The sequence below is a fragment of the Magnolia sinica genome, chromosome 3 (genome assembly GCF_029962835.1).
Source record: "Magnolia sinica isolate HGM2019 chromosome 3, MsV1, whole genome shotgun sequence".
NCBI lineage: Eukaryota > Viridiplantae > Streptophyta > Magnoliopsida > Magnoliales > Magnoliaceae > Magnolia > Magnolia sinica.
This window is the reverse complement of record NC_080575.1, coordinates 110,739,444-110,811,532: the sequence shown is the minus strand read 5'-3', so window position 1 is coordinate 110,811,532 and position 72,089 is coordinate 110,739,444. Positions and strand designations below refer to the sequence as shown.

Here is a 72,089-nt window from a genome sequence, read left to right as displayed (position 1 = left end):
AAAGTTTTGGATCAAGCATGTATACGTGTTTTTCCTTCATCAGCAGGTTGGATGGAAGCATGATGACAATTTTTTATGGTAGCCATCAATCATCATATTTACCACCATTTTCCTGTGGTGTGGTCCACCTGACACTTGGGTCTGCCGCTTTTTTGGACATGATTTGCGTCCTACCTGCTCAGCTCTAGCTATGAATGGACAATTATGTGGGCAGGCTCATTGCGATTTATCTATTTATCCATGTCATCCATCCATTCTATTATATCACTCTCTACGTGGTCTTATTCTTCCATTAGATCATTTTAATGTATGTATATAGAAATAAGATAAATCCAACGCTCAAGTGAACCACACCGCATATTACTCTTGGATTCAATGCAACCTCCATTTCATGCTTTGTATATTTAATGCACCCAAGCATTATTTATTTATTTATTTTTGCTGTGGCCATTTAAGTGTTAGATTTGCTGTATTTAAATGCACACACCTTAAAATGATAAGAGAGAACCGGTGAATGGTGTAGATAAACATATAAAACACAGTGAGCCCACCCACGGAAATGCCCGTTCGTGGCTGCAAATGGACGGTGGTTGGACGCAATCCACGTTTCTCTTTTTTGGGCTCATGCCTGTGTTTGGAAGGGCCCATCCCATGGGATTAGATTCTATTAGGGTGGATGGCAGGTATGTGGGACTTAATCTATATGCGGAATAGGCCCACGGATCTGTCTGTGCATGGGACATGGCGATCAGGGGTCGAATAACTTACCTAACTGAGACGCCGCTATGGAAGCCGAATAAGAATACCAGAAAACCTGTAGAGCTTAGGATCTTCCTCTCCTTCACACCCTTTCTGCAATTCACAAGATGAGACTCGAATTTCTGCTGTGGTGGTGGATCGGGGACCCAGCTCTCTTTTATAGGATCTGTGGAGAGAAAGTTTGAAACCCATCACAACTCTCTCTCCCAAGCTCCACATTGTAGCATCCTAGTGCAACTCAAATTGCTGTCTGCGTAAGACAGTTATAACATTCCAGCCCTAGTACGCAGAGCTGTGCAGATAGACTGCGCAGCGCATCACACGAAGTGGGGCCCACTGGTCTACTCAATCATCCAGTCCAACTGTATGACAATCCAGACCGTTGATCAGTGAGGCCCACTAAATAGAGTTCTTACATTCTCCCACTTGGGCCTCATTGAGCAATGTCAATGATAGTCATATATAATAATTTTGTAAACAGGTTTTGATATTTTAAAAAAATATCCAAATGGTTAACCAATGAAAATAGTTGGACAGTATGAGTAATGTTATTCAATCTGGTCCATCAAGACAGTCAGTATCGAAACGCGGTAGTCATCACAACATTAAGGCGAAGTGAGTCTAAGCGCGATCACAAATATTTTCAATCTTAATGACATAGATCACGAACTAGAAAATGTGGTATAAGGATTACACACTTTAGTGTGATGTTATGTGCCTATCCTTAAGAGGTCCTGAAGCTTTTACATGTCTCCAACGAGACACGACTGTAGTTCTACTTACTCAAAATTTGCGCATATATATAGAGAAGCAGAAATAAATCTTTATATCAAAATCATCCAAACAAACTGTATAAAACGAGATCTCTAAGTGTCTGTGAAAATCAAAGTACGCTCAACTCCCACTAACTGAAAACATCTGTGGGATCAATGACTCTCATGGATGTTACATGCTCGTGAAATGGCGTGATAGGGAGCCCTTTAGTGAGCGGATCTGTAATCATCTGCTTAGTGCCGATGAATTCCATGGACACTTGATTATTCTGGACCCTTTCTTTTACAACAAGATACTTGATGTCGATATGCCTCGACCTTGACGAATGCTTGTTGTTACTAGAAAAAGAAATAGCAGCCGAATTATCGCAAAATATTCTCAATGGTTTCGGGATATGCTCCAGTACCTGCATACCTGAGAAGAAACTCTGTAACCATAATGCCTGATTAGATGCCTCATGACAGGCAATAAATTCAGCTTCCATAGTGGATGAGGCTGTGGTAGATTGTTTCACGCTTTTCCACGACACAGTTCCTCCCACCATCATGAAGATGTATCCTGAAGTAGACTTCTTAGTATCAACGCAGCTTGCGAAGTCTGCATCTGAATATCCGACCAACTCCAACTGATCAAATATTCTGTATGTGAGTCCGAAGTCTTTTGTTCTCTGAAAATAACGTAATACTTTCTTCGCAGCTATCCAATGTTGCATTCCTAAATTAGATAGATATCTTCCCAACATTCCAGTGACAAAGGCAATGTCTGGTCGCGTACAGACTTGAGCATACATGATGCTCTCTACTACTAATGCGTACAAAAATTCTTTCATTCGAGTCTTTTCTAAATCATTCTTTGAACACTGAAATAGACTAAATTTGCCGCCCTTCACAATGGGCGACTTTCCTGAAGCACAAATTTGCATGTCATACCTTTCGAGTACCCTAGTAATATAGGCCCTCTGTGACAGGCTGAGTAGTCCAAGTGTTCTGTCACGGTGAATCTCAATGCCGATGACGTAAGAAGCTTCACCAAGGTTTTTCATTTCAAACCTTTGAGATAAGAATTTCTTGGTGTCGCTCAACATCCTGGTATCACTGCTAGCTAACAGAATGTCATCAACATACAAAATCATCATAACGAACTTACTCCTACTGGTTTTAATGTAAATGCATTCATCTGCAGTGTTTTCTACAAAGTCATATGAAGAAATTACTTCATGAAATTTAAGGTACCACTGCCGCAATACCTGTTTCAACCCATAGATGGACTTCTTAAGTTTGCAAACCAAATGTTCTGAGCCAGTAGCTACAAAACCTTCGGGTTCCAACATGTACACATTCTCATTCAAATCCCCATTGAGAAATGTAGTCTTTACATCTATTTGATGTAACTCTAAATCCATATGAGCTACAAGAGTCATTATGATCCTGAATGAGTATTTCTTGGATACTGGTCAGAAAGTCTCGTTAAAGTCAATGCCCTCACGTTGGTTAAAACCCTTGGCAACAAGTCTGATTTTATATCGTTCGACATTACCTTTGGAGTCCCTTTTGGTTTTAAATATCTATTTACAACCAATCGGCCTTATTCCAGTGGGTAACTCTACAAGATCCAATACTTTATTGTCCTGCATGGATTTTAACTTATCTTTCATGGCATTAAACCAACAAGAAGGATCAGCACTTTGTTTGACTTGTGTAAAGGATTCAGGATCTTTTTCTACCCCTATGTCAAAGTCGTGTTCCTGTAAGTATACGATGTAATCATCTCGATTTACAGGTCTTCTCTCTCTTTCAGATCTTCTTAATGGTTCAGCTTGTTGGGTCTGATCTTGATTTTCCTCATCAGTGGTTTGTATATGAGATTCTACGTGGTGCTCTGCAGTGACTGCAGAATTGACTGTATCATTAATGTCCACGTGATCTAGATTGACTATGACAGTAGTCGCAGTCCTTTGTTTCTCAAATACAAAATTTCTTATATTCGTGCTCCCACTGTTTTCGGTGTCATCAATGAATCTGGCACTCCCAGTCTCAACAATCCTGATGGAGTGGGAAGGACAGTAGAATCGATAGCCTTTTGATCTTTCTAAGTATCCAATGAAGAAACAACTTATGGTTCTAGGATCAAGCTTCTTTTCATGCGGGTTATAAATTTTGGCCTCAGCAGAACAACTCCAAACATGTAGATATCGGAGACTTGGTTTTCTCCCATTCTACAACTCAAAAGGAGTTTTGCTTACTGCTTTGCTGGGAACCTATTTAATATATGAACTGCAGTTTTGATAGCATCACCCCACAGAGATTCTGACAATGTTGAATTGCTGACCATACTTTGCACCATATCCATAAGGGTGCGATTACGTCTCTCAGCAACTCCATTTTACTCTGGAGTACCAGGCATAGTGTACTGAGCAACAATGCTACAATCCTGCAGGTATTTAGCGAATGGCCCTGGATTGCGTCCTTATTCGTCATATCTGTCATAGTATTCACCACCACGATTAGATCTGACAACTTTAATTCTCTTATTAGGTTGATTTTCAACCTCGGCTTTATAGATTTTAAAAGCATCCAGGGCATCTGATTTCTCATTGATAAGGTATAGGTACTTAAAGCAAGAGTAGTCATCTATAAAGGTAATGAAATATTTGTGGCCACTCCATAAGGCTGTAGAGAATGGTCCACAGATATCTGTATGTATAACCTCTAATAGATCTACACTCCTGGTTGCACATTTCTTTCTCGTTCTAGTCTGTTTCCCTTTTATGCAATCAATGTATACTTTATAGTCAGAGAAGTCTAGAGAATGTAAAATTCTTTCTCGCACAAGCCTGTTTAATCTCTCACGAGATATATGGCATAGCCACCTGTGCCACAGCATGGAGGAATTCTCATAGTCTAGTCTTCGCTTAGATCCCACTACATTTCTATGCAAGGTATTAATATTATAGACGTGAGAGGCAATCAAGTCTAACTGGTATAAGTTGTTTACTAAAGAGCCGGTTCCAACTTTAATCGAATTAAAGTAAATGCTAAAACTTTTATTTTCAGAGTGGAATGAATATCCCAACTTGTCCAAATAGGAAATTGAAACTAAATTACGCCTTATAGACGGCACACAGAATGTATTTTCAAAAAATGACCAGACTTCAACTTAAGCCTATAGACCCCTGTTGCCTCCAAGTCAACTTTGACACCATTGCTTACGTATACTGAGCGCTGTACATCAGTTGGTGGCCTAGCCTGTAGTAATTCCTGCATAGAAGTGTATATGTGAATAGTAGTTCCTGAATCTATCCACCAGGAATCTGTTGACACATTGGTCAAATTAGATTCAAAACAGACAAGAATAGAATGATTTCCTTTCTTTGTGAGTTAATCCTTAAAACCTTCGCAGTCTTTCTTTAGATGACCCGTCTTTTTGTAAAAGAAGCACGGTTTACCTTTAACCCGTTTGCGTTTAGATCCATTTCCAGATTGATTCTCATGGTTTCCATATGGAGGACCAGAGAATCCATTATTAGAACCTTGTTTCCTATTCCTTTTACCTTTATTCCCTTGCCCTTGCCCTTGTCCTGAAGTCACCATATTAACATTTTGAACTTTTATCATCTGTCTGATCCTGTCTTCTTCTTGGACGCACTGAGTGATGAGTTCATCCAATGTCCACATGTCCTTCAGAGTGTTATAGTTTACCAAGAACGTGCCGAATTAGGGAGGTAGGTTGTTCATGATCAAATGAACCAGTTGATCATCAGTGAGTACAAGCCCTAGAGCACGGATCTTAGAAACAACTTCGATCTGCTCTACAATGTATTCACGGATGTTGCATTTTCCATTGTAGGACGAGCGAGTCAATTTATTCAAAAGAATGCCCACTTCAGATTTATCAGATTTCTTTAATTGTTTTCTCATTTCAGTCAGGAAAACTTTAGCCTTATCTGTTTTAGGCATGATACCCTTCATCGATTCAGAAATTAAATACTTAACGACTTTCAAGCATGTATCATTTGATCTAAATCATGCAACCCATCGATTATATTCAGCTTCAATGGCATTATCAGATGGCTTTGGCGGTTCTGGTGTTATCAGGGCAAGATCTAATTGAAGACAACCCAGTACAACTTCAATGACATTCTTCCGTTGAGCGTAATTAGATCCATTAAGGGCAGGAACTTGATTCTGGTTAGTTGGAATTGAGACTGAAATAAAAGAGATGCATTTATACTCACATTAGTTCATAATTTTACAAAGCAATTTAGTGAATGTAAACAAATATCTGGCAAAGTTAATCAATTCAGTTGCTAAGGGAGGCATCAATTGAATCATCCAGGATGACGATGGGCCCAACCATCTCATCCTGGTGAGAATCTATTACATCATCATCATTCCTCCTGTGGGAAGAAATAACGACATGTTAGTGATTCTCCTGAACATGAAGCTAAGTGATGTAAGTCATGTAAATCTGAGACACTCAACACCTGTGGGTGGGATGAGTCTTTCAGCTTTATATTACCAGCACCATTTACTTCACTCGTTCACTTGACTGCCAAACGGTAATCGTCTGTGTTTTCGTTACCGTACGCATGAAAATGTGAATGCAACTGTATGCAATCCGCTTATCCCAATGTTACAAGTCTGTACTTGTGATATTTTTATCGATTGTGGTCACTATGGTGGCTAACACAACCGAATTCAAAACTACAAATATAGACTTTAAGATTGCTATTATAATCCTGCCTCTTAAAGGATTATATCTAAATTATTCTGATGCGGCCCACAAGATGGTCAGTTTTGAGCATTGGAAAATAGATGAACTACAGAGAGAAACTGTCAGATATGTTTCACTTTCTATGATCCAATGGTCTATGTAAGACAATTAAGGATGGGTAATGGGCCTAAATAGGGGCTTCATCAGAATTTAATCTATATGATCTATACATCATCCTTAAGGCACTCATAATTAGATTTTCATAAGATGGACGGTAATTATCAACAATCCGTTTAGTTCAATTATAGTGTATACACACCCTTGATCCCCACCTAGTGAATATTCTATATGAGATGCCTATAGAATACATCATGGATGGTTTAGATCAATCAATTAATGTCCATAATGTAAACATAATGATTATAATGTCAACTACATATGGGTTTGGCCCAACAACCTTATGAAATGCTAGGCTCATAAAGTCATGAAAAATTAGGCCCACGAATGTATATAAAAGACTAATGGCCTAAATATACAGTAGAATAGGCCAAGAATGTAGCAGTGGGCCCATATATATTGTTGGGCCCAGCAAAACTACATGGCTCATATATGCGTGATCAGTTGGCAGGTCCTGAATACGTGATACTTGATATGGCTGGGCCCAGATCAAGATATGAGGTATGCTGAAACGTGATATGGGCCCAATCTGGCCTGACTGAAAGGATGTGGGCAATCCCGTATTTGGGTTCAGAGAGTGGACCCGATTAGACCTTAATCGGGTCTACAGACCCGACCTTCTATGAAAAGCCAGCATTCGACCTAAAAAACCCAAAACTGCGAAAAAACCATTCGATTTTGACTCATCGCATGCGGCTGACGAAGAGAGGGAGATGAAATCTTAGCTGCTGCAGATGAATCAGTGGTCAAGGATCGTCCGACCGCCTCCATCAACCACGGAGATCATCTCCTGCCTGGATCTTCAGCAGATGAAGAAGGGAGATGGATCAACGTCATTGAATGTATGACCTCCAGCAGTAAAGATTATCATCCGAGAATTGAGGTGCGGAGGACAATCCAGTTTAGCCACTGTTGCGCATGGTTATCGGCATCGCAAGAGGTATGATATAAAATTCATCAACAATACTGATTATTGTGGTTGAAATCCCAAATCCTTCGATCTGGATTGGGGTTTTATGGATCTAAAAACCCACAATCGGGATTTGGGATTCGGAAACCCTAATGGATGAATCTGATTTTTGGGTTTCAAAATCGAAAATCCCCTAATCTCCTGATTTGGGGATTCAAATTCGAAAACCCTAATTTCACAATTTGGGGATTCCGAATTGAAAATCCCCAATTGATATCTGGATTTAGGGATTCGAATTCGAAATCCTAATTCTGGATGTGGTAATTGAATTTTCCAATTTGAAAAACTGGCTTCAGGGTTTTCAAAATTCAAATCCCTAATCTGAATATTTCTGGATTCAGGGATTCGGAAATCCCTGATCACAATTGTTTCAGGAATTCGTAAATCCCATATATGATTAGATGTAGCTGGATGTGATCATCCATACCTATGCATAGATGGCTTTGATACCAACTGTGGGATTAATCTATATGCGGAATAGGCCCACGGATCTGTCTGTGCATGGGACATGGCGATCAGGGGTCGGATAGCTTACCTAGCTGAGACGCCACCATGGAAGCCGAATAAGAATACCAGAAAACCTGTAGAGCTTAGGATCTTCCTCTCCTTCACACCCTTTCTGCAATTCACAAGATAGGACTCAAATTTCTGCTGTGGTGGTGGATCGAGGACCCAGCTCTCTTTTATAGGATCTGTGGAGAGAGAGTTTGAAACCCATCACAACTCTCTCACCCACGCTCTACATTGTAGCATCCTAGTGCAACTCAAATTGCTGTCTGCGTAAGACAACTATAGCATTCCAGCCCTAGTACGCAGAGCTGCGCAGATAAACTGCGCAGCGCATCACACGAAGTGGGACCCACTGGTCTACTCAATCATCCAGTCCAGCTGTATGACAATCCAGACCGTTGATCAGTGAGGCCCACTAAATAGAGTTCTTACAAAGTAATGATGGTTGCGTTAGTGGATTGTTGGCAATCCCATGGGATTGCTATATCCAGGGAATCTATCACCAAGTATGTTTGGCCCGCCTGGCCAATCCTGGGATTACGCCCGGACAATTCTAATTCATCCACACAAACATGTCCCAGGCAAAATAGATGGGACTAAGAGGGATTGGGTGGATTTCAAGGTAATGATGGTGATGTCAGTGGATTACTGGCAATCCCATATGATTACTCCACTCCATGCGGAAGTTCAACGTGCCTTTTACTACGCCTGGCCAATCCTGGATTGCTCCTTCCAATCCCTTCCAATGGCCAAACAGGCCCTAAGATAACTTATAAAATAAATAAATATACATGGTCAAGAAATTACATACAACATAGTGGGGGGCGTGTTTGGGCGGTGGGATTAGAAGGGATTAGGTGGGATGGGATTCATCTGGTCCTGTGCCAATTTCACTCTATGTTTGGGAAGAATGGAAAAGCCTCGAATTAGAATATATTGAAATTGCATTGGGTCCTGTGCCTATTTCACTCAATGTTAGCAAGTTGTATAGGTCCCAACATGATGTGAGGGCTATATCTACACCGTTCACCCATTTTTTGAGATTATTTTAGAGCATGGGCCAAAAAATCAGATAAATCTAAAGCTCAAGTGGACCCCACCATAGAAAGCAATGGGGATTGAATACTAACCGTTGAAAACTTCTTTTGGGCCACATAAGTTTTGGATCTATATCATTTTTAGGCTCATGCCATAAAATGAGGTTACAAGACAAATGAAGGGTTTAGATACAACACATGCTAGCTATTCTCAGTAATTTAAGATGATGGTGGGCATACCCATTCAATGTACCACCGTATTAGGAACAAAGCATGGCATTAATGTTATCCTATGGGGACGGGGGACAATCCCTGCCATAGGTAATAGTTATGTTTTCTGAATCCCATCCCACCTAATCCCTTCTAATGCCACCCAAACAGGCCCTAAAGAGCACCGTCCAGCAGCAACACTTACGGCAGTGTCAGTATGCAACGGGCGTCCCTCAAACAACCTAACTTTTGGACCACAATATCTTCACATCAGGTCCTGCCTAATGTGACAGCTCACATTTTTCACACGTGTGCTGCTGCTACATTGGGGGACGACGATCGTGAAAGCCATTTGATAGATTGCTCGTTTGCCTGCTGACTCCAACACCACGTAACTCGGTGATGTTAGTAAGTAGCCAGATTTAATAGAGTCATATGGTGCTATTAAACATGCCTGATCCAACCCCATCGAGCCGAGCGATGATGGGTTCACCACACAATCAACGGACGGGCTAAAATACATTTGTTATAGGAAAAGTAGGGACCTCAACCGTTGGTTATGGGTCCTTTTCAATTAACCTAAACCGTTCACATGATGGGTCTCATCGTTGATAGGGAATAATTAAAAAACTAATCCATATTGAAATAGTTCAACCACTTTGATTATTAAAAGCTGAAGGAGACCGCCAAGATTCAACGGAAAAGAATCAAATGATTGAAGGGTTGAAATTTTTCAACGGAAAGAGTTCTCTGTTTTTCGGATATCCTCATCCTAAGGAACTTCATTTAAACGGTTTGGATCAGCCCCAGATCGAAAGGCTAAATTCCCGGCATCACGTCTTATATATATTCTTGCAAACCACCTTATAAACTAATAACTTCTTTTTAGTTTGCCTCATATATGCGTGTAAATTACACCCTGTGCCATCCAATTATATCCGCATTTTCATTTCAGTTCCACACCATTCCCAGGCTAGCAGTGCACATGAAAATCATAAGGTCCGGAATACAGCACCTGTTGTGCGAAGCTTATCATGCCGCACTATCTTACGAACATGCCACGTGTAAGACATCCGAGCCATCTGATAGTTGGGGATCCATCATAAAGATCACCTGACACAAAAAAGCAAGCTGATCTACCCATCACGTAAGTCCCACCATTGAAATGATGAAAGAACCAACGACCTGATCAACGCACAGTAATAGCCCACCTGATGAGTTGGTCAGTTTGATTTTTGGTCAAAGGTGATCTTCATGACGGTTCCCACCTACTGAACGGCTACGATGACCTGAACCCATGGCTCGTGGCGGGGAAAAAGGGAGCTTCATGGTAAGGTGATGATGGTAGGACCTGCACGCTTGGTCATACCTCTCAATCTCTATCTTATCCACTTATACCTACCAAATGTCTACTCGAGCATGTGGAAGAGCATACACGTGGTAGCAGCAGAGGCCATGAATGTGGGAGAGAAAAGATAGGAGGAGGCCATGTGGGGACATGGCCATGTTATGCCATTTAAGGCACATGGGGGTGATGTGTATCAGTGCACATGAGGGCCATGTGCATGGGCAAGCCATACAAAAGACAAACATGCCCACATGATCGAAGGGCATTTCGGTAATTAGATTGGATAACTGATGGACTCTCTGTCGGAGGAGAGTCTTTAGGCCGTGGCTGTCATGTCTAACAAGTGATTAAGCTGGCTAAGGGCTGAATTCTGTTGGACATTGACGTCTGGTGATCCACCAAACTCCCAATTCACGTGGTCCCTTTCAATCCCATTGGCAGAAATTATGTGGTCCCACCTATCCTGTTGGGAAATGACGAAATGGACAGTGGGATCCATCGTTTTCACCAATAGGCGTCACTTAAATTGGTAGACCACCGACACATTTCAACCTTTTTTTTTTCAATTATGAATTCCGTTGGGTCGTCTAGAGGGGCAAACGGGCAATCAACCCCGATTGGGCCCAGCCCTTTTCTTCTGGGACCCATGCGTGTTTGATCGAGGGAGTTGGGAGTACCAATTAATTTGGTGGTCCCCATTCCACATAAACTTTGAATTTGCGAACTTGGATTCAGTGGATCAGGGAACAACTTATGTAGGCGGATTCGTGACTATGGGGCCCACATTGATGTATATGTTTTATATCCACTCCGTCCATCCATTTTGAAAGATCATTTTAGGGTATAATACCAAAAATGAAATAGATAAAAATCTAAGCTGGACCACACCATAGGAAACAGTAGTGATTGAACTCCCAGCAATAAAAACTTCTTGGAAGCCGTAAAAGTTTTCTATCGAGCTGAAATTTGTTTTTCCCTTCATCTAGGTCTGTGTTACCTTATCAACAGTTTGGATGGAAAATAAACATTAAGATGGGCCCAAGAAAGTTTTTAACGGTGGACGTTCAATTACCACTGTTTCCTGTGGTCTACTCAACTTGAAGTTTGTATCTGTTTCATTTTTTTCGATCACATTCTAGAATGAGCCAGAAAAATGGATGGACAGTGTGGATTTAAATCGAATACATCAAGGTGGGCTCCACCGTTACGGATCCACCGAATCGGCGATAGATTTAAGAGGAAGATGAGAAACTTTGATACCCTGGCTGAGTGCGATGGATGATACAAAGGCAACTTAGAAATTAATTACATGTAATACAAAGAATTGAAATTAAACTGTACAGAATATGTGGGTCCAATTTGGACGTAAAATGAACTAGAAATGACGATTATTTTACATTCTGAACATCGGATTAGTGGGCATTTATTGGACGGTTAAAGATGAAAAAAATCCAACGATCCTATTTCAACAAACAAGTGTCCACGAATCAAAGTTTACAACTCCCCAACAAATGTCAGTTTTGGAATGTGATTTAGAGACAGTGAGTTCCATAAATTGAGTTAATATATGCCACGTGTACATTCTTAGTGTCGTAAGCTAACGGAGTATCAAGTAGCTGCCCTGCCCAAGCAAGAAAGCCAAGAACGAGGCGCCATTGGCGCGGCGTACGGTTGACGGACGGTGGATGCCTTTAAGGCGCTTGTCCAGGAAAACTTTGAGAAGCTCACGCGCGTGTGGATCTTGCCCATCCACACGCACCCACGCACGCCAATGTGAAACACGTGAGCAGGATCCAAGCTTTCGATCAGGTGGGCCTTTCTGTTTAGATCTTGTGGACTAAAATTCTGGCTGATTTGCTCCTCATGTGGCATCATGTGTTCGAAACAAATGTGGATATAGAAATATTGATTCAGCCGTCCATTTGTATGTCGCCATCTGAAGAGTGGAAGGGCCTGATTCTAAACAGTATTGCCATCTACAGGAAACTCTGATCTCTCACACGTGCTCCATGATGGCAAACGTATTTGCGTGTGGATGGGCAAGCCTCCGCACACGTGTGGGCTGAGCAAACCTAAAGATACGAGAGGAATTATATGATACTCGTACGTACGCCTTGTCATAGATAAAGAAAACCGGCTAGATGGTGCATCCCACAGTCACCAAGTCACAATCCCCATGTCAGATTGATTGAACAATCTTAACCTCTGTTTTGTGGACACTTCTTTCAGGGAATAGGACGGTTGGATATTTTTGGCTCTCAACCGTTCAATTAATGCCCACGAATCCGATTGTCAGATTAATAAATACGCTTAATATTTACTTCATGATGTATCTACATTGTGTACTATAACTTGGACGGTTTATTTTGACTACTTGTATGCCACGTTTGTAGGTGCCTGCGTATCATCCATCGCATTCAGTCAGAGTTTCAAAGAAACCAGTACACAAGGACATTGTACGACTTAATACGGTAACGTGCCGAATACGGTTACCACGATCCCTCCGGGAATAGCGGTTTGATTCTTTTTTCTCGTCGGATAAGTAAGGCCATTTCCACCAATATATCTACTCTTCCACCGTACACGTGGAAGTTTAGATTGTGGATTGGCTCATTCCACCCAGCGAATACTACCATGGATTGTTCGGAAATTCGTACAAAACAAGTGATTTATTTAACGGTTAATATTGATGGTGGAAAGGTGAGAGAAGTTGATGGCTGAGATTGTCCTATTGGTGAGAGTTCTTAATAATTGCCCACCAGATGGAGCGTCCAGATCCACCGTCCACCGAGTCACGTGTACGGTGGAAGGATGGACATATCATCTTGAACAGCAGCACTTCTAAGTCTACTCGCTTCCCCTACAAGCCACTCTGTGCAAGATCCTGGCCGTTCATTGCGAAACAGTCCGATCCAGGAATCACTGAATCAGGTTGGCTGAAAATGTTCATGGAACGTGGACTGTTGGTCAGAATTCCTGTAGACCATTCAATCTTTCTACATGCATGTGGCCGACCCGATGACCGCTACCAACCTAACTTTGAGGCCACGCTTCATATATAGTGGGGTCCACCTAACGAATAGACCAGATCACACGTACCCTTGCATGTGAGAAAGAAGTGCCCTCAAACTCTTTTTTTGGCCACACGTTGGTCAACCCAAGTGTGAAAAGACCTCCTTGTCCCCTCCGCGTCTCACCGCCCATCGTGTGGTCGTTCACCCACTGGGACCTTATGATGAGATATTCCGAAGATTGCCATTTCCCTAATGAAGCTTGTACGTGGATCCTGTCCCTTGATTTTTAGGTTCTGGGAATTGTTAGTTTCATTCAGTGCTTGTGTAACAGACTGTCTGGAAAATGGACCGTCCGTTTGTTGGACCATTTGGCATGTGGACCCCAGTGGGCGGCAACACACGGTGGATCCTGAGTCGTGACAAATGCAAGAGAAGATGGCAACATTACACTGGTATTCCGTTTTCAACTAGTATGGGAATCAATGGAATACGTGCGGAGTACTACCCATTTGGATTGGGAGAAAAGGTTTCTTTCATGGGAATGAAAAGGATTTTTCGTGATGGGACTATTCTTCCTCATCAGGCATGCAACCAACCATGTCAATGTATTTCCCTTTCCACTTTTTGGATTGAAAACAACAACACATCTTTTCATCTCTTCAATTTATTATTATTATTTTTAAGAAAAAAAAAAAGAAAACTTTTATATTCCTCCAAAGTACCCACTGTGGTTTTTATTTTTTCTTAAGGTGGGGATTGACTTAATGTGCATCAAATCCACCTCGTCCATTATTCATATACACCAACTTTTCTTTGGCCCCATTTAAAAATTAAGCTGATTCAACGCTCGAAGTAGGCCACCTTATTAAACCATAATTAAATTCTTTAAGTTGAGTCTGGGAATTCTATGATTTGTGGGTAATTCTTTCATGCCGATTAAACACATGAGATGAATGAATTATTGGCATTTGAAAATGAGCGTTGTGGAGCACGGTTGCTTGAGCTTAAAGGAATGAGCACATATGAGAGCTTGTACGTATTTGAAATGAATTGAAATAAAAATCACAATTATTATAAATTGATGTGAATTAAAGTCCTTAAATGTGCTTTCTAGCTTGTAATTGGAGTGCATTTGAATAAAAAATTGTGTTTAGATGCCTGTAATGGAAATGTATTGGATTTCTTTAATATATTTAGAGGAATTTGAATTTGATTAACTAAATAAACTTTAATATCTTAAATTAGTGTGCATATGTGATTTTTGAAAGAATGATTGTATTGAGCACATACTTTTGGTAAAAAACGAGAAAGTTATGAGCTTTAGGCGGGCCACAAATATAAGAATTGAAAATGAGCAACTTGCCAATGTTTTTTAATTATTCATTTAGATGGCAAACGTTTATACAGTTTATATTATTATGTTGGTATGACTCTAGTGATGGAGCTGATAAATGGATTGTTCATAGTAAATCATCAATGTGTCATGTGTACTACAAATTAGTAACCTAGCGGAAACTTTGCTAGCTGTGCATGGATTAGATTGAGTGAAGATACCTTGTTTCAACCTCGGGTCCATGTAAGCATCTTCCAAGGTGTTAACCTTAGTGGCATATGCATTTACAATAATGTTTAGTTGGTATTTTAAAATACTATCTCAAGTAAGAATGAGTGATCAATTCAGTGGTATCATTTATTCTAAATTTACCATTTATTCTAAATTGCATATGTCATCAACACAATAAGCCCAAGTAATAATAGCATAAACAAACAACAAAATCGTACCTAGTTGTTTAATGCATGAATGCCATGATATGCTAATGCATGTTTCACACAATTTCAACACTCCCTCATTACGCGACTCTAATGCCTTTCGCAAAAATCATTGTATAGTAATATGGCTCGTCACTAGCATTACCAACAAGTGTCATGATATACATGATTAACCAAATGTTTATTAGTGCATATTTAAAAATATATTGGTGAAATTAGAATATCACCATTTTATCATGAGTCTAACTAGATCACGAGGCTTATTGTGCCCGTAGCAGCTTCTCACCCGTATCCCTCTATCCATTTTAAGGTCCATCACCCAAAAACTATCACAATAAGGTAGGGGCTTGTTAGCCAACACTAAGTCAATGTGAAAATTAAGGGCTTGTCATATTTTCCTATCACAATATAGTAGGCATGTCGTTTTCATTAGTGCTCACTAGTCATTACAGGGAAGCTTGTCACCCCAGCATACGTTGGCGGCTCAAACACGGTGTCCCATACTACCATGATTGACTCTTGAGTTTTTGTAAGATCGTAACACACTAATAGTTATGAATGAACTTTTTTTGTAGGAACAGTGATATCGTAAATTCAATCGAGTGTTATTTACTATTAAGAATAGAAAATAATCAGTCATGGATTATACTGATTCGATTGACTTAAGAGAACCTTAATGTAACCAGCATTGCTTTGACTGATAAATCACATTGTTAGTATCAAAATTTAGGTGATCAAATGTATTCTTTAGCTTCACACATATATTTAATTGACTTTGTATGGTTGTTTTAATGATAATATATGCTATCACGTTTGATAAAAGTAAGTATTAAAGAGCCCTAGATTATCCAGGTTATAGTGAAAAAAAATTTCAAAATTTTTTGAAATATGAATTGCAAAAATCCAAAGCATTAAAAATGGAGTCAGTTGTAAATGGAATCGAAATCCCCATTATTGAATAAGATTGAATACACCAATTTCAACATAGTACAATTGAGCCTTGGATTTACTTCATTTTTATAGCTTATATCCTACAATGAACAGGCTCCTCGTAGGGCAGAGTAGGATCCTTAGAGCACCAGCTGGAGACAACTCAATCTATGTCCCCAACGCATTGAAAAAGGTGCATTTACGTTAACGTGAATTGTGTCCTACCCACGCTCGTCTCCAGCTGGGAACGGGCAAGAGCTCTGAGTTGTCACCATGACTTTCCATCCATTTATCGGTATCATTTCAAGATTTAAGTCAAAAACTGAGGCCAATCACACAGGTGGACCACAAAATGCGGATTAAACTCTTACAGTTGAAAACTTCTTAGGGTTACAGAAGTTTTGGAACGAGCTGATATTTGTGTTTTCCCTTCATGAGAGTCGATATAACTTTATAAACAGGTTGAATGGTAAATAAACATCACCATGGCCCTAGGAAAGTTTCACTGGTGAGCATCATCACCATCAGTGGTACCTGTGGTGCGGTCCACTTGAGCGTTGGATTTTCTTAATTTTTTGTCCCATTTCATAAAATGTCAAGGAGAAGTAGATGAATGGTGTGGATAAAACCAATACATCAAAGTGGCCACTCAGAGCTCCTGCCCGTTCCTAGCTGGAGACCGTTGGAGGTAGGACGCCATCCACGTTCCATTCACAGAGTATCCAACGAAACACACAGAGTACCAAACGACGAGTGTATATAAAGATTTTATGCAGACCGTGACAACTTAAGTTAGTTTTTCACACTTTTGCACGTAAATCCAAACAGATGATACGGAATGGAAAATACACTCCCATTGTGATGTATGTTACTTACATCCACACTGTCCATCCGTTTTCACGTATCATTTTAGTGAACGGTCTAAAAAATAAAGCAGATATAAGTCTCAGGTGGACCATACCATGGTAAACAGTTGTGATTGAATCTTCACCGTTAAAAATTTCATAGGGCCACCGGAATTTTAATTTGATATCCAACCTGTTGGTAAGGTCACAAAGACCGGAATGGATTGGCTACTCCCCCTGCCACCCGCCAATGGCTGGTGGTCGGTGCTCTCTGGGCCCCACCATGATGTATTTTTTTCATCCATGTTGTCCATATATTTTTTCAGATTATTTCATGTTGTGGGACCAAAAATGAGGTATATCCAAGTCTCAAGCGGACCACATTACAGGAAACAGTGTTGAATGAGCGTCGACCTTTAAAAACCTTTTGGGGGCCATAAAAGTTTTGGATCAAGCTGATCTTTTTTTTCTTTTTTTTTTCCCCTTCATCTGGGCTGTATGACCTAATCAACAGATTGGATGTCAAATAAACAGTAGAGTGGGCCTTGGGAGAACTTTAATGGTGGATATCCAATCACTATTGTTTTCCTCTGGTGTGGTCCACCTGATATTTATATCTCTCTTAGTTTTTGGATAAAGCCCTAAAATGATCTGTAAAAATGGATGAACGGAATGGATGAAAGACATACATCATAGTGGGGCCACAGAGCACCAACCACCAGCCACCTGGCTGGTGGCAGGGGGAGTAGCCAATCCGTTTCCCACAAAGAGACCACACAAATAACATATTGATCCAAAACTTCTGTGGTCCACGAGAAGTTTCTAATGGTGGATTACTACTGTTTTCTGTATCATGGTCCCCATTAGATTTGGATCAGCTTAATTCTTTAGTTGATGCTCTAAAATGAATTTCAAAATGGATGGACGGCGTGGATATAAGTAACATACATCACGGGGTGGCCCACCATATGGGATCCCACCCACGTCAGTACATCCGGTGATCCACCAAAGCCGCGCCTGGGATGCTAAGTAGGGCCCACTATGATGTTTCAAAAAAATCCAGCCGTCTATCCATTTTTTAAGATCATTTTATGATATGAAACCAAAAATCAGGTGGATCTAATACTCAATAATGAGGCCATAGGAGAAGGAAAACTGGAGAGAGTTTTTTTACCGTTGAAACCTTCCCGGGCTCCATCTTCATATTTATATGTCATCCAAACCGTTTATAAGTTCATTTCCACAAGGATAAAGTGAAAATACAAAACTATTAGCGTTATACTAAACTTTGAGCTATACGAATGTTTAAACGGCGGTCACTGAATCTCCACCGTTTCCTCTCGTAGAGCCTCCTTAAGTTTTGGATCCATCTGGTTTGTGGTCTAATACCGTTAAAATGATCTGAAAAATACGAATAGACGGTGTGGATTTTTTTAGAAACATAATGGTGGGCCCACAAAGTATCCCAGCTCGGGAACTTCCTGCGATAGGCTTTCTTAGCAAATCCGCGTCCTCAAGCCATTAATTCCCCCATTTGTTTTTGGGCCATCATTCCACGCGTCTGTACGATGCAGATTCTTCACACAGGCCATGTGAGCTGGCATGTGTGTCTAAAACCCCTGACAAGTTCATCAACTGGTTCCTATCGTGCAGATGATCTGGGCCGACAGATCAGGAAGCTGCACTCACGATGTGGGCCAGTGGGGTTGAAACAAATGGATGGATTGGGAAAAAACATAATCATTTCACTGGAATCCTGGGGCACATATGATGATTAGATCGGCCTGATCTTTGACCCAGCAATCTACACAGGAAAACCCAAGTTAGACGGTCAAAACCCATACCCATGTGATGAGGTGGCGCATGTGGTACCTTCTAGGAAACCCGCACCGTCGTAGGATTCGCCGATTCACACGTTCGGACGCGGTTTGGATGGTACCCCACATCAACCAGCTTGCAAGTGTCAAAGCTCTGTGAGCCCCACTATGATGTATGTGATTCATCCCTTCCGTCCATCATTTTTCCATCTCATTTTAGTACATGAGCCGAAAAAAATGAGGCAGATCCAAAGCCCAAGTGGAACACACCACAGAAAACAGTGGGGATAATGACATCCACCTTTGAAACCTTCTTAGGCCCACAATAATGTTTATTTGTCATCCAACCTGTTCATAAGGTCACTTAAACCTTCATTGAAAACAAAAATATCAGCTTGATTTTAAACTTCTATGGCCTGTGAAGTTTTCAACCGTTAAAGTTTAATTCCCACTATTTTCTATGGTGTGGTCTACTTGAGTTTTGAATCTGACTCATTTCTAATTCTAAGTGTCCCTAAATGAGCCGAAAAAATGAACATACAGCAATGATAAAAGACATACATTATAGTAGGGCCCACAGTGCTTTGAGACCAGCTACCTAAGTTGGTGTTATGCTCACCAGCGAACCATGTCCTACATATGCCACTAGGCCTGAATCCAATCCAAAAAAAAAGTTTATTTAATTTTAGTTAATAACAATTATAGTAATTATTTTATTTTTAAAAGTCTATCAGCACGGACATCATTTTTCTTCATTTCCTTCACGTTACAGCCTCTCATGATGAGAGATGTAGACTATCTTCGATAATTGCATGTGGGATGTACATTTTGTGTCCCAAACGTGTTTCTTCGCTGCAAATGCCACAGGCAAAAGTTGGCAAATTTCAGAAATGGCTGACGTGGTATGTGTAACATGACATGTAGTTTATGTGATGCAAACGGCCACATGTCATGCCTGTATCAACGTGGTGCCATGTCATGTCACACAACTACATAGCATGTGGCATGCATCTAATCTAGTTATCCAAAACCTACTGTTTGGCTCAAAAGTATATACTGTGATGATAATCTCTGTGTATCCATATCCTTTGCTTTCCGAATGGCTAGAGACAGGGAAGATAAGAAGGGTTTTAGGCCATGAGCAAGGGTACTTAAGTAATTAGGTAATGTCATCTGGTAATTTAGCTTTAGATGAGCAAGGTTTTAGGTAATTACATAATGTCATCTATATAAAGTAGCATTTCACTAGGAGTGATCACCGGTCACCTTATGGTTGAAACTCTTAAAGTTATAGGGGATAGCGCATAAGTAATCTCGAGTTAGAATCAGACAAAAGAAATCAAATGTAATAAAGCACGTAAAGAACATATGAGATTTACGTGAAAAAACTCTCGCAGGAAAAAACTACGGCGACGAATCATACTTAATGAAAGTAATATATAAGAGATAGAAGAAACTTGCAATGACGAAAGTTGCATATAACTTGAACTTCTCTACATGAACCACCTTTGTAAACATGTCGGATGAATTTATACTCGTGTGGATCTTTTTGAGAGTTCACATCGCCATCCTCAAGCACCTGTCAGATTAAATGATGACGAATATAAATATGTTTAGTACGAGGGTGTGGTAAACTGAATCCTTTGTCAAATTAATTGTGCTTTCGTTGTCATAATTTACTGGCGAAACTTCTTGCTAAAGCATAAGTTGATTTATCGTCCTTATCAATCAAATGTCTTCTTTGAAAGTTTCTGTCACCACCATATACTCAGCTTCGGTTATGAAAAGAGCAACCATAGATGGAAGTTTCGACATCCAACTGATTGCACCACTCGATAGAACAAACAAGTAGCCGAAAGTTAGCCTTTTGTTTTCCACATTTCCTGCATAATCAATATCCACATATTCTACCAATTTGTCCTCTGACTTTTTAAATGTCAAAACGTAGTTTACTGTAATATTCCGAATTTGAGGGGTCGATCACATATTCAATCTCCAATATTTTAGGTGTCACTAATGCTTTGCGGAAGCGTGGCCCTTCAATACGCTTAGCATTTATCCAAGCAATCATAAAGCTAAGCCAAACAGTGCAGCATGCTTTAGAATAAATATATACAAAATGAATAAATTAACTACGCATGTAAAGTATGCTTATCCAGAGCACGGGTCCATAGCTGGGGCCCAATATACAACTCAAGAAATAAATAAATGTGTCATAATGAAGAACTCTTACGGCTCAAAAGGTGTCCGCCACGACTCACTAAGCGGCGCGCTTGTTACATCGGCCCGTCCAACAGCTGGAAGAATGAGAACTCCTCTTGATCCAGGTACGCACCTCTAATGTGTCCACCTTAGTGACCCTTGCATCTATAACAGTGCTTAGTTGGTGTTTCAAAACACCGTCCCAGAGTAGAAGTGAGTGATCAACTCAATGGTTCCATTAGTTCAAAGTTACACATGCTATCAACCCAATTAGTGCAAGTAATGATAATCAAGAAATCAAACAATTGTTAAACACTCTTGTTAATTAAATGTGCATATGAAAGTATGATATGATGCATGCTTTTTCCAAACAGCACTCTCTCCTAAGCGACTTCGACGCTTATTTTACATATGTCAAAATTTCCTCACAAGCGACCCAATGTCAAATTGTAAAATCATATCTAATGCACTGCGGTGAATGCGCATGTTAGCCGAGTAGTTATTAAGTTTCATTTGTCTAATATATTTGGGAAGCTAGGGTACCCTCATTTTATCGTGGGTCTCGAGTGGATCATGAGGCTCGGAGTGTCCGAAGTGGCTCCTTACCTGTGCCCCTTGATATGTTTCTAGGCTCATCACCGAAGCAACAACTCCCCAACCAATGAGGGATTAACACTGGCTCGACTAATCACAAAGAACCCGGATGACACAGCCCGGATGAAGAGGGTTAGGCACCCCCATCGACATATGGAGGACATCAATAATTGATGCGAGAGTCGTCACTTAAACGCAATTGTGAGGCGGTCACGACATATTTCAGTTTGATGTAATAGACTTAGTCTTCTTGATTGTTCATTGGTCACTAAGGGGAGGCTTAACACTCCAACGTTAGCCGACAGCTCGGATACGATGTCTCATACTACCATGTCCGACTCATGAGTCTAGAGGATCGTACTGCTAACGGTTATAAGTAGACTCATTCAATATAAATGTGGTATTCTAGATTCTATTTGTCATTATCATACATTGTGAACACATATGGTCAGTCGACTATTGGACTAATTCAATTGACTTGGAGAACTCCGGCATGATCGAAATTGGATGTGAGCATCTCGTGTAGTCCAGCTACTATAGGTTGTTCGTGTTCGACCTAGGGTCGATCGAACAAGCCTAGGGTGGCCAACCTAATTCAAGTCACCCCTTAGTTTGGGCGGTTAACAAACTTTTCCAACGCTGTAAGAAACTTAAGCATCACTATGAGCTAGCAATTTGTCATGTCATCATAGTATAGATTTAACAATACAATTACTTAGACACTTCATCAAATATATAAGCATCAGTAGAACAACATGCCTACTTAAGTATTTTTATCAAATATGTGAGCATCAATAGAACGACACACGTACTTAGGCATTTTATCAAATATGTGAGCATCAATAGAACCACACATCTACTTAAGCATTTTATCAAACATGCGAGCATCAATAGAATCATACATCTACCTATACATTTTATCAAACATATAAGCATCAATAAATAACTAATGACACATGTTGCAATGAAATTCAAAATATAAATATACTAGCAATCAATAAAACATTCACCACAAAAGATCATTAACTGGGACCCTCAAGGGTCGATAAAAAGTAACTTAGGGATAATGGTTTGCACCTTTACGACGAGTCACCCGGCTTAGCATTCTCATGGTTAGGGTTTCAGGGGAAATCGTCGAGACCTATGTAATGCTAATAGGCTTATAAGGATTTCAGAGAAAAATGCTAACCGCTTCAGGGTTTAGAAGCAAAGGTTAGATTTTACCTTATCACCACCGGGAGGATTCGAAGAGGGTTCCGATTGTGGCACGGATAACGACTAAAAAAGGGAAGAACAATATCTCCTGATCGATATTTCTCTCGCACCCCTTTTTCGTCTTTGTTCTTCTCTTTATCTCTCTCAATTTCAAGACTAGGGCACCAAATTCACGTAAGGAGAGGGGGTATAAGATAAGATGGTATTTATAGTGCAAGTTTGTGCCTAAATATACAGGTGGATCTAATATCACATACGTATGCCTTGTCTCCACGTGTGAACGAGTGCTTTTTCAAATTGCACCCCATCGACACCAGACCCTAATCCTTGAAACGTTGAAAGGGACATCTAATGGGATTTGTTTATGGATAATGTTTCTAATGGGATTTGTTTAAGGATAATCTTAATTAAGAGAAATGTGCAGGCAAACCTCGTTAAACGAAACACGTACCAATGAGGCATGTGTCACATGAGTGAGCTAGGCAAAGCCTTACCATGAACATCACTACACAAAAATCTGGCAACTCCACTCATCAGGTCAGCCACACCGTACGAAACAAATGGACAGGTTAAGTGATCAGACTGGCCCATGGTCTGATTCTTACAAGCCTGGCCCATTGGATGAGTTAACATACATGTATACCGATCTGGACCATCCAAATAGGGTTGTACACGAGTTAAGCTAGCTCAAAAAGCTCGCTCGACTTAGCTCGGATTGACTCGGCTTGAAAGGCCAACTCAAGGCGAGTCAAGCTTATTTACTAAAGCTCGAGTTGAGTTCAAGCCAAGTTCGACCATGGTGTATTTCAACTCGACTCGACTCGAACTCAACTCGACTCGAAGCTCGACTCGGCTCGAGTATATATATATATATATATATATATATATATATATATATATATATATATATATATATATATATAAGTTTAAAAAAAAAAAATAAAAATATAACACTTAAAAGTTTTTACTAAAAAAATCTTACCCGACCCTACTCGTCTCCATTCCCTCTTTTTCTTTCCCTTACCCTACCAAGGTAAATTCGACTTGACTCGAACCACTAACTTGACTCGAAAGTTTTGGCAAACAAGCCAAGGTTCAATGCTTGAACTCGAGTATGGCATGGACGAGTTAAGCTGAGCTTAACCCACCTCGACTCGACTTGGCTCGATGTACAGCCCTACTTCCAAATCATGGAAAGATTGTGGATGGATCATCTCCCAAAATTCAAACTTATGTAGCCGAGAAATTTGTGACCACCAGATGAGGAGATAAAAGGAAAATGGTCGGTGGTCGAATTTTAACGGGTGTAGTCAGATGGTAAAAATCTTTGAATCACTGTCATTTCAGGCTTTTCTCAATCCATAATCGGGCCTACAATTTGGACGGTCCAAATTAAAATAGACTGTTGCAGGACCCCAGTAAGGTACTACCTGCCCGATCGCAGGGCACCACTTGGCGGACCCAGAACAAGCGATGTGGTTGGTGCCCTGAGCGTGGGGCCCACCTCGATGAACGTATTGTCTATCACGCCGTCCATCCGTTTTGCGAACTCATTTCATGGCATGAGTCAAAGATGAAGCAAAAAAAAAAAATTCAGCCGAACTACACACGAAATACTGTACTTTGAATGCCCTCATTCACCACTGTTTCATGTGGTGTACTCCACTTGTGATTTTTATCTGCTTTATTTTTTAGCACATGTCATAAAATGAGTTGGAAAAATGGATAGACGGTGTAGATATATAATGCATACATCAAGGTGGGCCCCACATTCAAGGTACCACCAACATTGCTTGTTTGCGTATCCCAGCCAAGTCATTAAAAACCACTTTAGACCGTATGGTCCATGGAACCCATATAACTTATGAGCATCATAATAAGAAACAGTTTACATATTGTTGATCAAAACTAACAATAGAGAAAATTGATATCAAATAAAATAGAAGATCAAATTAGAAAAAAGCTCGAAAACACATATTAGATCAGATTTCCTTAAAGCGCTATGGGCCCTCTATAGTTGGTATGAGATTGTTATTGGGTTTCTAGAGAACCACTTCTTGTATTAAACAAGCCTGATACGCAATAATCATAAAGATTCCACAACAGTAACTCAATATGTAGTTTTCTACTCTGGCAAACCGTATTGTGAAAAATAATAAACCTACTTTGGTTATTTATAAAGAGAGAAAGAAGATAATTGTTGTGGTTATATTTAATCCCCGATTTAAAGAGGTTTTATAGAAATGAATGTACATGCATTTTCACAAAAAAAAAAAATTTTAATTAAAATTAAAAATCTTAAAGGCACATTTGAAATTGTTCACAATCGTTAAGTCTTTTAAGAAAAGACCTAACTTAATTCAAAAGGCGGAAGTAATTGTTTCTTATCATGGTTGGATTCTGACAGCCAAATCGTCACAATGTTTAAATTCCATCGACCAATCAAGTGACAGTCGGGATCTTCCGACCATTCAACGCAACGGGAACATTTGGTCGGCTGAGACATGGTATTGGTCAAGATTCGTCAGCCGATTGGTTGACACAACTATTTACTATCGGTCGATCTGCGAAACGTATAATATTTGATGGTCAATTAATATAGTGTTTGTAATCCATCAACTATTCGTTGCTACGACGTTATCTATCAACCCATTGGCATAACGGTCAAAATTCGCTGATCAATTGACGGGACAGTGAAATTTTTAACCGGCGGACGTCATTTTCTTTCGACCGAACTTGTAATAGACATACTCGCTATGGGCGATTCTACAATAGCTTAGCATAACCTCACAAATACAATTTAGGTCACACGAAGTGTACAGTATACCACTAGCGCCTTTACAATCACACTGCATCGCCTTTACAACCACACTGCATTAACCCATGTATTCTTCTCTTTCTATTTTACAAGTAATAAAACTAAAAAAAACTCAAAGCTTATAAACATTTTTTATTCTCTCTTTAAATAATGTGAGATGATGATTTTTATTTTTAAATCACTTTTTCAAACAAGTTTTTAAAAGGAAATAACAATGAAAAACTCTAATAATTTTATTATGCTATTTAACCAATTCAATTGAAATAAAATCTCAACACATACATGTTCCACGAAGCAATCTTTATTGGCAATCTTAATCAGTCATCTGAGTGGGTCCTGCCGTGAACACAAAAGTTGCTTTATGAGATGACCGTCTATTGTTCGGTGTTTTCTGATGGCTGCTATCAGAGTGGTAACACTCCACAATCGATAGAGAATAAAATAAATTAAATTAAAATCGCAATGACTTGGCAATTGTAAGAACGCATGCTTGGCCACGGACAATCCAAGGTCAGGCTAAATAGATGGGCGGTCGAGATTCATATGAGTTATAGAAGATAAGTTTTTGAGCATTGCTTGAGGTGGATGGTATCTGTGTTGTGTTTTTTAGAAGAAAAATAAAACTCAAAAATAAAAGTTATTTTTAGAAAGTAAATAAATATATTAATTATTTAAACTTTTCATAAATAGTATGTATAGCTAGTCGATAAGAGAATGGGTTTTTGCTTATGCAACCAGAGTTCAAATCTCCTCGAGGACGGTGCTTTGCACCGTCCGCACACGCGCGCGCGGCGTGGGCTGTTGGGCAGCTTGGGCGCTTTATCAGGCGCACTTAGGTCTTTGCGCATGTGCATCGTCGCAAGGAGCAATAAGTGCCTTAGTTTTTTGGGCACACAATTCAACCTTTTTTAGGCCATGGTTCAGCTAGTATTAAACCGGAGTCTACCCTGATGTTTTATTACCTTTTTTATGATTGAGAGTAATTGTGACATGATTGTACATGTGGCACAGATGCCACGTGTCGCTTATGTGGATACTGTTTTTCCTGTTGGATAACTGCTCCTATTTGAATGGGTACAGAAATAACCGTCATGGAACAAAGAGTCATGTCCTTTCATGGAAAGGCAATTATTTGCTCTGAATGGGTATGAATTTCTTGAAGAGACTCTTTAGCACTTCTTCAAGAAGAAATCCATAACCTTTCAATTGATATAAATCATGGATACTATAATCCAAAAGTAGATACTCTTAATCCTTAAGATTATATCATCTTCTGTGCAATTACTCTCGATCTGATCTCTTGCTGAGTTTTTCCTGAACGTCTTAAGGCATATCGGTGTCAAAACTAGAGATCTGTTCAACACTTAAATGTACAAAATTTCGTGTTGAAAATCGGATTGAGAGTTCATTGTATTCTGAAAACAATTTACGGATTTCCTTCGTTTGCACTTTCTGTAAATTTCAGAAAAAGGGCAACAAATCTGTCTTGAGAAATTGACTATTTAAGTCAAGCCTTGAACCCGATAAATCTGATCAGTTCATTATCGTTTTCTTTTATCCTCCGTTGTGTACAAGCAACACTTACATTTCTAGCCATCTGGCCTGCACGTGGTAATCATCTGATGTGCAATTGAGATGGACCATAGCCCAAATAATTGGGGTGATTGGAAATTCCTAATTTCCTTGTTGAATGTTGACCACATTTCACTGTTTTCAACACTGCATTCACGAGTGCTTGCATTTCGGTGCTGTGGTTTTTTCATGTTGTGGTCCACCAGATCTACGGTCCCAGAATCCCATCTCAATCCATTTCAACTTTTTTCTTTCTATTTTTTGTTTTTTTCTTTCTTTCAATCAATTAAAGAAACAGCTGCCAAGCTCTGAAACAACGACTGTCCAAATTAAGCATGAAATGCACACATCTATCTGATCTAGACACTCATCTATTGTAACCTGCGGTCTATAGGCCATATCAAAAATCTCACCGTCAGATGATCTTAGCCATCAAATCGAGGATTTCTGCCCATTGAATGTACTCATCCATTCACTACTGCACCTTCTTCTAATCTTCTTAGCCCCCAAATCAGTGGCTACGATCTTCTGATTAGCGCGTTGGTTTTTGGGTAATGCCTGATGAGTGCCGGGCACGACAGGTGAAAGGTCCAAAACTTGCGCATGTGCAACGCGTGTACGGACGCTAAACGTTTCATAACTTAGGAGGAATTATCGGGTCCTGCTGATCCGAAAATGTACAGTTTGCAGTTTCCAGGCAATCGACGTCATCGTTTGCGTGCTCCAGTTTTAGGCAAAAGAATAAATAGATGGGCCCATCAACACGTGGAGGTAGTGGGGTCCACCCACATTCCGGCCTGAAAGTACGGTCCAACAATGCGTGTGGAGGTGAACTGTCCAATGTTGACGTTCGCTAGTTGTAGGTTGGCTTTTTAATGACCCGCGAAGGAATGCCATTCATGGCTATTGGTAGCGACGCATCTACGTGCACCAAAATGCTAGTGATTCACACGTGCCTGAGTTATAGGCCTTTCATCAGGTGGGACACATTGGTGCCGAAGAATCTGGTACATCTACTCATCAGGTGGGTCAGATACTCAGCAATCCACATTACACGTGCATGTATGACCGTGTGACCACCTGCTGAGTGGAATTGTCCCGTCTGATGAACGTCCCATATCTGACACACGTGCGTCACGTCTACAGATGTAAGGCTTGTGGTAATTTTTGACAGATGTGCATGGGCAGCTGAAAATACATTCACACTTATTGTTAGTGTGGAACCCATCCTTTTGGGGCTCACCAAGATATATGCGTGACATCCTTTCCGTCCATCTGTTGTGCTGGATTATGTTAATATGTGAGCCCAAAAATCAGGAAGATCTAATCATCAATTGGACCACACTGTAGAAAAACAGAGGGATGGGGACTTCCACCATTGAAACCTTATTGGGCCCATCTCGGTGTTTATATGCCATCCAACCCGTTCATAAGGTGTGTCCCACCAGGATAAAGTAAATACAAACGTATCATTCTGTTACACATACTTCATCGTGGGCCCCACGGAACTTTTTGTTGCACGGGTTCTCCAGTACGCATGCGACGAGTGAGGATTGGAGATAATGGATGGAGTTGGAATGAAGGGATGATTGCTTACATGCAGTGTCGGGCGTGGAATGGAATTGAAATTAGGACGAGAGACTCTCTCCAGACAGATCGGGGGAGATGGTACGGTACAGCGGGTAGAACCCGAACATGGTAGAGCCTGCTCTTGGCAGTCCAAGTGGCAGGTTAAAGAATCCATCAGGTCCGTCCATCTAGTTGACCCTACTTTTTGGATGGATAGTGTTTCCAAGTACAGTATCCGATTATCCGGCCTGAAAATAGTTAATGGGTAAACGCTTATGAAGGGAAAATGGGTAAAGGTGGTGGTATGAATATGTAATTGATGTGATTTTTGAAATATTAGCCATCCATCATAGAGTTCACTAGATGGACGGTCTCGATTGATCTTTTCGTCACGTGTACTATGGCCAGATGGCTCTGCCATATTCCGTTTCTTCCAGCTCCGATGGAAGTGAGGAGTACAGAGAACTCATAATTGTACGGTGCGAGTGAAAAGGAGCCAGCTGGCAGTTTGTATCAAAGGACATGATTGTGGGCCATAGAGACCGAAAACACGGCCGAGACAAAATCTCTATGCCTCAAACGCGCTCCATCAGCCTTTTTCCTCCCTACAACTAGCAAATTGCCATTCCTCACGGAGAGTAATTACATGATCGCCACACGTGTTGTTTTTTTTTTTTTGTTTTTCCTGACACGTGGGGCCCATGGTTCGGTAATCCACACCACTGGTCTGTTCCGTCCCACTTTAGATTGACGATGCCTGAAAACATCCCAGAATAGAAAATCCGAGTCACAAATCTCTGAGGTTTTTTAGTTGAAGACGGACCATGGCTGTATTTCTCATCTTAACCGTCTATATATGGGCCCAAAGGTCCAAATTCTCCTGGTAGGATAACATGGAGTCACGATATCCACGCGATAGGACAGTGTTCTGAATTAACGAACCATGGCCCACTTGTCACAATCGCAAAACTCCCGGGTACCCGAAAAAGCCAGGACCCGCCGAATTTATCTGTATGATTATCGAGGTGAGGACATGCAGACATACTCGAGTTTACAATTTGTGCAAGTGGGCCACTTGGATCGGTGATCCAGATCATTGGTCTTCTCTACCTCACTGTGGCTGGTCTATTCCGAGATGGGAAGATTCTGGCCATTGATCTTGGGCCTCTTCAGTTCGGAACCTCTACCGCAATTCCCTTGTCGACCGTCTGTTTTTGGGCCACAGATTTAAAAGGTTAGGATTAATCGTATCATGAGTTTTTTCTAAATTTGGTCCATCTAAGTTAGGCCCCAATAGACCAGTGGTCTAGAATTGCTGAACCATGAGCCCCACACGCACATATAGATAACACGAGTAAACTGAGCCGTGCACATGCGGCGCAATCGAGAATATTCACCGTTTAAAGAATGTTACTTTGTGATGATGTGGTTAATTGAACGGTGACCCATCACCCTCCTGTAGTTAATTAAATAAAATGAAGGGGTGCTTCTGTCTGTATGAATTTATTGGTGATACATCTGTGAGAAATGAACTTATGGGCTATCCACAACACCTATCAGGACCGTCCATTAGGCTTCTCCACTCTTCATAGGCTATGTTGTAAAAATCATACTAATGGGATGATCGAAACCATCAACATTATCTTCCATAAAAGATAGACCCAGCTCCTGATGTTTAGGACCATCTAATTAGTGTGATTTTTATACACTAGAGGAACAAATGTAGACTGGACCTGATGTACGGTCCAGATTGTTGATGTCCTGGCCAACAGGTCCATGTGCGACTAGGTGCATAGAAAGTTTCTCATAAACATAGTACATTATCTCTCGCAATGGTAATTGTGTTGAGATAATATGGGCAACTGAGTATGAGTTATTACCACGTTTTGATGGGAAAACGTGAATTGTAAGACAGCAAAAAATGGAAACGGGAACGATTCTGGGAGTATTTCTGACGGGCCCACTTCTTTCTTTTTTCTTTTTTTTCTTTTTAAATTCTTCATTTGAATCTCAGCTACAGAAACCTTAGATGAAAGAGGAAATTGATATCTAGGCCCATATTGATCTTGCTTAATTGGTTGGTTTGATTCTAGTCAATTAAGTACGGGCATTGGTTCAACTAATGAAATGGAGGAATTTGAGATGGCAGTTCTAGTGTTGGTAGATCTTGACAATTTGGGAGAGGTACTTATACCACTACATTAACGTGTTTAAATGGGACAGAAATCGGATTGCGTACTGAGTTACTCAGTATGCTTTTATCTTACTGAGTAGACTCAGTTGTGACTACCGTGAATGTGTGTGGGTTATCCACACCATTCATCTGTTTTTCCAGATCATTTTATTGGTTGAACAGGAAATTGAAGCATGCCCAAAGCTCAAGTGGACCACACTACAAGAAAAAGTAGGAATAATGACTTCCACCGTTGAAACCTTGGTAGAGTCCACAGTGATGTTTATTTATCATCCAACCTGTTCATAAGATCACACAAACATGAAAGAAGAGAAAACACAAATAACAGATTGATCCAAAACTTCTATGGCCCCCAAGATATTTTCGACGGTAGAATTTCAATTCACACTATTTCCCGTGATGAGGTCCACTTGAGATTTGCACTTGAGATTTGGATATACTTCATTTTTGGTATAAAGTTCTCAAATTATTTGTTAAAATGGATGGACGGAGGGGATAAAATATGTAAATCATGGTAGACCCCGTGGAGTTTACTCAGTGCTTAGCTTGCTGAGTTACTCAGTACACAATCAGCGTCCAATGGGACAGTGGCACGTTGGATAGAGACCATCACATGGCTTCAATTTCATAGCATGTATCTCATGCACGTTTTATCAATTCCTTGACGAAGGGTTTTTTGGGAAGACTTTGGTAACAAAAATGTATTTGAACAAGGAGTAATATCTTAGTGCTCTTAAGTCAATGTAAAATTAGATTATTTTCTCAAGGGCTATGTATTTGAGCCCAAATAGGGTTGCCCGCCATGCAAGGTGGACACCCTAATAATCATGCCAGTCAAACCTTCATGTGAGCCATCACATGAATTTGAGGCTTTTAGGTGGTTGTTTAATATTATTTTCTTTGGTATGGCCAATTGAATAATTGGATTGGCTTGATCATAGTGGTCGCAGTCACATAATTTTTGGGTAGAAAGGTAAGGGACTGGGTAATACCCCCACTAGGCTTAGCTAAAGACATCCAATCCTATTAGGATCTTTATGGGGCCCACCATGATGTATGTCTTATCAATGCCATCCATCTATTTTGACATCATTTTAGGGCATCAATCCAAAAGGAAGACAGATTCAAGTGGACCACACCACAGGAAGCAATGAGGATTGAAATCCTATTGTTTAAAACTTCTCAAGGCCCAGTTTAATGTTCATTTGCCACCTGTTTATAAGATTATATAGACTTAGATGAACGGAAAACATAAATATCAACTTGATCCAAAAATTCTCTGGCTCCCAATAAATTTCCAGCGGTCGGCTTTTAATCCCCTGCTTCCTGTAGTCTCATCCACTTGAGCTTTGAGTTCATGTCTTAAAATAATCTATCAAAATGGATAGACGGTGTTGATAAAACATATACATAGCGGTGGGCCCCACGGAACCCTTGATAGATCCATCCATCTCTAGCTAAGTCATGATGGGGTCGTACCCAATCCAGCGTCCCAACAGCACATGGACAAGAAAGTGGGCCCCACATAAGCAGCAGTGCAGGAGTAAGTGAATGACCTGTAAAATAAAGTGTATTCGGAAAGGAATTATGCTAGGATCACTGTTTCCTTTATCCAGGACCATGTCTCGAACTCCCGGTGTAAGTTAGCAAAGCTGTGTTTTCCTTTTAGAAAAAGTAACGGGAAGAAAACAGATAAGGAGAGGACAATGCTACCGTGTTGGCTCAGTGCGCACTCCTTGCATCCATTCAAATACCTGCCGTTAAAGCAAAGATGCTTTTTCAATTTCTGTTAGTAACGGAATGGAGAAAGGCCCAACTACCAGACATGTAAAGCTGATTCGCCTCTTCTCTGGCTAGATCTGACCAGATAAAAGTGTCCATATCACATGGAAATATATTATTATTTTTGTGTCATGCCTACCGTCAATCTTCAAATTCTGATAGACGATAAAAAAAAAATGCAGACCGTCAATCCTCCCTTAATTAGCTGGGAGTGGCATGTGATGTGATGCTCTCCCTTAGCAGGTGGCTTGGTGGGCCACCCCTCTCACCCTTCTCAACGCGGATTATTTATTTATTTATTTTTCTTTTTTCTTTTTTCTTTTTTCTGTTTTTACACACGCACACCTACCCACACAAACTGGGACGCGGATTTCCTGCGAAAGCCTTTCGCAGGAAGTTCCTGCGCAAGGATTCTGGATGGGGCCCACTGTGATGTTTTTTAGAAATTCAACCCGTCCATCAGTTTTTTGAACTCATTTTATGGCATGAGACCGAAAAATAATTAGGATCTAAAACTCAAGTGGGCCATACTAAATGAAACAGTGTGGAAAGGAATTCCCACCGTTGAAACTTTCCTAGGATCCACCTTGATGTTTATATTCCATCCAAACCGTTTATAAGGTCATTTTCACTGAGATGAAGTGAAAAAGCCAGGAAATTAAATAGATACAAAACTTTTGTGGCCATATAAATGCTTCAACGGTGGTCACTAAATCCCATAGTTTCCTCTCGTGTGGCCCAATTGAGTCTCTGATCCTCCTCATTTTTGGTCGCATGTCTTGAAATGAAGTCAAAAAACGGATGGACGGACTGGCTTTCTCACAAACATTGTAGTGGGCCCCACGCAAAATCTTGCGCAGGAACTTCCTGCGAAATGCTTTCGCAGGAAATCCGCGTCCCACAAACTGACGCCATAGTGGGATTTCACCCGGGTGTTGAAACTCCTGAACCTCGAAGTAGCAATGTACGGTGCTCTGTGGGCCCCACCTTGATGGATGTGTTTTATCCGGGCCGCTCATCCATTTCAGATCATTATTTTAGGAATGAGGCATATCCAAATCTAAGGTGGACCAGTCCATAGGAAAAAAAAGTTGTGATTGAAGGCCCTCCGTTAAAAACTTCTAAGGCCCATTGATTAGGTCACAGGGAGCTGCCTGAAGGGAAAACACAAATATCTGCTCGATCTAAAACTTTTTTAAACCCCCGAGAAGTTTTTAATGGTGGCCGTTCAATCACCGCTTATCGTGTGGTGTGGTCCACATGAGATTGGGTTCTGCCTCATTTTGGGGCTCATACCCTAAAATAATTTGGTAAAATAGATGGACGGCATGGATAAAACACATATATCATGGTGGGCCAAAGAGTAATGTCCAGCAGCGATTCGCTTTTGACAGTGTCCGCAAGCAAACCGCGTCCCCTTGCAAACCCCGGTTTCGGTACTCGATAACTGTAGTGGGGATTCCGCAGTCCAAGGAACTGTGTGGCCTACCTTGATGTTTTTGTTATATCAACTTCGTCCATCTATCCGTTTGGCCACCTCATTTTAGGACATATGCACAAATAGAAAAGAGATCCAAAACTCGAGTGGGCCACATCATATGCCATCGCAGGGATTGACCGTCCACCGTTGAAACCTTTCTGGGTTACAGTCCATTTGGATTAGGCCAATATTTTTTGCGTTTTTCCGTTCCTTCAGTTGGGATTGACCTTATGAAAACGTTGGATGGCATATAAACACCATGGAGGAGAAAAAAAGTTTCAACGGTGGGGTGTTTAGGTCCCACTTTTTCTTATGGTGTGGCCCACTTAAGTCCTTGATCTCCCCGATGTTTGGGTTCATCACCTAAAATGAGCTATCAAAACGGGTGGACGGAGTCGATATAACAAAAACATCATGGTGGGCCCACAGTGCTTAGGATTGCAAGGATCCGTCTCCCTTCCATACGCTTCCGACGCTTTTCATTTCTCTCCCCGATTAATCGGATGTTGGTCGTATGGCCCGCTTTAAATAATCTCTGGCCAGTTTTCTCAGCTTTAGTCGCACGCAACCGATTCTCTATCTCAACAATTGATCTGGTGACAGAGAATCCAGCTTTTCTGGCCATCGTATCTACAGCTAGAGAATGGACGGTTTACCAAAAGTTCCCAAAAGAGAACAAGAATCCATTCTCTGCAGAGAATTAACAGCCATTCAATGTCTACGGTTATCAAATAATATCATTATCATCCCTGAGAGTGCCACGTGTACGGTGAAGATACTAGAAGTGAGCAAGCACCGGTCGTGGATTGCATACTGACACCGCCGGTAGCAAGGTGCTCCGTGGCCCACCATGATGTATATGTTTTATCCACACCGTCCATCTATTTTGCCAGCTCATTTAAGGGGGTGAGACCAAAAATATATAATTTTAAAAACTCAAGTGGGCAACACCATAGGGAACAGTGGTGATTGAAAGCCAAGGATCAAGCTGATGCTCGTGTTTTCCTTCATCTACATCTAGGTTGATGTGACCTTACCAAGGGGTTGAGTGGAAAATAAACATCACCAACTTATTAAGGATAAGCAATTGAATGGTTAGAGTCATCATATAATTGAGAGTTTTGGGATATTTATCATTTTTCATTAGCATTTTTTTTTCTGGAAACGTTACACTCCACGGATTTAACCCTGGATCATTCCCACACGTTACATTGTCTCCACCAGCTCATGAGGAGATAGTTTTTCATTAGCACCTAAATTTTAAAATTTATAAATAATATATAAATAACGCTGTATTGTGCTAAGAGAGTTCAAGTTTATTAAGCATCATTTTCAATTTTATTTTCAAATTTTTTTAGTCAATAGCTAGTTAGGTTAAACTTCTTTTTTTTTCCCTTAAAACATGTTAGATTGATTTTTAAGTAGACGTATATGTGGGCATATGGAAGTAATATAAATCAAATCAAACATATATAAATTAACATGAGCTTCAAACCAAGCCTAACTTCCATGGAGAATGAAAAATGACCAACGGTTGCTCTTTATCTTTCATTCTTCTTTTAAATCGACAATTTTAGGATTTTTACTCTTTGTGCCAAGAAAGGTTTTTAGAACACAAAATTATATATGATTTTGTTCTCATATATTTAATATTTATAAATTTGTAAGCTTTTGCCATGAAAGATTTTTAGAACGCGAAATTATATAACATTTCTTAGGTTGCTGCCGTATTAATATTTATACATTTTTAAGCTTTTGCCATGAAGCTTTTCTTATGGAGATTTATTTAGACAATTTTGATAATTAAATTACTTAAACTAAAAGCAACACTCACTATATAAGAATTTTGACCGAACCAAACCCATTTAAATTTATACATTTCCACAAGTACATGGTATAAATGTACATGAATACTTTATCTCGTGTTATCAAACGTACATTCTTCTTCATACCACTTTAAGGTCCACCGTCATAGGCTCACCATATATTATGGTCTGGTTGATTAACCACAAACAAATATGAACTCTTTCGTTTTATGTAATCTCAAATTTAATTATATAATCAAAACAACTTACAAAAATAAATTTGTTGACTCTATTAATCAATCATTTTAACTCTTCATATAATATTAAATCCATAAAGGTGAGAATTATAATTCTCACAGGAGTATAATTGAACACCCGACTCACCACAATCCACCCAAGAAACTCACGTATTAGTAAAAATCTACACTAAGGCCTTCAATTCTCTCAAGTCCAACGACAAGCATAATATTAATAAAAAATACAAACTAATATGAAAAAATAAAATCAAACATGAATTCAAAAATCTAACCAATATGTACACATGCACACACGTAAACATGGGAAAATGTACTATAATAAAGACTTGCTATTTGCATAACAGTCATACCATATACAATAGCCCAAGAATTATATAATTTCAAATTTTCATAACAATATTTTAAATCTATAAAGATTTAGACTAGTTAGACCTAATAATATATTCACATTAAGCGTGTCCTACTTCATTCATTATAGATTAGTAATCTTAATAAAGATTTCCAACGAACATGTCTATGTCGTATTTATTCCATGTATATATAACAATGAGCAAGAAATAAAATATTAATGAAAAAATATATGATTAGTATACATTTCAATATAACACAATCATGCGTGCATTTCCCTAAAAGAAAGTCTCCTTATCGTTGGTGCATTAAAGTGGGCCCACCTCCCACTTTAACATTTATAGTGGACAGCTTATAGGCAAGCATGATATGAATCAAAACCTTTGACCATTAGCTATGTTGCAACACAGGGAAGCAGAAGGCTAGACCTCATCACCTATCACTATCTACTTTTATTTTTACTAGTTTATAAATAAAGCTAGATTTGGTAGATCACTCCAACCACTGTAGACTTTTTTGTAAAGATTGCTAATATGCTTCTCTTGTCGTACATGTTCTTCTACAGCCATCCCTCCTCACCGGTACATATGTCAAACACGTGTGGTGATCAGAACCGTTACAGACCTAAATAATAATTGGACGACTGTAATGTCTCATTTATGAAACTTTGTATGTTGAATCTCAAGCACCATCTATTAGATATCGACTAATCAAGTAGTCAAAGTATCACTAAAGCGCAATTGTAATTTTACAAACCATCTAGACAGTCTAATTTAACTTCCACATATGCCCACTTGCAATTTATAAGCGCATATGTATCATCCATGCCGCCCATCCGAGTAAGTTCTTAGTAATGGGAAGGTCACAAGGTATAAGCTTTTGTAGTACTTTTTTTCCCCCCTTCAACCACCGTAGGTTCCTCTTTAACCTGAAAAGCCTAACTCCTCCGCTCGACATGCTATTAAATTCACAACCAATCCCAAACCAAAAGAGAAAAGCTTAGTACCAAAATCATAAAAGAGAAAAAGAGGTATCATACGATACTATATGTGAATGATACACTCTAGATTTTCAATTGTACCAGTGGGGCCATGGTTAGCTGATCCAGTGATCCAAGTGGGTCCCATTGTGGATGGACCATATCTAAGAATCTAATGGAAGTACAATCCTAAATTTTCATTTTCTAGAAATGCTCCGGTGCTCTTTAAACACTGTAAGTTATAGCATTGTTCAAAAACTTGAAAACTCAACTCAAGCTAATATTTAGTCAAATTGCGTCAACCCAAAGACTTGATTGAGTCCTTAAAGGGCCGTTTGGATCATAAGTTACTTAAGATAAACTATTTATACCTTAAATAATTTATCTTAATTTTTACTTATTAAATTGAAGTAATTAAGAGCCCATTTAGATACCACCAAATAAATTACTATTTCTACTTACAACATAAGATAAACAACTTATTGAGACAAGTTTGGTTTATGATCTATTATAAGTAATTTTTAATTTAAAGTTACTAAATTAATTAAGTTTAATAAGTATAAATCAAGATGAGCTATTTAAGGAATAAGTAGATTATTTTAAATAACTTACTATTTAAACAGCTCCTAAATAACTTTAAATATTAAAAAATAATTACCTATAATTGATCATAAACCAAACTTTTCTTAAGTAAGTTATTTATCTACTACTTTATGTACAAAATGTAACTTATTTGGTGGTATCCAAACTCGCCTAATTGACCTGACTCGATATTTTAAAATCAAAATTTGAATATTTAGGCACACAGATTATGTATTAGCTTGTTTGTTAGGAGCTCAGGACAGGCGGAGGCACCACAGGCCACTGAAGTTTCACCGTAATGTATGAATTCTATCCACATCGTCCATCCAATTTTCTATAACATTTTAACATATTAGACCAAAAATAAGGTAGATCTAAGTCTTAAGTGGACCACACCACGGGAAGTAAATGTGCTAAGAATGCCCATCATTGAAACCTTTTTATGGTCCACCGTGTTGTTTATTTGTCATCCAACTTGTTGATATGGTCATATACACCTGGGTGAAGTGAAAAAAGTAAATATCATCTTAATCCAAAACTCTCGTGGCCCCAAAGAAATTTTCAACAATAGGAATTTAATCCCCACTTTGTGGTCCATTTGGGCCTTGGATCTTAGTTATTTTTGGGTTCTTAACCTAAAATTATATGTAAAAATGGATGGACAGTGTAGATAAAATTCATATATCATGTTGACCACTCAATGGCCCGTAGAGCCTCCGCTTGTTCCAAGCTCCGACAAGCAGCGTAATACCTAATCCGTGCCATATTTAGGCAAGAGAAATTATTCAACTTATTAGAAAACATAAATATTTAAAATATAAATTTCTTAGAAAACATAAATAATTGTAACATGCAAAAGAAAATGAAAGTGCACTCCGTGGAGCAATGATGACGGTTGTGGACTTTCTCACCTGAGTTTACTATTTGAATCATGTTACAAGCACATTTTCTTTATTTTAAAGTCAAACATTGGCCTCGGAAGTAGACTCAGCAAGTCCCGTCAAGACCCAATCAAGCTGCCCTCTTTAGCCAGTTTCCAAAAGACTCAGGCTCAAAATCTGACTCAGCCAAGAGCTGACCCACCAAGTTTTAGAACTATTGAGTCTCGGGACTCCTGGTTTCAAAGGTTCATTTGGACAGTCCAATCGATTGGTCTGAAGAAAACGTTTCCTGAGCTACCATGCAAAAATAAAACTGATCAGATGATCTAAGCCATCCTTTATTTTTCATAGACATCAATTTTCCAAGGCATGGATATGGGATGGTTGGGATTGATTAACAGAGGCGATTCTTTAAAAACATGAGCAATCCATGATATTTCCTAATAAATAGATGGATAAAATTGTTAATTCAATTTATTTTTCCTTTTTCTAATGATCTTGAACGCTAATGTTTTAAGGCCGTTGATCAAATGGCTAATGTTTATATCAGATCCACTTGACATTTCCATGGTACCCTGTGAATGGTGTGTCCGGCCTGATGAACACTCTAGATCAATGGATTAGACTATGTGCTTGCAACTAAGAGCATTATAACATATAATGCTCCGAAAGCATTTCTCTTCATTTTATTGCCTACAAATAGACAATTTATTTTTAAAATTTTTTTTTTTTTACATGCACTCACACTACCATTGGTTTTTACTACGATGGGTACTCAAATTCATGACCTTGTATTGAAAATCTTGCAAGCCTGCAAGTAAACAGTTATGGAGAGAATAAAGCCATAGGTCTTGATGGCTAGGATTTTCAACATATGAAAAGGGACTGGCCCAGTCGGGGCGTGACTCATCCAAGATGGGTGGGCATATTTTCTATGCTAACCTATAGTTTTAAAAATGATCCAACTCGAACGAGTCTCTGAGTCGACTCGGTTGAGCCGGCAATCCATGATTTGTTTGAAGCATGATCCATCCATGGTGAAGCCTAACAGCGGAAGCGTCCAGATATTCCCACGTGTACAAACCAAGAATCCGTGTCTTGTGCATACCCTCAAGATCTATGCATAGACCATATATAGTACGCTGCTCCACTCTATTCAGTGGGCCACCATAGAAATTGCACCGATTGGATGATCTAAAGTGCTTTTAACCATGTAATGAGTGGCTCCAAGATGGATGGTTGTACGCAACGGATGGAAATGGTCAACTGCCGCTTTAAGTTCGATCGGTTCAAAATGTTCTGTTATTACCTCCACCCACATGGAATGGTCCACACGCAAGTTTTCATCAGCTTAACGGTTTGGATCTATCAAAGATGGTCCCTTCTTGTACAACATCAGAGCTCGGACGATATCTAAGCATGTCCACCAGCTGAGGATCATACCAGCAGAAAAGAGGTTTACAATCCTACACGCAGCTCTACGTGCATCCACACGTGCTAAGGGAGCACGTGTGTAGGACATTTTAGCCGTGTATAATGTAGGATCCACTGTCCTGATGATCATTGGGGAAAAAATAATCAGGGCTCTAATCACACCAGGTGGGCTATACACGTGCTCGAACAATGGATGGTCTGGTTTTAAATATCTTCTGGCCCATCTTACTGTTGAAATGCCTGATTTCTTTATGAGCTCATTTAGATGGCCCATCCCACATGATACACGGCTCAGATGTACTACACATTTCTGTTTTTTATACAAGCAAGGTGGGGTGTGTGCGCGCGCGTGCACGTGTGTGATTAACTAAACCAGCTTCAACCTATCAGCTGGCAACAGCAATATCTCACCGGACACTCCTTTTGTGTCCATACAACTTATTCAAATTTATAGGGTCTATAAACCTTATGGCCAGTATTCATTAGGCATGGTTTTCCATCTGAGATTTGGATTTCAAATTAGGAATCAACGGTTAGGATTTTCGATCCTTAAAATTTTCATTTTATGAATTGAATTTGACAGCTTGGATTTTCAATTCTCCCTAGTAGTAATTGGGAATCTGAATTTTCAAGAAGACCACTTTCTACAGAGGAGCAGAGGCTAATTATATCAGCTGTAGAAACTTGAGAATTCTTGAATTTCACATCACACCTTTTGGAGAATGATAATATTAAAAAGCCCCTTTTAATAGGGTGCACACCGGTCGGTCCGGTCTGATCCTTGAGTGAAATCGGAACTGAACCCGTCCTAGTAATTTTACAATTTTTGAAACCAGAACTAGACCATTAGTACCCTAGAACCGAATCGGAGCCACACTATGAAAAACGGTTCCATTCCAGATCGGTTCCACAATTCTAGCCTAAAAATCAAGTTGTTTCAACGAGCTTAAACTTGCCAACATCAATGCATAAGGAGTCAACACATTGTCCAAAATGTATTGACATTGTGAGATGTAATAAGTGTTCACAGAAAAGCATTTCAAAGTGCTCTTCGCATGAGCTCTTTGAGCTGAATCTGCGAATTGTAAAGCCTTTCGCACAAGGCTTCCAATCTTGCTAAGTTGTCCATTGATGTAAGAATAAGAAGAATTTTCAATTTTTCAGATCTTTAGGAATCCGCCATTAAAGAAGTCAATAGCTTCCCCTTCGCACATATATCGAACATACATCTACAAATTTCCCATAAGATGTTATTATATATTTAATTAAAAAGAAATGGTGATAGAGAGTGAGAGTGAGAGGGCGCCGTAGAGCTTGGGCAGGGGCCTGGGCAGCCGGCAACAGCAGATAAAGACGATGAGAGAGAGAGAGAGAGGGCAGGGCAACCAGTTGGCGAGAGAGAGGGGAGGGGCGAGAGAGATTAGGGTTTTTATTTTGTTTTTAAAAAAAAAAAAAACTCATATTCGGATCAACGGTTCGGATCTAATATTCAGATCCACGGTTCAAATCCATAGTTCGAGCCACGGTTCGGATCAACGGTTCGGTTCAGTTCTACACGGCCTTAAACCGGAACCGATCTATATCTAATGATTCTTGAAAATGTGGAACTGAAGCCGGAACCGGTGCAGTCTGGAATTGGACCAAACTGGACCGTTGGATCGGTTTCAGTCCGGTTCCACGGTTCTACCGGTTCCATGTGCACCCCTACCTTTTAATCCTTAAGTGAATGTGAAGTTCACCAACACAGGGATACCAAACATGACTTGGATTCAAAATTCAGGATTGAAATCTTAACTATCCAAATCTATGCTGCCCATTGCCCAGTTACCACGTGGCTTAATTCCCACCTTAGGATAGCCTACATGACCAAGATTCAGGCCACTCATCAAGTAGTGTACGCTGCTAACATTCCTAGGATGGACCAAAAGCAGTATTTGTACCTTGATCAGTACTCATATCACACGTGTGCCAGAAAAATAGACGTTCATGATAAGAAAAATAAAAAAGAGTTGAGCATTTCCAATTAATTCATCTGCATGGCCCACTTGATTAGTGTGCTTCCTGATTTTTGGTATATGACATTGTTCACGTTAACTAGCGGATGGCGGAGGTCGATCACATGTGTGTCATGTCACGGTGGGACATAGGTCCAAATCTATCACATGCCCCATGTGACACTGGGACCCACACCCCAAGCTACAATACATGCAGGGCCCCACATTCTTTAAAAAAATAATAATAATAAAAATAACTTGCATTCTCCTAATCTCTAATAACTGTTATTTAATAAAAACGAGTCTAAACCACTTTTGAAAACATAACCTACTAACCAAATCACACCATAACTCAACTAATCATGTTTCCAAACGGGATGTAATATTCTTTATATGCGATGTACTATCATGGTCAGTTGGGAAGAAATAGGTTTGTCCGGGATAGCTTTGTTTGGGATAAAGATAGGTATTAGGAGGAAGATTTTTTTATTTTTATTTTTTTAAAGAAAAAGAAGAAAAGAGGAAGAATCTTACTGAGAGGGTAGAATCGTAAATATGTCACGGTTTTATAACCAAGCGTGAGATCGTGCTATGATGGGAGTGGATGGTGTTGTGCATGGGAGCATAATAACGTGATTATGGATAAATAAAGGAAGTGGACATTCGTTGAGCTGTATCCGCTGCGACTTTTCCGCCGTACACGTGGCACTAATCGAGGTCGATAAGTGTCCTCTCCATGAGATGTTCGGCACATACCTTCATCGCGGCGCCAATCGGGCCAACGGTCTTGTTGATTGAATCACAGCCCCTCTTGTCGGAAATAATAACCGAACGTACTGTGCAGCCCCAAAAGAAAGCCGATTGCTTGTTGCACCCGCCACAGGGATAACCCTTTGGCACGACGTATCCCAAGCTCCGTGGGGCCCACCGTCACGTATGTGTTTTATCCTCGCCATTCGTCGATTTTCAAAATCTCAAGTGAACAACACCATAGAAAACAGTGTCGATTGAACGACGACCGTTGAAAACTTCTTATGGCCCGCTGTGATATTTTATTTGCCATCCAACCTGTTCGTAAGCTTGATTTCAATACTTGGCCCCCAAAAAGTTTTCAACATTGGACGTTCAATCTATACCTTTCTGTGGTGTGGTCCACTTGATCTTTCGATCTCCATAGTTGTTGGTATTATGCCCTAAAATGAGCTGTAAAAACGGATGGACGGCGTGGATAAAATAAATACATTAAGGTAGGCCCTACAGAGCTTGGGCTACTTCGTTCCACAGGGTATCCCTGAGCGGGGGGCAACAGGCAATCCGCTCCCAAAATGCGGATCCCTGTAACTCCGCCGAGAAGAGTGTTTCGTTAATTCGACTGCGTGTAAAGCCGTACACATCCACACGCTGGCACACGTGAAAATTCGAAATACGTATATGTGATCTGAACTTTCCATAAGGCATGAAATGATGCTCAGATATTCTGGTTAAAAAATCAGATAATTTCACCCTTCATTTGGGCCACAACATACAAAGTAAACTGACGGTTATTTTTTCCAAACCATTAATTTGCATTGATATGCTGTGGTGCGCCTGAGAAATGAACTCGCTTATCCCAGAAGATCTAAGCAGAGTAGCTCACGTGATGGAAAGCTCAAATCTCCCACGTGTCCCTTCTGACACGTACCCAATTGTGGAAGTGTACCTCCCATACGCGTGTGGAATTAGCCAACCCCTAAAAGAGAATTACCTCACCCGAAAAAGGTCAAAAAAAAAAAAAAAAAACCGTTGATAGGGGAGATTGACGGTGATCGATTGGGCCAGCTGTATGCGACGGACGGAGAGTGGGCAGGGGACCCACACAGCCATCGTTACTTAAAAGCGTTACAGCTGGTTGACGTGGAAGAGAGACCTCACACACACGTGACTGACCGACAACCGTTCACACAAGCAGGTGGCGTCGTCGGTGGTCACACGTTTAGGGGGAAGCAAATCCGTTAATGACGGTTAGGCGGGGTTTTTGGTTTTCGCTTGGGTTAATTAACCTAACCAGGGTCTTGGGTTAAGACCCGAATGAGTTAAGCTAACGTTCTATAAAATGACCGTTTCAATGCAACTCTTGTAAGACCGTTTTTGCTGCTGCTGCTTGTGTCTGTCAGAGAGAGAAAGGAAGAGAGAGATAGAGATAGAGAGAGGCTCTGAAACGACAATGGCGGCTTCTCTGAAATGCTTTTCTCTGCTGTTTTTGCTTCTGTTGCTGTTCGTTGGAGCTCTGGCGCGAGTCGGAAGCGAGGAGATGCAGAATTCGAGGTATATCTGCTTGATTCTTTTATGTAACAGCTAGGGTCTCTGTGCGTTTCTTCCTCGAAAATTCCCGAAATGCGAAGGGATTGAAGAAGAAATGAAATTCTCTCTCTCTGGTTTTCGGATTTCTAGAGAGATTTCTGAAGTTTTGAGGCCTTTTCTGCTTCTTCTACGAAAATGAGAATTGTTTCGATTCTGCATTGTGTTGCTTTTGTTCGATTTGAAAATTCTCCTTTGCTTTTTTTTTCTTTTTCTGCTGGATCTTTGGTAATTTGGGCGATTTAGATGCATGATGGTGGGTATTGAGGTTTTTTTTTTTTTTTTTTCTGGGGTTTTTCGAAATAGAGGAGTTTCTGGGCTTTTTCACAAGATCTGCGAGGAATGCAGGGAGTTTCTCTGCTCTTTGACATGATTTGGGAGAAATGCATGAGAACAGAAGATTTTCTTTGATAATCTTGTCAATTCCTGTGGTTTTTGTCGATTTTTACTCTGTAATGCAGTCATCATAGAAATACCGATTTTGGAGAAATGGAAGATTTTCCTCTCAGACATCTTACATATCACTAGCGCACGTTCTTCTCTGCAGGACTACAGAAGCAGAGCATAGCTTCAAAGAAGATCCGGCAAAAGAAGCGTTAAAGGCAGATAGGTTAGTATCTTCTATTTTAGCAAACTCTCCCCATTTTCGGCTTTTTGAAGAACGGATCTGGACCGTTCCCTTTTTCCGTACTGAACTCAAGATCGTTGGAAATCACCGTAACTTTTTCTCTAGTGCTGTATTTCTTTTCACTCCATCCAGAGTTCTGTGGAGCCCGGAACCGTCCATATTAGGATCTCGAGATCCGGACCGTTTGATCCGTTAAGTTAGTTTTACATCCGCCTTTCGTTTTGAAGAAGGTTGTGACGGAAGTTACCATAGTCCTCACACCTACCTCAGAGCGGATTAACTGATTCTCCTCGTACCTTTTAAATTGCCTAACATACCCCTGACAACGAATAACTGATCCTGCCTTGGCAGGGGGTCAGGCTGTCTATAATAACTTCTATAGAGGGTATTTTAGTCACTTTAGTCGAAGACTACAGTCCAAGGTGAAAAAGGTTTAGCATTTTCTCAAGGTCGCCTTCAGTCTTCCTTTCCTACCCTTTTTCTCTCTCCCACGCTTTTTTACCGTTTTACGGGGGCTCGAGCATGGTACGGATTCCCGCGCCACTGTTATATTTCTCCTCCCAAGGCGAGAAATCTGAATTGACGGTGACTTTCCACCATGTGCGGTCTTTCTCATCGGTGGAGATCAGGAAATTCAAGAAAAAGTCATGACTCTGCCGCCACTCTTGGAAAATTACCCAAATCTCCCTTTGGATTTAATCTTGGCCTGATACGCGAGCGGAGTAGATGAGCCATGGCCCCAAAATCAGATGGCTTAGATTGATCCATGGACACTTTTTGGTGGAGTTGGGATTTTTCTTTTTTAATACCGACCAGTTGAGATCATCTGTTCAATGTGACAATCCGCCGTCTACAGTTTGACTGGATTGGATTGGATTTGATTGAGGCGTTATACGCCACGTGTACGGTGGCTATGTGTGTACGTAGAATAGGGATTTTTTTTTGATGGGATGATCTGGATCCAACCGCTACGAGCTCTGGTTATGGAATTCCTGATGGGGTTTTGCATTTTGGATGGATGTGCGTTTACAGGTCGGAGTGGAAAGCAGGGGAGCATGTTGTGGATGATCCAGAGACGGTTGCCTCTGAAGTTGATAGGTAACTCTCTCTCTCTCTCTCTTTCTCATTGATTTCTTTCTCAGTTCTCATGTGATCTATGATTTATTTAATAGTTCTCTGTTTTTCCTATTTTCTCAAAACCATATGATGTAACATTCTCGCTTTTTCTCGAGTCGTTTGCCCACTCGCATTTATCGCTTGCCTCATGGATCTGGTGCCTTCGCTGGAAGGGTTCAGAGAACTCACATGGACAGTCCACCACAGATCTGGAAATAATTCACTCAAGCTCGAGTGCACTCGCCTTACACGTGTAAGCGAGTAACACGTATTCCGTGATTAGTGCACCTAATCTCGTCATCCCTCCTGGGTTATAACCCGTTAGTTGCGGAGTCTCATAAAATCAAAGTCAATTAAGAAGAATTAACCAATGGCTGGAATTCTATGCACACTGTGGCCCACTTGATGACCATATCAGCATCATGTTTTAGCCCGCACGTGTGTATCAGGCAACTCATGCACATGCCACACATGTGACAACGTGGGACTTAGGCACGAGATCTAATCCATTGATCAAAACGGTAGCAATACGTGGATGGTCTGGAACAATAATTAGGTTGGTCCTCTGTTCAGGTGGGCAACAGTTTAAGAAACGGAAGCACGGCTGAGACAAGCTTGGGAACTGTTCCAACATTGTGGCCCACCTGATAAGTCAACCAGATATGCACAGCCAGACCCACCTGATGGATGGCTTGGATGTGGCACATGTGGTGGTGTGTAAATGGTATTCCTTGTACATGTAAGGTGGACTTAGCCAAGCTTTTACAATCAAGCATCCAGTAGGGATCACCTGATTAATGGCGTGCGGTCCAGCGACTGCAAGCTGTTGAAAACCTCAAAATGTGAAAATCTCCAGAGAAATTTCCGAGCGTAGCAATTGCGGAGAAAGGACGAGTATATAATCTAGAGGTTATATTTCTCTGCCCTTTGTTTTTTTTTTTTTTTTGTTCGAGTAAGGTTTCCAAAGTAAGATGACTAGGCATATTGAACGCGAACGCATTATGCTATCTTTACAAAGAAATTTCTCTGCTGTCCAAGGAATCTCATTCACGTGATCGTTCTTTATTGGAAATTATTCGGGATTCGGAATTCGACCTAAACCACCTTTTTTTAATTGATTCCTTTGGAGAGGAATAGTAGTATTTTTAATATAAACTGTTTATGGGTCGGTTGGGTTTCAGAAACCCGAACCCATTTTGGTGTTCAAATGTCAGCACTACTGATTCTCCTGAGACAGAGCAGCCTTTCATATGCATTTGCAATGAAATGCGTGCCTTTTTGTATTGACTCTTGACTAACCATTTGCCGTATAGCTTGGCCTTGGTGCTCCAATCCTATTCTTTGGCCACGTTCTTCAAAAGGGTGGAAAACCTATTTAAATTATCATCATCTTTGGAATGGTTGTTCTAGTGGTCCATCATGTGGATGGTCCATATCTCAAAAATCAAGGGTAGTTGTGGGTGCTTGATATTGGATAAGTGGCCTATTTAAATCATCATTCCACCCCTGCCTCTACAATTCCTCCCTTGAAATTTTCTGAAATGCGCTTGAATTGTCCATTGAAGGGGCCCATCCTTGTATGTGTAGCAATACACCCTTTCAATCCTCTTTTTTCTTTTTTCTTGTATTATTTATCATTATCATGCTTTTCTTTTCCTTTTCATTCAACAAGGCTAACGACACTGGCTTGAGGAATGATTGAAGGACTGATCCGAGCCATCCATCAGCTCGGGCCTATTGTAAACACGCGTGGAGCAAATCTCAGTCCAGACCACTGGCATGTGGGTCACATGCAAGAGTAGATTAATTGGTCATTTTTTCCAAACTCCCATCCCACTGGATAAGTGGACTAGACTGAGTTTTGGTCCAGCGCCTGTTCATGGTGGAACTAACCTGATGAATTGTCCAGATTTCACAAAGTATGTAGTGTTGGCTGGTATGCTACGAATAGCAATCCTTAGAACGTTTGCCTTATCATAAATACTCCCTCATCAGAATTAGCGGTGCCCAACAACTTCCTACCACCATTAAAATGCACTATCACTGTGCATTTAGTCCTAGCAGCAGTACGAGTTGGAAGCATGGTTGGACTTGACATTATTCTTGAAAAAACCCCAAGCCATTAAGCCCACTCACTAGTCACTACCATGTAGATGATGCATTAAATGCCATCCATTTCTCTTCCCCACACACTTTTTCGATTTAATCCATCAAGACCATCAATCTCAGCTTATGCCAATAACCAAAACACCACTGGCCAGTCAATGGACTCTGTGGGTCCCACAGTTGAAACAGGATTCCACCCATTCACCTTCCAATCTTGACTGTGATAAGCAGGCTAAACTAGCACTGTGTTTTTAGGAGGTAGTTTGAAGTGGGGTCTGCTTTTATAATACAATGCCAATACAGCTTCTGTATTAGAAGTATTGGACGGGGATATGATGCTGAAATTTAATGGAATACCTGGAAGTTTTACTAGCTAACTCTTCCTACTGATGTCCAAAACTGGATCCTTTCCTATTTGTTATTTAATCATAGTTAATTAAGCTTGTGGGGTGGATTTGAGCAGGAGCATAAAGAACAGTACAGAACGGAGGAACCTCGGCTTTCTTTCCTGTGGCACCGGCAACCCCATCGACGACTGCTGGCGTTGTGACCCCAACTGGCACCTACACCGCAAGAGGTTGGCTGACTGTGGGATTGGCTTCGGACGCAATGCCATCGGTGGACGCGATGGGCGTATCTATGTGGTCACTGATCCCGGTGATGATGATCCCGTCAACCCTCGCCCTGGCACCATTAGGCATGCTGTCATCCAGGAAGAGCCCCTCTGGATCGTGTTTAAGCGTGATATGGTGATCACCCTGAAGCAAGAGCTCATCATGAACAGCTTCAAGACCCTTGATGGCCGTGGCTCCAATGTCCACATTGCGAACGGTGCTTGCATAACCGTTCAATTCATCACTAATGTCATCATCCATGGTCTCCATATCCATGACTGCAAGCCCACCGGCAATGCGATGGTTCGCAGCTCCCCATCCCACTATGGATGGAGGACCATGGCAGATGGTGATGCTGTCTCCATCTTTGGTTCCAGCCATATCTGGGTGGACCATTGCTCCCTCTCCAACTGTGCCGATGGCCTTGTCGATGCTGTCATGGGCTCCACTGCCATCACCGTCTCCAACAACTACTTCACCCACCACAACGAGGTACTATTGTCGAACTACATCACCTATCAATACAAGCGAAATGATCCAATGTCGAACACTCCTATAAGAGCAGACTAAGTTCATAATGTCAGATGTGGATCAATGAACATGATAAAATTTCCACCCATAGTGATACTCAGCTATGGGTATTTCAAACTGGCTCAGTCCCTTCAATTGATTAATCCAAGTAACAAATCACCATTGTAGAGGTTGATATTTAGGCCTTTTTTCTTCCATTGGCTTATTTTGGAAAACTGTGACAGGTGATGTTATTGGGCCATAGCGATTCTTACACAAGAGATAAGGGGATGCAGGTGACCATTGCTTACAACCACTTTGGCGAAGGTCTCATTCAAAGAATGCCAAGGTAATAAATAATAGAAGGATTTTCAATTACTTGTTTGAGAAACTTCCATTTTCCAGCGAGAAGATGAAGCGAACAAAGGGCTCCTTTCTCAAATCTTCTTGTGGGAAAATTGCAGGTGCAGGCATGGGTATTTCCATGTGGTGAACAATGACTACACTCACTGGGAGATGTATGCTATTGGTGGAAGTGCTGAACCCACCATCAACAGCCAAGGAAATCGATACCTCGCCCCTGTCAACCCCTTCGCCAAGGAGGTAATGTCGTCAATCATCTTCAACACTCTTCAATTCCTCACGATCCAAATGCCATCAACTGCATTTCCATGTTGAGTACCTAATTTGGTACTTGGTATAAGCTCTCAATGGCAGATTGATTGTAGCCCGCCATTGTATTGCCGGTTACCAGTTAGCGACCGGACACAGACGGGTTCTCACCATTGCTAGCAAATATCAATCTGTAGACTAGCTATTTCAGATTTATCTCCATTGGTGTTGTGCTGCAGCTATGACCGAAGGCATCTATTTATTTTTGAGCTGAAATGCTTATTTAGTTACTTTGTGATTGGAATGGACAGGTGACCAAAAGGGTGGACACGGACACAAGCGTGTGGAAGGGCTGGAACTGGCGATCGGAGGGCGACTTGCTGCTGAACGGCGCCTACTTTACCCCTTCAGGTGCTGGTGCTTCAGCTAGCTATTCCAGGGCCTCCAGTCTTGGAGCAAAGTCATCTTCCATGGTTGCCTCCATCACTTCAGGGGCCGGTGTTCTATCGTGCCGCAGTGGATCTCAGTGCTAAATAGCACTGGGCTCTTCCTCTTGACAGTGTACACATTCCTTACACAGTCAATCACAACAAACACCATTATTCTCCGCTCCCTTCTCAACCTCGGCCTGCTTCTCCTTTTATAACTGCATTCATGAAGCAGGTGCGGAAGCGTTGTTCAATCCAATTGTTGCAATGTATCCTCCCCCTGTTTCTCTTTCTTTTTTTATTTTTACCTTTCCATGGTCTTATCGTCGCCACTGCCGCCGCTGCTTCTCCACCACAGGATTGAATGTTCTTGGATTTTTCTTTCTTTCTTTTTTCTTTTCTCCCTTTAAAAGCCAATGATACGTGCATGATATGAATGTTGAGCATGCAAACTCTGTTACAGATGCATATAGTGAGTGAGTGATAAGTGTAAGAAGTACTTTTTACTGGAAGGAAGCAAGTTCTTTCCTTCTGCAATCAATTAATGCTTGTTTACTTTTCTTGTCTTTCTACCTCCTTTTCTTATGTGATTTTCATGTGGAAAGCCTTTCTGAAGAGCATTGGATCTGCTTCCATACTAGCAAGCAGAAACAGAAGCTTAGGGTGCGTTTGGATGTTCTATTGAATTGAAACAGATATCAGTAATTCAATAAATTGGGGAATAACCAAATTGCAATTTCATTACTTTGGTGTGGATGTGGAATCTGCCTGGTGAGATGAAGTGTCGATCGTACGGATTTCCTGCGAAAGTTTTTCGTAGGGAGTTCCTGCGCTGGGAAACCAGGTGGGGCCCACTGTGATGTTTATGAGAAATCCTCCCCGTCCATATGTTTTGTGAGTTCATTTTAGTACATGATACCAAAAATGAACCGTTTCCAAAGCTCAAGTGGGCCGAAAAGTGATAATTGAACATCCACAGTTGAAATATTCGTGGGCCACAAGTGTTTTGAATCATGCTAATATTTGTGATATCAGTTCATCCCAGTAATAATGAAGTTAATAACGGTATGGATGGCATGTAAACATAACTGTTGAACCCAGGTAGGTTTCAACGGTAGAAATTTCCCTAACCACATTTTCCTTTAGTACGGCCCACTTAAGCATTGGATACGGTTCATTTTTTGCATCATGTCCTGAAATAAACTCATAAAACGGATGGAAGGTGAGGATTTCTCACAAATATCACAGTCGGCCCCACCTGGGTTCCCAGCGCAGGTACTTCCCGCGAAAGGCTTTTGCAGGAAATCCGCGTCCCCAACAACCCTTTTAAAAGTCGGTGGGCCTCTCTGACAAGCGTGCCTAACAAATTAAGAAAATAGCACCACGTCACTGTCTAATAAAAATATATATTACCCTAACTGAATCCACTTACCACAAAATGACTGTTAATTGGACTTTTTGCCATCCTTTTAATCCATTTGTAAGTCACCGAAATTACTATACTTCAATTACCATGACTTTCAGAGCTATGGCCCATCCAGATAACGGCCCACTGTCAGCACCTCAGAAATATGCCATATGTACGGTGGAGATGGGAGGAAAAGTGCAAAATGCGCACCTAAGATGACCGGATAGTCTTTCATAACATTGGATTTTCTAGTGTGTCACGGACCCACCTAAAAAACAAGGGAGTTATTTGATACTATAGCTTAGGTACGACGCTTGATACATAGGCAATTGGAAATAATACACGTGGCACATATGAATCAGAATTAAGCTGATTGAATTATGAAAACCACTGTGGCTAAGTTACCGTCCAAAAATCAGGTTGATTAGACAATCCTAACCTCTGATATATGAATACTTATTTCTTGAAATAAGATCACGGATAGTTTTCATTTTTAACTATACAGTAAATATCCACCAATTTGATAGTCTGCGTATCATCCGGTCACACTGCCAGAGCATCAAAGTTTCTCTCTAAAAACGAACTAGAAGTCGACACTTTCAATGGGAATATCTTGGGCTCCAAGCCTGGCATGCGAAGTAAATACTAGGCCCATGTTCAGGCAGGCCCGTGATGGGTCAAAACAAACGGGCCCAAGCCCATGATGATTATCCACATCCCGAGCTCTGCCACCCTTTTTTGCGCAAGATCTGGGCTGTTCATTTAGTGTGTCCCATCATGCATGCTATGACAAAAATACCCGAGCCCTGCCTGATTATGAAATGGTCCTTATTTTTAGACCCGCGCCCAGCAGTCGGTCCTAGTATTCTAGTCCAAGCCATCGGAAAAGCAGACCAGGCCTGAAAGCCGGCATGGACCCCGGCCCATTGAGAATCGTAGTCGCCCACACGAATGTTGATGCACAGGTCAATGTGAAATTATTCGATACGCCACTGGCGTCACTATACTTGGTTTCAACTCCGACAATTAGGGCATAGGGTTAAGTAATCCAGACCGTTAACATGATGCATCCCACCATGATTGGATCTAAACAAAAGAAACTATTAAGATGGGAAGATCGTAGCCACCAATCATGGGACCTCTTTTCAATTAACTGTGGGCTATTGTTGCATTTGCAGTCTACTTGTTGTCCATGAATGGAAATCGTACAGTTGTCTCCGAGTAGGATAACAGATCAATAGTACGGATTACATAACAATGGGCCCCACATTGCCAGAACTTAAAACCCGTGTATGTTGTGCGGAGACGCAGGTCAGGCATCATAAAATCCATCCTAATCCTATCCTATGTCAACATCACAAGGAAATTGAAATGCCATCAGCTATTGGATTTCCAAACGGATATTCCTTCCTTAAAATATCATTCAGCCTCTACCCAACACTCCAAAAATCCCTTCGCTTGATTTCTCCAACAAATAACAGAATCTACGTTCTCTCCTCATTTCTTCTGACTCACTGAGTCAAGTACTCAGTTAAGAAGGAGAAATTGATGGGTCACACTCGTTCATGTCTGCACTCACTCTCATACCTGTTCTTGATTCTAGAAATGGTGGTGGGGGCCCACATCCCGACCACCCTCGATGGCCCATTTACTCCGGTCACTCGCCGCTTCGATCCGTCGCTGCGGCTAGGCAGTGACGACTTGCCAATGGATGATCCCAGGCTTAAGAAGAAAGTTCCCACTGTCTTCCCCGACCAGATAGCTCTCGCCATCTCTTCGTCGACTTCCATTTGGGTGTCTTGGATCACCGGTATCATTCTTTCCTGTCCTGAGCATTTTGAATTTGCATTGGTTCGATTGCTTGTTGATTCTTCCTGTTTCATGGGTTTTTTATTTTTTATTTTTAATCATACTGTCGTATGCATCCATAATGCTGGAATAAATGAGGAGAATTTGATTTTTTTTTTCTTATGTGTTTTGCTAGCACATTGAGAATTTCCTCTTCGACTGTTGGTTGCCCATGGGATGCAGTAATGACACTGATTAAAGGGGTGTTGTAGAAATGATTAACGATGATTTCATTTGGCCTGTGTGCCATACCAACAAGCCCTACTTATTGGTGATTCTTGCAGTTCATCTAGCTGGCCCCACCATGGATGAGCAGGGCAATCGACCCATCCACCTGCAGACTTTTCATCGTGCATGTCATACTTTTGCGGGCTGACAATCAGATGGCCAGGATTGTCTTGCAGTGGCTTTCTTTTGCAGCATTTTCCATCCACTGTGGGGCCCACCAGATGAATGGCCCAGATCACCAAAAGATTCATGATACTCACATCAATGGGATAGTCACCTAAACTTTCGTGACTAGGTCGGACCAACCACTGCATTTTTCCTCCAGAAAAAATGGGAAAAATTCATACCTTGTAGATGATTTACCTTGCTTGATTGTCAATCGGGTATAGAGTTATTATGGGGTGAGTTCAACTTGTGTAGGGGATGCTCAGATTGGCTCCAATGTGACCCCTCTCGACCCATCAACGGTTGCCAGTGAGGTTTGGTATGGGAAAGAAAGTGGAAAATATCCATTTGTTCAACGAGGGTCGTCAACTGTCTACAGCCAAATGTACCCATTCAAGGGCCTTATGAATTACACTTCAGGCATCATTCACCATGTTCGACTCAAAGGTGAGAAGACCCATTTGTTCTCTGTGATGATGAATGAGTTTGTACTCTAATGCTTACTAATTCCCGTATGAATTTTGTGCTAATCATTCATGATATGAATGTCTGAATTTTTGTATTGGTTTTTCCCACAGGGCTTGAACCTGGGAAAAGATATTACTACAAGTGCGGGGATAGTTCATTGCCGGCTATGAGCAAAGAACATGTATTTGAAACTCTACCCTTGCCTAGTGCAAATGCATATCCTCGTCGAATAGCAGTTGTAGGAGATTTAGGCCTGACAAGCAATTCAACGACAACCATTGATCATCTCATTGAGAATAACCCTTCGATGGTATTAATGGTTGGAGACATGTGTTATGCGAACCAGTACCTTACTACGGGTGGCAAAGGCGCCCCTTCCTTTTCACGTGCATTTCCAGATGCACCCATTAGAGAGTCATATCAACCACGGTGGGATGGGTGGGGAAGGTAAATCTCCTGTTCTTGAAAATTACACCGTCTTCAAAGTTCCAAAACCTGGGGACCAACTTGACTCAGTGTCTAGCCAAGTTGTGTCGACTCAATGACTCAACTGGGTATTTAAATAGTATTTTCGACTTTCATATGCACATGTATGATTCACGAATTAACATATCGATGTAGCAATGGTCCAAATTCAACAAATATAAGTCCATTAATCAGAGGCCAGGTTTATCTTTTCAGGCTGATTCTGGGAATATGATCAATCTACATTGGGTCCCACTATTTGGCAGGTGCAGATTTTAGGTACATGACATGCATACCATAGACCCCGCACTGTATTTGTTATATGATGCCTTGTGCCATATGATCCACCTATGCATAGATGTGCTAACAATAACCAAGGGTTGACATGCCACATGCTGCATTTGAAGCTTCAAATTCCTAACTAGTTGTTTGGATGCCTGTAAACAGGGCAACTTGTAAATGATTTACAGCGAAATCATTTACACTCTGCATTCGGATTACCTTTTTTGCATGTAAATCATTTACAGGCTGTAAATGATTTACAACATTTAACACCATCTCATTTACAGGAAAAAAGGTGGGATTTCATTTACAGGCTCTCCATTTACAGCCTGATAGCTATATTTTCAAAGATTGTCACAAGACTCAATTTACAGATTACAGCCAAAAAGGACGGGCTGTAAGGGCCTGTTTGTTTTTTCAAAACGATGGTAAATACACTGTAAATAGTAATTATTACGATTTCACCGTGTTTGAAAATTCATAGGAATTTGTGCCTTTGAAACTGGTTCAAAAGAGATAACTTTAATTTTTGAACTGCAAGGTAATGCATATGATATATCCGTTCCGTCCATCTGTTTTACTACAATATTTTGAAGCATGAGACAGAAAATGAAGCAGATCCAACACTCAAGTGGCCCACGCCAAAAGAAACAGTGGCCCCACAAAGTTTTTAACGATAAGTATTCGATTCCCTTTTTCGTATGACGTGGTCCACTTGAGTTTTGGATATGCCTCATTTTTTAATTCATGCTATAAATTCAACTGGAATAATGGATGAATGGTGTGGATAAGCGAAATGCGTCACAGTGAGACCCACAAATATTTTGTAATATTCTTGGTTTTTGTGTCAAAAAGTAAGCAGTCAAATCAGGTATGTTGTAAATGTACGGGGAAATAATTATTACTTTTTTACACGGTATTTACCAGTTCACCGGAAAATCAAACAAGCCATAAATGGTTTACAGTTTTAAATCATTTGCCACTTGAACCATTTACAGGCATCCAAACGACCCCAGGGTTGTTGATCTTTGTTTATGAAATTTGGTTCACTGAAAGAGTCTCTAAACTGTCAAAATACAAAGAAACCAAAGGCTTTTTTCCCCTACTGAAGCATGTCATCTCTTCCTTACGTAGGCTATGCAAATCTCATTATAAAAAACCGTTCATTCCCATTTATACAAACAGAGGTCACTAACAGTTCCCCAAAACTGGTGCTCTTTAAATTGGCTGAAAATTTTACTCTCAATTGTGGAAAAAAAAAACCATTAAAACATTGTTGATTGTCTACTGATGATCATAAATCTTTGATAAGGCTTTCCAACTTGTGGGTTTATCATATAGAATTCTTTCATACTTTCAGGAACTTTGATGTAACTAAAAACGACATGTAGTTTCATACGTACAATGTGAATGAATTTGACTACACATATAAACAGGATTTACCCAAAATTGATTTTGCATTATTTCCAAGTGTAGTTTTTAAAAGATCAGATTTTTTTTCTGGTCTAAATTTTTCTAGTATATACAATGTGATTTAGACTTTCCGATCATTTGCCTATTTGTTTTCTATCATTAGGTTTATGGAACCCCTGACATCAAGTGTCCCTATGATGGTGATCGAAGGCAATCATGAGATTGAACCTCAAGTTGATGGGATCACTTTCAAATCTTATCTGACACGATTCGCTGTTCCATCACAAGAGAGTGGCTCCAATAGTAATTTCTACTACTCGTTTGATGCAGCAGGAGTCCATTTCATCATGTTGGGAGCATATGTTGACTATAATAGTACTGGTGACTGATGCTATCCCTTTCATCTATGGATTTTGGATTATTGCTATAGAGAAAGATTGATGGTCCATGAGAACCATAGTCCTTGTGTTTCCATTGGTAGAAGCATGGGACCGACCATAAAATGACAGAACGCTCCAAGCTTTTAGAAGCTAAGGGGCAGCCATGAAATTTGAGAAATGTAGTTCTCATGGACTACTGGACCCTGCTACTAGTCCTTATTATACAGTAGCTCGAATTCATGGTTGCTATTCAATGCTCAGAATATGAATTCGATCTTTGTATACAAAGGTGCATGTGAGTCCCGTTGATCTGTTATTATTTCTAACAATGCCACCATCTTTTACAGGTGCCCAGCATGCTTGGCTAAAGGATGATTTACTTCGAGTGGACCGCAAAGTGACCCCATGGCTGGTGGCTGCATGGCATCCTCCTTGGTACAATAGCTATTCATCACACTATCAGGAATTTGAATGCATGAGGCAGGAAATGGAAGCACTCTTGTATCAATATGGTGTCGATATTGTCTTCTCGGGTCATGTAAGTGCCTTTTCAGATTTGTTCTTGTGGACCAAAGAAAGCTTTTATCCTAATGAAACAAACGATATTGTTTTCTTCTTTCTTTCCTCTTCACTTGTACATGTGCATAAGTTTGCATGTGTGGATAATATTATAAAGGACTCTGGAGGCCTCTTGGGTGGGGAGAGGAAGGGTAGAAGGAGCAGATCAGTGTCTTAATGAAGATATTGAGTGGGAAAATTAGGGGCCTGGGTTGCCAGCAGAAAAGGGAGCTGATTAAAGAGGGTTGTCGAAGTTCGAAGCCTCAGGTGATTTTGTTTCAAGAAACTAAGCTCCAAGCTATGGACAAGGAGGTGATGGACTCTCTATGGGGAATTCAGTCCAAAGATTGGGTGGCCATTGACATTGTATGGTCTAAGAGGGGGGTTGTGGTGGAGTGAGACTCTAATGTTTGGGTGAAGGAGGATTGGTGGGGAGGGGAGTTGTCTCAGTGGAGTTAAAGGATATGCTGACGGGATTCCAGTGGATGTTTACAGCAGCATATGGGCCAAACCAAGTAGTGTAGAGACGAGATGTTTGGAGTGAGCTGAGCGCAATGCGAAACACAATGATCTTTCACGGTGCTTTGGGGGTGACTTTAATGTGGCAAGGTTTACATATGAGAAGTCCCGCAGCGAGAGGATCATGTGTAACATGAGAGACTTTTCAAACCGAGTGGTTTCTCACCAGCCAGTTGACTGTTGGGGGATGTTAAGGGCCCGTTTGGATACCACCAAATAAGTTAACTTTTTTTTTACTTACAGCAGTAGATAAGTAACTTATTGTGATAAATTAGTGTGGTTTAAGATCAATTATAAATAACTTTTTTACTTGAAGTTACTTAATCACTTCAGCTTAATAAGTGGAAACCAAGATAAGCTACTTCAGGCATAACTAGCTTATCAACTTACGATCCAAATGCCCCCCTAAATATGCTTGGTTCAACGGGCAAGAGAGGGCGGTTTTGACGAAAATCGATAGGTTTTTTGTGTCAACAGGGTGGGTGTTTTCACTGATGTCATAACAGGAGCTGTCAAAGCCGATCTATGACTATTGTCCCATTCTCCTGGATGTGGAAGAAGAAAATCGGGGGTGAAGCTGTTTAGATTCAAGCTCTCGCGGCTGGACGTGGAGGGCTTCTCGAAGCTGGTTAGGGGGTGGTGGGAGTCTTTTGAAGTTGAGGGCTGTGCCGGTTTCAGGTTATGTCAGAAACTCCGACTCTTGAAAGGAAAAATCAGTATTTGAAAGGAGGTGTTGGGGAATAGAGAGGCTGAGGTTGGAACAATGCTCGAGGGTATCCAAGACATTAACATTGAGGCAGAAAGGGTGGAGCTGACAGTGGAAGATAAAGCATTAAGGGATAAGCTTACTCATGATTACATCAATCGCTTAAAAGAGGAAGAAATCAAGTGGCAGCAACAGTTGAGTGTTACATGGTTAAAGGAGGTTAACGAAAACAAGAAATTCTTTCACAACATTACAAGCGCTCTGGCTAGAAGGAACAAGATTAGCACCATGGTGGTGGAGGGAAGAAGAATAGAAGGGAAAGATCAAGTGTGCAATGTAGTGGCCCATTTTTTTAAAGGTTGCTAGCCGGCAAAGTGTGGTAGAGGCCAAGCCTGGACAACTTGGAGTTTAATCGCCTATTTTCTATGGAGGCTAATTCGCTCGAATGGCCATATTCCGAGGAAGAAGTCAAGGCTGCAGTAGACTCTTTTGGGAGGGACAAGGCTCCAAACCCTAACAACTTTCCATTGCGGTTCTTCTAGGTGTTTTGGGATGTAGTGAAAGGCTACGTGTTGAGATTTATGGCGAAATTCTTTGAGAGGGGAAGGCCTTTGGCAGAGCTTGGGATGTCTTTCATTGCAATTATTTCCAAGGTAGCAGGTGTAGAGATTTCAAGGTGCTTTAGACCGATTAGTCTATTGGGGGACCTTATAAAATCCTAGCCAAACCCTTGGCAACCAAGTTCCGTGCAGCTTTGGCAAGCATCATCCTCAAAAGTCAGGGTTTGTTTATTGTAGGAATACAGATTTTGGACAGTGCCATTACCCATGAGTGTATTGATTCTAGATATAAAGAAGGTTTGAAAGGCATCATCTACAAGCTAGGCATAGAAAAGGCTTATGACCATGTAGATTGGAACTTTTTGGATTATATGATCAGGCAGCTTGAAGTGGAGAAGTTGAATGAGGGAGTGCATTTGTTCTACCAAGTTCTCTGTTCTAGTCAACAGATCCCCCAAAGGTTTCTTCAAAAGTTCGAGAGGTATTTGATAGGGCAATCAGCTCTCCCTATTCCTATTTATAGTGTTGGTTTTAGCATTGGACATAAATGTTGGATAGAGGTCAGGAGATTGGCCTCATTCGAGTATTTAGGGTTGAGAGGACTAGTCCCCTGATATGCCATCTCCAATTTGTCGACGACACTATCATATTCTGTAAGGCAGATTTTGGTATGATGGAAAAGTTGATAATGATTATTTGATGCTTTGAAGTGGTTTTGGATCTAAAAGTTAACATAGCCAAGAGTGAGATGTTAGGGGTTCGAATGTCGAAAAAAGAGGTTAAGCAGATGGGAGAAATATTTTTGTTATGGTGTGGGCTCTTTTCCATCCACTTACCATAGTCTCCCTTGTTGCATTGGAAAACCTGGAAAGCATCTTTAAGATGGAGTTGTGGAAAAGCTCGAAATGAAGCTATCAAGATGGAAGAGTCGATATCTCTCGTTGGGTGGCCAGCTAATTCTCATCAAAGATGCATTATCAAATATGCCTCTTTAATTTGTCTCTTTTTAGGTGTCCAAAATCAGAACTGGTCAAATTGGATAGATTAAGCCGTGATTTTCTATGGTAGGGTTCGAATGATCAAAAGATTTTTTATTTTTTATTTTTTACTTTTGGGTTGGGGGGAGGTTTGTAAGCCATATGTAGAGGAAGGGTTGGCATCAAGGATTTGGAGAAGGTTAATCTTGCGCTGTTAGGAAAGCACTTGTAGAGGTTTGGGGTGGAGGATTCTTTGTGGAGACACCATCGCAAATAAGTATAGGTGCGAAATGGGAGGTTGGTGGGTGAGGGATTCCTCTTTATACCGGGTGTCAGAGATTTGGAAGGAGATTTCAAACTTATAGTCCAGGTTTAAGGAGGGGATACGGTTCTCCCTCGGCAATAGGGAGAAAATCCAATTATGGGAAAATGTGTGGGCAAGTGAGACCTCTATCGACCTTTCCAAGATTAGTGCGCCTCTCGTCAAAAAGCAAGATCATGGTCTCTAGATGCTTTTTTATTTCTAGAAATGTGGTGGCATGGATGCCGCATTGTCATAGAAACTTGACTGATGGGAAAATCAAAGAGTTTGTGTCGCTCCTGGGCAACCTTCAAAACTACTTTTCGACGATGGGGGTTCGTGACAGGATAATATGGTTAAAAGACAAGTCAGGTAGTTTCTCGATCCGCTCTTTCTATAAGATGGGGGGGGGGGGGGGGGGGGAGGGGGGAAAGCCTACCTCCGAAAGTTGTTGTTTTTGCTTTGCTTGTCGGAAGAAAGAAGGTTTTGACTATTCACAACTGTCAGAGAAGGTTAATGGTGATTCCCAACACTTGAGTGATGTGCACGGGGGACGTCGAATAAGGTGATCATCTTTTTATGCATTGTTCGTTCACTTGCAAGGTGTGGGCTAGCCTTTTTAGGATGTCCAACATGTTGTGGGCGATGCCTTTTTTTATGGGTGACCTATTATTGGTTTGGCACGGTGTCAGGCTAGGGAAGCAAGAAAGAATTATTTAAAGGATGTTCTTGTTGGCTATCCTTTGGGCGATTTGGGGGGCAAAGGAAGGGAAGATGCTATATGTAATGGAATGGACCTCATGCATTAAACCCCTTGAGGGTTTCAATTTCTCCCTTTTGTTTGCTTTGTAGCCTGGTGTGCCATCTTGGCACCTCTTTTAATAAAGTATTGTTATATATATATATATATATATATATAGGGAAATGGTACTATGAGGTCAAGCTATGTGGGCCCCACCGTGATGTGTGTCGAACATCAACACTGTGCATTTGATGAGTCCCCTTTAGTTTATGGGATATCCCAAAAATCAGCCGTATACAGAAGTCAGGGGGGCCATACCATCTAAAACCATGTGAAGACATGCCTAAAACATATAAAAGCTCTTGGTGGGGCCCACCTGAGTTTTGGATGCGGCTGAAACTTGGTCTAACCCCTCATCCAAATGCGATACACACAATGGATGGGCTGGATTTGTGAACCACATCTCAGTGGGTCCAATAAATTATTATGAATGTTGTAATGGGAGGGTAACCCCTCTCAACTCTTGTATGTGGTGTGACCCACCCAAGTCATGGATTGTCTTGATTTTTAAGCCCGTGGCCCACCATGGAATGGTGCATCTGACTGATGGGGTAGATGTTCGACACACATCACGCTGGGGCCCACACAGCTCAACCTCATGGGAAGTTCCCATGAGGTCGACCTCATAGTACTATTTCCCATATATGTGTGTGTGTGTGTGTGTGTGTGTGTATAAAATCAAGTCTATGATAAATCTTAAATAAATGTAGCTTATCCACATTTAGAATTCGAGCTAAACATGTTTTTTTTAATAATGAACTTATAAACCACAAGGTATCAGGTGATGCTCAATCAAAATAAATTAGCATTTTTGTTTGGCCCGTCAATGGTACAGGTGGGGATGAAGGTCATTCATCTGGTGGCCCCCATCGTGGGATGAAGCAGTTCCCAGTGTTCCCCGATCAGATGATCCTAAGTATCTAATTGATTTCTTGCAAATTCCACACTTAACAGGAGTCCAATGAGAAAGTTAGGATCATCCAATGCAGACTTTTGGGGTCCATGATTGACAGGACCCTCCATGAATGGTTTGGATCACTAAACTTTGAGCCCCACAGGTACAGCTAGCTGGGCTGAGCAATTTGCTCAATCAAACATGGTATACTTTCTCTATAAACCAGGCAATAAACAATACTACAAAGAATCCATGATTACCAGGTGCATGCTTATGAACGGATGAACCGAGTGTATAACTATACATTAGATCCATGCGGGCCTCTTTACATAACCGTTGGAGATGGTGGAAATATAGAGCAAATCGATGTCGATCATGCAGATGACCCTGGAAAGTGTCCTTCAAGCAGCGACAACATACCAGAATTCGGAGGAGTGTGCCATTTAAATTTCTCTTCGGGCCCAGCTAAAGGCAAGTTCTGCTGGGACAAACAACCAGAGTGGAGTGCATATAGAGAGAGCAGCTTTGGACATGGAATATTAGAGGTATTACTGTGTAACCATGGAATATTAGAGGTATCATTGTGTAATATAAAAAGGGGTGGCTCCAGTGATACCGGTACCACCGTAATCTACAGTGGTACTGGTCATATGTGGATCTATGTATGCATGCACGGCATCTAACACATCCATCAGATGCTTCAGTACATGTTACCTCCAGGTCCCAAAATTCAGGCTGATCCATGAATCAGGTGAGCTACACCACAGTGAAGAAGTTGAGAGGGGACACCACCATTGATTTACTTGGGGGACCCACCATGTTGACTCTTCATCTGGTATGGATGAAGGTTAATACCAAAAGTCAGGCTGGTTTACAACTCAGGTGGACCCTGGTGCATACCAAGGGTGGGCTTACCCTCCCAACTTGTTCCCTGTGCTGTCACCCATCTGAGCTTTGGATCAATCTGATATCAGGGAACTGGGAGTAATGTGAGGTCACACATCTGATCGATGGGTTGGGTGTACTGTATGCATCATGTGAGCCCCATATCTGTGCAGTACCACAGCAAGCTTATGGTGGTTCCAGTACCACTCGAGTGCACCCTATACAAAAACAGCTCTACTTGCTGCATCATGGGGTGTAAATCAGTTCACATCCCTCTTTCTTCATTCATTTGTATTTTCTGTTGCAGATTATCAATTCCACATATGCCTTATGGACTTGGCACAGAAATCAGGATACATATAAAGATCAAAGTGGCAGTGATCAAATATACATAGTACGACAACCTGAATTGTGCTTGCCAAACATCAAATCAGCCACTACTTCAGCCAATGCATCGGTCACTACTTCAACCAATGCATCTGCCAATCTAAGTAACCAGAGGAGGTATGACTAAAAGCATCAAGGTAAAAATGAAATACTGAAGGATTATATATCTATAAAAGAAAATTCAACTTTTGCATGTCCAACACTTTATATATGATGCATGATGCCAACCTACTTCAAAATAGGTAGTGTACATGTAAATCATGTCTGATGCTTCAATTTTGTCTGTAAACTCCATCCTCTATATACATGCAGACACTCCACTTCCTATGAAAATCTAGACCGTTGCCTCAATTAGTTATTGGAAGAACATCTTGTTTATATCCTTAATAATTGTTGTCGTCGGAAATTTGGCTAAGAATCAAACCTATTAATCCTATCTTAACCTACCTCATTCCCAAGCCCAACCCAAGTCTAAACCAGCTGCTATAATTGAGCTTCAATCTGGAGTGTGGGGCCCAACCAGCTTTGATCTGGGGCCCACACATGTTTTTCTTTTCGCTTTCTCTAGCTGGTGAGAATCCCATTTCCACCAGCCAGAGAAGACTTTTTCTAAGAAAGCTCTCTGGATCATGGAAATGGTTTTTCTGCCAGATAGAGACTTCAGAAAAATGGTGATCCCTGGTTGGTGAAAATACTATTTCCGCCACCCAGGCAACATTCACTGAAAACTGTCATTTTCAGGCTCTAATTACCCTAGCCTCTTGTGTCCAATTTCCTTGATCTTGGGGCCTATTTTAAAGTTCATCAGACGAGCTTCACTATGAACTATGGATTATTTTTAACCTGAGGTCCAAGCAGGAAGTTGTGGCCCACTCAAAAGGAAGGTTTGAGTGGGCTGGGTTTCAAATCTTAAGGCTGGCTTACCGATCAAAAAATAGAAAATCTTTAAGGCTGGATTTCTCTCCAATTTTTGAACCCTTTCCTACCAAATTACCGTTACAACGTTTTCTTCACGCCTAACCTACCTTCTAATTGTAAAGTTACCGTCTAACTACCTTGCCTGGGAAATCCCCAATCTATCCTTCCAAATTCCCTCCATCCTAACCCTTAACCAATGGCCCTCCTAGAGCTACGTGTCATTTCACCTCCCCTTAGCAAGCCATTAGGTTCCCTCAATTTACACTCACCATTCATAATTCCTGTAAATCCCCTCCTCTCTCAGAAGAGGGGTCTTGCTTCTCTAGAATTCTCATCCTAGCCCTAAACAGGACCATCTCGGAGAATTATCTTCCTCAAATTCATGCACAGCAAAAGCAGAGAACCGTCAAGAAGCATAGGTATCTTGGGTTCCATTTGGAGAACTTGAAAGTCTTCCAAGCTATGAAGGGTAAGTGGCATGCCTCAACCAGTTGGCTTTGAAATACAGCTTCCATATCCTTCATTATCTGGAGAATTTCCTCGAATTCTAGATCCTACCTCTTTTCGTCTTCTTCTTTTTTCTAGATTAGATCAAGATGATTCCGATCAGAATAAATAACATGACAATTCGAGTCATTAATGAACTTTTCTAGATCCTCCCTACCTTTCTTCTTCTTCTTCTTCTTCTCCTTTTCTAGCTTAGATCAAGATGATCGCAATCAGAATTTTTTATTTTTTTATGTTTTTTTGAAGGACAATTCCAGATATTAATGAACTTTTTTTTTCCTCGGATCAGAATTTTTATTTATTTATTTATTTTTAAGGATAATTCCAGATATTAATGAAACAATTGGAAGAGGTTGCTGAGCATAGGTTTTTGTGTGGGGACCACCTAAACTGGGATGCAGTTATTTTTTCTATGTATGGTGAACATAGTATGCCTAATTTGATGGACAGATTGGATTACACACGGCTGTAATGGTGGACCCCATAGGGCTCAGGTGTTGTACATGTTGTGTGCTACACACCTCCAAGACGCCTGTCCCACTGCGTGCATGTGCAACGCACATTGCGTGGATCCCTTCTTGTTCATTTTATTTTCAAATTTTCAAAAACTGTGTAGAACTTCATTTCAAATAGAATTACTCTTTTTCAAAGAGTAGAGACTGCACTTGAGGGTGAAGGATGCCTAACACCTTTTCTTATCACCGAGGGATGTTCTTAGAATCCCTAATTGATTGATCTATTTGTGGAGTTACTTTGTTTACATTGGGTTTTTAGCTTACCTTGATCAATTTTTTGCTCAAAACGGGCTAGTAGTGACTCTCTCTTTCTTTCTTCTTCTTTTTTTTTTCAATTCATGGCGATTTAGCCACATCATTTGAGCCTGTCAGAAAAGGACAATCTTACAGATTGGTGACTCCACTGGGGTGACTCGGAATATGTGAAGCGAAAATCCTTTTTTTTTTAAACCACATATTTCCATGTTTCATTTTTCAGTATATTTCGCTCTTTCTTTATTTTTAATATAGAATACTTGCTCTTTGTTTCGTAGGTACCTACTCCATCCTCTATTCTCGTACACTTCCGTTCTCTTGTATTTCCTTCTCTTCTTTTGGTTGCAACTGTAAGCTGGGGGAGAGAGAAATCCTTTGTATATTCATTGTCCATTTAGTGAGTTGTGAGCAATCTTTAGGGACCTGCGCCCATATAAAGAGTACCACTCCGCTCCATCATCGGCGTCGTAATGTCGGCTCCTGAAGGGTATCCTCTTCAACTCAGGAGGTGTATTGTCATGTGAATAGGAACCTTAGAAATGAATTTGCGAGTATGCAAGCAGGTCATATGCCAACACCAAACATGACCCTGGTTTTGGATTTGTAAGTTTGTGGATTGAGTATATGAACTTGTATTGTGTTGGTGAGTATTTGTCATTAGCACATTGTAATTTTTTTTCAAGTGGTTGAACTGTAAGTTGAGGAGGTTGTAATTTTCAGAGTTCTGTTAGGATATTGTAATTGTGGGTTTACAGCACAAGATGATTGCACCGAGCAAGAGGCATGCATGGCAGAAGGGTCCAATTTGAAGCCCTATTGTAACAGAACCCAACAAAAAAAATGGCTAATTCACAAGGTTTTGGGGCTGCTAACCTGCCAAGTCAGCCCTTGGTCGAGAACTATCCAAATTCCACATCTCCCTCGAATGCAAATCGATGATGGAACAAGTTTCACAGGCCATAAAACAAACACATCGAACATCGCTCTTACTCAAAGATCTCTAGCCAATGTTCACAATTCTCAAAATAGCCATGGTAATGGAGATTCCATTCCATTGCTGGCTCAAGCACAACTCTTTACAAGTCACATCAATCAAGGTCCTCGAGTTCCCGATAACTCCTCATAATGACATTAGTCACTAAGAGGAGGTAGCAGATCGCTTGATGGCCCAAAACATCTAAGTGTGAGATCCTAGCACATGGAGGAGAAGAAGTGGAAACTCAAAGCGATGGACACACATGCTGACTTATTCGATGACATGCGTTTGTTTCCAGGGGCCAAGTTGCCTGAAAATTTCAAGGCCCCAGAATTTCGAGTAGAGCATTAAGGCCAAGGATGCCTGATTGCAGACTGCAAGCTGTAGTTCAGCTAAGTAATGATTTTTGGGATGACGACATTCTCTTAATGCACCTTGTTCAGATGATCCTGGTTGGGCTGGTGGATTAGTACTGTTTGTATCTTTTGATCCTGCAGCTTTCTGGACAATTTCGTTGATCAATATTCTTCCAATTCTGACGAAGAATGGAAGAAAATTGATTCAATGGCTTTGGGCCAAAGGAACAGCCACGAGAGTTTTAGCGCATGTGTAGGAAGTAGAGGCCATCGCCGCCACCCAGACAAACAATAAACCAGACGACGAAGAGCAGATGCAGTTGATAATACAATCAGCCTATCCCATCCTTTACAGATTCCTCATGTATCGCTCACATCCTAATTTTCAATCTTTGATTTGGTTAGGGTCACAAAGTTTTTGTGACTGATGAGCTGATCAACCCTACCTAATGAATGTCTCAGAGCTTTGACAAGGTATTTTGTCTGCACAGATCTCTAACATGTGTTCTGCACCCTCATTGAGGTGCTCTGGACGACTCCTTTTCGAGACCATTCTCGGAATTGTCTATAACACATGTTGTAGGAATCATGTACATCATGTGAGCTCTGTGGGGCCACCTTGATGTTTGTGTGGCATCTACTCCATCCATCAGTTGCACCACTTCATGTTCGCCATACACAAAAATATCAGCTTGATCCAAAACTCGGGTGGGTAACACCACTAGGGCAATATAAAATCATGACTAAAACCTCCAAATTAGGTCAGTGTGGCCCATGAATTTTCTATCGGGCTTTGTGGATGTCTCTTCATCTAGGTGGGCCTAACCTCATGAACAGGCTAGCTATATTTGCAATAAAGGTTTCTACGTTGGTGTCCCATCCCATTGTTTCCTATAATGTAGTGCACCCAAGTTTTGGATTGCCCTGATTATTAGGTTCCATTTTAACGAATAAAATATGTAATGGGGCACTGGAAGTGTCGGAGTAGCCTTGCTACCACGATCCACTGAAATTCAGCCCCGCATCACAATAATTCATCCCTTAAAAAAAATTAAAAATTTAAAAATTTAAAAAAAAAAAAGGATTTCACAACTTAGGTATAAGGTGGCTGTCACAAAAATATCACAATCGGAAAATAGCCTGACTTCTAATTTCTCACACTTTTCCATTGTAATGGACTAATTAATTAATTAAACAATCTTAAGTTTTGATCTATGACACTTCTTTTTTATTTTTGCCGAAGTGCGCTAATTGTTTAATTTGTCTAACTACACACTCGTAACCTTTGAATTAGACTTTGTTGTTGTTGTTGTTGAAAATGACTTAATCTCTAATTATTTGCTTCTTCTTTTTTTGTTGAAATGGGCTAATTGCTTTTTTTCGTTATGTATGTTTATGAAAGGCCCTTTGCGGTTATATTGCAATCACGGTATTTCTAGTCTTGACTCAAAAGGAAACATACCTGTAGTTTGGGGCCTACTTGTGCAGTAAATTCCCAATTTTGGAATTCTAATTTGACAATGCAACCACAGTTGCTGATGTGAACCTGCAGCTTGGATATGAACTCTCTATATTCTCTCTATGTTGGCATGTAACGTACTCTCCTTGGTTCATGTTTTTTTTTTTTTCTGGTATTTCTTGTTTACAAGACCATCTGTTTATAAATCCAAAAGGAAACTTGTCTTCCCTTCCAATTAGTTGCTGTGGCTTTTCGATGCCGTAATCCTAATAGCTTCCTCATTATGAATGCCATGGAATGTCATTAAATCTTGGCAATTCATCTTGATTACATTGAATGTTGCATTCAGTTCCAGTGTACATCCAAACGCTATCTTGATGTTTTTGAGGAGGTGAGAATGTTGTAGAGTATCCAAAAGCATTTACATCGAATACCCAGATTCAAGTATCAAAAATCGCAATGCGCCAAAAATGCGCACACAGCTTTTTTCCCTCTCTTTTTCTTTTTAAAATGAGTGTTCTCAATGCCATTAATGTTTTCGTACCATTTTCATCACCATCTAAGCCACATCCCAACTAACTGGGGTCAACTACAAGATTCATATTCCACCGTTTCACCTTATTGGGGACCACAGCCTCACTTAGCTTAAAATTTCATTCGTTCTTGTGGAGAATTTCATTATTATTGGGTTGGGGAAAAATGAAGAAAGAAGAAAAGATAAGCCAAACAAAAAATCCTTCTTTTTTTTGTTTGGGATCAAGAATAGTTGTTCAAATCCTTTCATTTCAAGTAATTGGTTGGTCGTAGAGTAGCATATAGTAATCAATGAAAGAAACAAAACAAACAATAGTTGTAACAATCATGATAAAAGTTATGTTCCAAGTTTAACATTTGTTTCCAACCTCATGCAAACCTCCTTTATCCAAGATTGGGATCAAGAATGAATAAAACTCTCACAGGCATTATTATCTCTATTGGTTTGATGGTTTGATAATATTAAGAAATATTCTTTCATTTGTTATAAGTAGTCATTAGAAGCCTTGTGGATGCCGACATTTTTTGTTGGGTTTTGGACTATGGAATCACATAGAGATGGATCTAGGATAGCAATCATAGAGCACCAAGCAAACACAAGAGAATACAAAGATTTAATGTGGAAAACCCTTTTGGGAAAAAACTATGGCACAAAGTGATAGATCTTTACTATGAAAGCAAAAATTACAAAGAGAAAAGACTTACCCAATTCAAACAAGCTTGAATCTCACCCTTGCTACACCCTTTGCAAACCCTAAAATCCTTTTAGAAACCTTAGAATGCCTTGGAATCCCTTAAAATAATACCTTTCAATCCCGTTTACACCCATATATATAGTTTTAGAAAAAATCTTAAATAAAATCGGAAAGAATCATAAATGAAATTGGAAACAAATCACGCACTTTTGTAGTTGCGCGAAAAATTTGTGCAGAATCTGATTAGATTAGATTTAAGACATCAAATACAATATTTTTCTTCCATGATAGATTTTAGACAAGAAGGTTCCAGCTTAACACATTTTAATCCTAGTGCATGGCCATTGCTTCCTACAAATGATTTAAAATTCAAATTATGATCTCTTCATAATAGGTTTGGGTCATTGAAAAGACAATTAAGGGTGGGTTTTTTTTTTTTTTTTTTTTTCCATTTTGTTTGCAAGCAAATGAGAAGGTTTTAGGGCAAATTGATGTAAAACAAAGTTTGTAGGACCACATTTGTTAGGATTTTCCAAATGTAAAGGAAAATAGATGTATTCAAAAATCAAATTTTAGATTATACAACCCTATAAAATAACAAGTTTTTATGTTCAACTATTCTTAGAGTTTTTAGAAAGGAATAACACAAATTTAATGGTTAGGACTTACCCGATCAATTCTGACGATAAACCATCAATTTTGTTGATGTCATTTCTTTAACTAGAAGGTCTATCCTTGATTTATTATCCTAGATGAATGAGAAGGTTGACAACCAACACATCACCCCTTAAAGCGGGAACAAAGGAGATGCACAAAACTATCCATGCAAGTGGATCCGACACGTGTGAAGCATGGGATAAAGGAAAAGGAAGGAAAGATTAAACCTCTCTTTCTGCTTCTTTTTTTTCTTTTCTCTCTCTGCGGTTGATGCCTATTGGGGTTTGAACTGCGAAATCACACAGATATGGATCTGGGATAACAATCCAATAGCGTCAAACAATCACAAGAGAACACAAAGATTTAACGTGAAAAACCCTTGCAGGAAAAACCATGGCACAAAGCGACAGAAATCCACTATGAATATAAAAATTACAAAGAGAGAGATCTTACTCGATTCGAACAACCTCGAATCTCAACCTTGCTACACCCTTTGATAACCCTAGAACCCTTGTAAAAACTCTTAAAGTACCTTTAGAAAACCTTAGCATATCTGAGAATAGTCCTAGGGATTTCTATTTATAGATGAGAAAACCCCACTTAAGCACCTCCCTAGAAACCGCCTCAAATTTACGCAGTCTGCACATAAACCGTGCATCGTCTGCGTAACCCTTGACTAGTCGAGCCTATCCCTCGACTGGTCGAGCATCCCAGAAATTCCAAATACCTCGTTGCTGGACTTCGAGTCGAACGGGCTTCGACCGGTCGAAGGAACCTTCGACTAGTTGAGCCAGTCCCTCGACTGGTCGCCCAAGCAAATTAACTGGTAGACCCCTCGATTTAAACCATCAAATTATTATCGAGTGAGATCAAAACATTTTTAATGGTTTAAAACATTTATAAAACCTTTTAAATACTAGGCCCAATCGAAACACCCCTTGACGAATATCTAATCTCTGTATCTCAACCGTAATTGAGTTCTTAGGAAACCAATGGATTCCTTCTTAACTCATGTAAGCCTTAACTAGACCTTGATGGA

General features: G+C 40.5%; 2 protein-coding genes across 6 annotated transcripts; both read left to right on the top strand.

Annotated features, from left to right (window-relative positions):
- Positions 1–44,690: 44,690 nt before the first annotated feature.
- Positions 44,691–51,486, top strand: LOC131240700 (probable pectate lyase 15). 2 transcript variants are annotated; one of them, XM_058239118.1, is made up of 7 exons: positions 44,691–44,884; positions 45,465–45,527; positions 46,578–46,643; positions 49,231–49,873; positions 50,137–50,240; positions 50,356–50,494; positions 50,815–51,486. In XM_058239118.1, the coding sequence occupies exons 1-7, from the start codon at positions 44,784–44,786 to the stop codon at positions 51,034–51,036; spliced, it is 1,338 nt and encodes a 445-aa protein (XP_058095101.1). In that variant the 5' UTR covers positions 44,691–44,783; the 3' UTR covers positions 51,037–51,486. The 2 variants fall into 2 exon arrangements, with proteins under 2 accessions (XP_058095101.1, XP_058095102.1); XM_058239119.1 differs by lacking the exons at positions 45,465–45,527; positions 46,578–46,643.
- Positions 51,487–53,702: 2,216 nt separating this feature from the next.
- On the top strand, positions 53,703–67,101 carry LOC131240699 (purple acid phosphatase 23). Of its 4 annotated transcripts, none has more exons than XM_058239116.1 (8): positions 53,707–54,149; positions 54,836–55,027; positions 55,159–55,495; positions 57,372–57,589; positions 57,936–58,126; positions 63,170–63,451; positions 64,099–64,315; positions 66,652–67,101. In XM_058239116.1, exons 1-7 carry the CDS (start codon positions 53,888–53,890, stop codon positions 64,303–64,305), a joined length of 1,689 nt encoding a protein of 562 aa, XP_058095099.1. In that variant the 5' UTR covers positions 53,707–53,887; the 3' UTR covers positions 64,306–64,315; positions 66,652–67,101. The 4 variants fall into 4 exon arrangements, 3 of the variants coding, with proteins under 3 accessions (XP_058095100.1, XP_058095099.1, XP_058095098.1); XM_058239115.1 differs by having other exon boundaries at positions 53,708–54,149; positions 64,099–64,295; XR_009168841.1 differs by lacking the exon at positions 66,652–67,101 and having other exon boundaries at positions 53,705–54,149; positions 63,288–63,451; positions 64,099–64,236.
- The last annotated feature ends 4,988 nt before the right edge of the window (positions 67,102–72,089 follow it).

Coding starts and splice junctions, on each gene's coding strand:
- LOC131240700 (XM_058239118.1), top strand. CDS start 44,784: ATGGCGGCTTCTCTGAAATGCTTTTCTCTGCTGTTTTTGCTTCTGTTG. Junction 46,644..49,230: donor GTTGCCTCTGAAGTTGATAG/GTAACTCTCTCT, acceptor GGATTTGAGCAG/GAGCATAAAGAACAGTACAG. Junction 50,495..50,814: donor TCAACCCCTTCGCCAAGGAG/GTAATGTCGTCA, acceptor TGGAATGGACAG/GTGACCAAAAGGGTGGACAC.
- LOC131240699 (XM_058239115.1), top strand. CDS start 53,888: ATGGGTCACACTCGTTCATGTCTGCACTCACTCTCATACCTGTTCTTG. Junction 57,590..57,935: donor TGTTGACTATAATAGTACTG/GTGACTGATGCT, acceptor CATCTTTTACAG/GTGCCCAGCATGCTTGGCTA. Junction 64,296..66,651: donor AATCTAAGTAACCAGAGGAG/GTATGACTAAAA, acceptor TTTGTTTCGTAG/GTACCTACTCCATCCTCTAT.